The sequence below is a fragment of the Myotis nattereri genome, assembly GCF_964212035.1.
Source record: "Myotis nattereri genome assembly, chromosome: 9".
Classification (NCBI taxonomy): Eukaryota; Metazoa; Chordata; class Mammalia; order Chiroptera; family Vespertilionidae; genus Myotis; species Myotis nattereri.
In genome coordinates, this window is record NC_138084.1 from 9,308,709 (window position 1) to 9,380,436 (window position 71,728).

The 71,728-nt window shown below is 45.4% G+C and overlaps 1 protein-coding gene across 3 annotated transcripts; it reads left to right on the forward strand.

Moving 5' to 3' along the window:
* The first annotated feature begins 12,295 nt into the window (after positions 1-12,295).
* Positions 12,296-51,790, forward strand: EHF (ETS homologous factor). 3 transcript variants are annotated; one of them, XM_081100391.1, is made up of 9 exons: positions 12,296-12,482; positions 33,845-33,944; positions 37,963-38,208; positions 40,702-40,764; positions 43,375-43,443; positions 43,561-43,629; positions 48,617-48,676; positions 49,904-50,099; positions 50,200-51,790. In XM_081100391.1, the coding sequence occupies exons 2-9, from the start codon at positions 33,848-33,850 to the stop codon at positions 50,297-50,299; spliced, it is 900 nt and encodes a 299-aa protein (XP_080956517.1). In that variant the 5' UTR covers positions 12,296-12,482; positions 33,845-33,847; the 3' UTR covers positions 50,300-51,790. The 3 variants fall into 3 exon arrangements, with proteins under 3 accessions (XP_080956517.1, XP_080956515.1, XP_080956516.1); XM_081100389.1 differs by having other exon boundaries at positions 12,348-12,603; positions 48,614-48,676; XM_081100390.1 differs by having other exon boundaries at positions 12,348-12,482; positions 48,614-48,676.
* The last annotated feature ends 19,938 nt before the right edge of the window (positions 51,791-71,728 follow it).

Consider the following 71,728-nt stretch of genomic DNA (forward strand, 5'->3'; position numbering starts at 1 on the left):
GCTGTTTCCTGTATATTTGATAATTCTATCACGCCCTCCTCCCATCCTTTTTGAGAAAATTGGGCTAGTGGGGGCAGTCTTGGGGGATTTAGGCATGGAGTTATGGAGAGAGGAAAGGCAAGGAGATCATGTGAGGTGGTAGCTGGATGGCGAATGGGGAGTTTCTTGTACTTCTGTTTAAAAAGTTCTAGTTGGGTCCCCAGTGGCCTGGTGGAGCCTGTAGACCTCCTCAAAGACTTTGAGGTTCTTACTCATCTTCAAAGTTCTATAAACCCGCCAGCCCTTTGCCTCCTGCTGCCTCTCTGCCTGTAATTACCTTTGCCACAGGTTACTGCCTGGCTTTGTTCTGTGGTGAGATGCTCTTGCCTTGGTCCCTGGGGGTTGCTGAGTCATTCTTAGGTTCACAGATGCTTATCGGGACTGCTGAATAATCTGCTATCACCGCAAAGGGCAATACTGTTAGGGAAGGAGGGGGTGCTCCCGTGGAGGGACTGTGCCCACCCAGAGTCCCTCGCTATCCTTTTCAGCCACTACTAAGAAGCAGGACTCTGAGAACTGTGGATGGGTACGTTCCTGTGAGTTGGGCACGTTCACATGTGTGATCTCATTGAAAGCTTTACAGAACATGTTACAAGAGATAGTACACAGGGTAATGAAGGAGAGAGGGTAGAGAGCAAGGTTCTTCTGTTGGACCGCCTGGGTTTCAGACCCCGCTCTGCCACTTTAGATGTAGGACTTTGGCCAAATTTTCGACCTTCTCTGAGCCTCAATTTTCTCAATTGTAAAATACAGATGAAAACAGTAACTGCAGCGACGGGCTTTTGAGAGGATTTGATGCGAAGACGGGAGTGCCGAGCACACTGTACTTCACAAGGGGTGATGATGATGATGATGATGATGATGATGATGATGATGATGATACTGGATGGACATTCTGCCCATTTTGCAGATGGGAGAACTGAGCCCCGAGTTGTCCGAAGTTGCGTTGCTTGTCAGCGGTAGAGCTGGGATGAAAGCCTGTCTATTTCCAAGTGAGGAGCCCTTTCCTCTGTGCTGGACAGTTTGCAGGAAGGGGTCTGCATAATAGACTGTTGAAAAAATATATGTTCAAACTTCAGTGGTTCACAGGCCTGGGTGGGTTCTATGCTTTCTCCTCAGTCTGCAGCTGAGGAGCAGTGTAATATGATTATGTAAATACTGATGCAGGGTTCTGGGAAACCCAGCAGGGCTTCAGGGTAAGCCATCTCCCAGCAAGCAAGGACTCGCCTGCTAATTCCTCTTCTCTCCAAGGCTGATCAGATTGCCCTGTGCCCCATCAAATGCCAGTTTCCTTCTATTCAAAGGGGGGAGGGGGCGGGGGGAAAGTGGTCGGCTTCTACCGAGGCACGGGGAGAGAGTGGCTTCTGCATATGGTTAGGTGGTGGTTGGGGCTAGAGTCACTGAGGTCTGTCCTTCCCAGCAGTGTGACCTTGGGCAAGTTATTAAATCTCTCTCGGCTTCAGTTTCCTCATCCCTGAAATTGGGGATTAGATTGCTAGGTGGAGGGGCTGTTGTGAGGACTAACTGCACACACAGTATCTGGCACATAGTCAGTGCCTGATAAAAGCAGGAACACAGAGCTGGGCGGATGGTGGGTTTCTTTTGCTTTGCTGGCCAGTCTCTTGTTTGCTGCCATTCAGAGACCCCGGTGGAGACCACCTCTGTTGTGGCTACATGATCCTTGGCGTGTCGGCTCCAAAAAGAGATATTCAGCAGGCATACACCAGCTCATAGGTCCTTTGCCACTGTGGCAATCTTTCTACACTGTTCTCAGCCTAGCCTCCAAAGGTATTACGAACAGAACTACTTAGGATGCCCTGGCCAACTCCCTAAACATACATTCCCTCTTTTATCCCCACCGCAGCCCTGGGGGGGTGGTGGGGGGAGGGTGTTATCTCCATTTGCAGAGGAGAAAATAGGAACTCAGAGATGGTAGGTAACTGCCCAAGGACACACAGCGGTTAGAAAAGATCAGATGGGAGCACAGCCTACGTGACCTACAGCCGGATCGACAGCCCTTTCTGGTTTGCTTGGGATCACGGAGTTCCCCGGGAGATGGGACGTTCAGTACTAAAGCTGGGCAAGTTTAGGTGAGTTGGTTACTCATTGCAGCCAGTTTCGGCTGTGCTTCTGGAAGAGAGACGGTGAGAGGGAGCTGCAAGGAGAGGACAGCAGGACAACTCTGCACTGTTTCTTTCTGAAAAGGGGTCCAGGCTTTTCCCATCCCTGCCAGAGTTTTTGGGGGTCCTCCTCTCTTCAGCAGTAGCTACAGAGCCTTGCACCTGTAGGTGCTCAATATATTCTGTGGGTCTGATTCCTGTTGGGAATCAGAGTTGTCTGGGCTGAAGGTGTCTCCCTGCGGCTCACCATGAAGGCAGAGGAGCCACTGGGAACCATGGACTTGACCACTAATGTGTGGCCTCTGGAAAGACAGGAAGATCAGTGGGGGCATCCTTGAAACCATTTCGTGTGCATCACACATTGCAGGGACATGGGGAGGATCTCAGGAGATGCACAGAGGAAACAATTTCTCAAGAGTCATAGACACACAGGATATGTGGGTTATGAGACCAGACACCAGAGCCCCGACTCTGGACTTTCAATCTCTGAGCGATGTCCATTCTCAGGAGTCATGCCAGGCTTTTCTGGGGATAGGACAATGAAGACCCTGTAAAGCCACACCCCAAAGTGGCCCCACACAGCAGAATAGGACACGCGCTGATGTCTCACTTCATTAGAATCTTTGTTTCATGACAACAGAATTTTCATCCTTTCTTTCCTCCTAAGGCTGAATTCTCGTCGCCTGGCACGGCAGAAGCTCAATGAATATTTGTAGAATGTTGACAATTGAATAGCTCCAAGTCCCAACACACCGTTCTGGGAGATTTAAATTCTGATGAAGCAATTGGGATTGACTGATGAGGAAATAGGTTGGGTTCCACTGAGCAAAGATAGGAAAGGACAGTCCACATGGTGGGAGGGGCAGGAAGCTGGGAAGCAGGTGGTACCTGTGCAGAAACGACCTGGTCCATTATGTCTGGGATGTAGCTTATGGGTCCGTTGGAGACCAGGGGACTTAGGACGTGGGTGAAGAGCAGTTGGTGGAGATGGGTAAATGGCACATCCCCAGGGAGTCTGCCCTGTCTGTCTTTGAGCCACTGTTTCTAAAACTTCACATTTCATTGCCACTACTTTCGCAATCTCTGTGTACCCACATCTATTATTTACTTAATGATTTTCACATTGATTCTCTCTTTTACTTTACTAAGTTTGTTTTCATGTCAGAATGATATAACTGTTAAAATAAAAATTATTAATTGTATTTAAAATCATCTTGCGCCACAGCCTTGGTAGGTGTACTTCCCTCTGAGGAGTATAGCCCTAAGGAAGGGAGAGTTGGCAAAGATTTGTGAACAAGGGAATGATCTAGTTGCTTTTTGAGAAGGCAGCCAAGGGATGGGCATGTGTGTATAAAATTCTGGTACAGTTGTGACTACAAGGATAAGAAATATTACCAAGGTGAGTTTTGGGGACACTGGGATAAAACATACAGAAACTCCCCACCCCCAACCCCCTCTTCTGCCTGTTTCCTTCTTGGTCTCACTTTACCCTCCTTCCCAGCAACTTTCTCTACTGCTGTGCTCGATGCCAGCTGCTCTGCGGGATGGAGAGGATCTGCAGACAGAGGAATGAACAGTCCACTCCAAGTGAGGTTGTGGGCCACGCAGTGACCTATGGTGGATCTGGATACCCAGTCATCGTGTTTATTTTGGCACAGTACTGTGGCTTCCTAGGCATCTTACCTTTCCACAAATGTTACCCCCAGCCAAGGCTCAAGTTCTCAGCGCATTGACCCAACCCCTAATAAACCCATTTTCCCAGCTGCCCATTCAGTTTCCAAGTTAAGGTGACCTGCCAAGCTAGAAAGAAAAGGGATTAGCAAATCTCAGACATTTGCCAAGGGTAACCTCCTCCACCACAACCACACACAATTGTGAGATCTAAGGTGGGACTCCCTGAAGTTTTCTGCTCTAGTGGTCTGGCAACTCATGGAGAACCACAAACTGGTGAATCTGAGAACAGTAAACCCTGGGTAGACTTTGAAGTCTTCAAGTGTTGATGGGAAAAGTCCATCAGAGTCGGACTTTGGTGTTGGCGGAGAGTGTCCACAGCAAGCTGACCGTGCCCTTCATGCACACTCACCTTGTCAGGGGTGGCTCCTGACCCTTGCCCTCTGCATCCCGTTCTTTCCAGCATAACAGAGTTCAAGGGCCTCCTTGTTTTCCACTGTAAGGAAGGGGTAGACTGTGGCTGGTCCCTTTCACAGCTGGGCTGTCCTCCCAGAAGTTTTCAGATTAACCGACTGTAGATTTGGGGCTGGGTTTGCAGAGGAGTTCCTTATTTCACTTTTACTGTACACCCACCTACACAATATTTTTTGGTTCCCAAAATTTCAGAGCTATTAACCTCCAACCTTAAATCAGGATTCTCATAAAACTTTCCTGGGGCCCTGTCATAAAAGAAACTAGGTCTCAAAATGGGACTGTTCTATATGCAGTCCTTGTTCAGGAAAACAGGATGACTAATTCCAAACCCTGAACTCACATGTGGTCACCAAGAATGGGGGTGGGGGAGAGAAAGGGGAAACAATCATATACATATCATGATACACGTGGGGAGATTCATCTGGACTTCCCCCCCAATATGGAATTATTCTGAAATAACTCCAAGGGCTTCTTTCTTGACATGCCACCAGCCTACAGGTGTGTATGTTTTGAATGGACCCAATGGATCATTTATTTATGCAAATGAGTTTGTTTGTTTGTTTGCATAGTCCCAGCACTTGTCAATTCTCTGATATCATTTCTAAGAGGTTTCTAGATGCATTCTTTACAGAGGAATAATCAGGTCCAGAATTCCTGATTTCTATCTGGAGGGCATTTAGGAGCAGAATCTGGTTGATGATCATTTTACATTTTCTTGAGGCACTCTCAATTGTTTATGAAAAATGGGGATTGAGAAACTGATTTAGTGGGGGGCAGCCCCACTCCCAACAAGGGTCCCCTGCTGCTCTCAACCTTCATACTTCATGCCTTCATCATCACTCCATCTCTTTGCTCTATTCCTCTGCTGTTTCTGGATCCAGGTGCCGAAGGATTTCTCACTGCGGTATTTAACCTGCTTCAGCGCCATGAGGTCTGGGGGGGGAGGGGAGGGGGAAGAGGAGGACAGGGTGACCTTTGTGTTAAAAGAGTCTCATGACTTCCCAGGCAAGACCAAGTCACAGCTTCTTCCAATGGGTTTCCCCTCAATTCTTATTCTAATCATTTAATGTTTAAAATATTTGGTGTTGAAGGACAAGGGCCGAAGACTGTCCTAGGAGATCCACCACATGTCTATTTCCCCATTTCAGACATTTTTTTCAACTTTACAATCAGTCTTCTAAGAAAGATTTACATTTCTAATTGCCTTCCAGAACTCAGCTTGGTTCTCCCTGTCAGTGTAAGATATTATAGTCCAAATTTCAACAGGCTGTTAAGCTTCTCTTTTTTGAAGAGGGTTGTGGTTAAGAAATCTTCTTTTGGAATGACAGTAACCCTGGCTACTTGCTCCACTGTGTGACCTTGGCCAAGTTACTTATCAAGCCTGTGGGGCTCAGTTTCCTCATCTCTAATGTGAGAATAGTAATGGTACCTTCCTGATGGAGTCTGGTAAGGATTAAAGGAGGTGATGTGGGTTAAATTCCTAGTCTAGGGACTGGGATGTGGTTAAAGCTTAATATATGTGTGAATGGTCATGATTACTCTTCCTTTTTCCTAGAACTTTTCCACTTTTGCCCCCTTCTCTTGTTTTGTATTTTGAAATGTGGAGTTACCTAACCACCTGTAGGTGACTTCATATACTGTGGAGGGGGTCTTTTGGGATTTAAGTTCTATACTTGGAGGATGAGATCAACATTTCCCAAGACCCCACCAAGTGCCAGGCACTCTGCAAGGGCTTTATGCAATTTCCCACTTAACTTTCCAAAAGGAGAACATTCATATTCCCAACAAACAGATGGAGAAACTGAGACTTCCATTTTAAGTAAATGTGGCAAGTTTTTCCTGGTCTGTTTGGCTTCAGAACCTATGTTCTTTCTACCACACAGGCTATTTCTGAGAAAGCCGAGCCAGCCTGTTTTTTTTAGGGTAAAGAAATAGGTTCTGAGCACCCCTAGTCTTCCAATACCAAGGTTCTCCCAAGTCATTTGACATTTAGATGGTGATTTTAAGCATTTTCTAGATGGGGTGAGAGTTTGCTATCTCTCGTGGTCTCTGGGTGAGAGACCAAGCACTGAGACCCACACCCAAGGTCAGCTCAGTTAAAATGTCTCCTGAGATGGTAGCAACCACGTCTTCTGGTTTATCAGTCGTGGAATGCTATGGGAGTCCACACCATCTAAAGGGTTGGTGATGGGCACAACATTGATTATTATCTCTGCGATCACTCCACCCCTGGAGGTGCCCATTATGTGGTGAGAAACTCAAGAATCAGAACCTGTAAAAGGGATTCTGATGCTCCATTAGCGTGGAGCGAGGACACAGAGTCCAAAGGAGGATATAGTAGAAAAGGCTGAGCGCTGATGGGTGAGGGGAAGGGTGACTGATTAAAGGAGACTGCAGCTGACTCACCTCCATTCCCTAGGCAGCCACAGCTCTCTAATCTGCTTTATATTTGGGGGTTCCATGATCATGGGAAAGGAATTCTGCTAAAATAATGTGTAAAAAAACAACTGCTGTAATTACAAGAAACTCTTTCCCACACAAAAAAGAAAATACTGGCTGTAGGAAGTTTGCTTGGAAGCGGCCAACTTTGGCCTGGCCTTCCCTCCCGCTTAGGGAATGAGAACTGAGCCTTCCTAAAGACCCGATGGAAACATTGTTTAGAATCCCAAATGGTTTCATGGAAAATGAGGTCGGCAGTGAAGTTGGCGTTAAATCAGGGCACTGTGTACAGCGATTTGTGAGGAAAGACAAGGCCACAAAGAGAACAATAAGATATAGGTGAGGCAGATGGAGTATCACAGAGGTGAGCTAAGTTAGGCATGAATGGAAGTATCTTGAGAAGAATTAAAATATGAAAGGGAGTTCAGAAAATCCATCTTTGGTACATAGGTAAGATTGGTGACATATTAAGATTGCGTGTCTGTGTGTGTGTGTACACGCGCAGTGGGTCATTCTTTCCAAACATGGTGAGCCACCTGCCCCACTCCAGCACTGAGGTTGCCTCCCACCTCAGCAGTTCGGTGGTATGTGCCTTTGGCAGAGGATTTGCTCAGCACGTAGGCCTGGATATGATGGCAAAGACACAATCAGAGGATGCCCCGCAAATCTGTTAGGATAGCTGTCGATGTCAGACCTCCCAAACAGAACTCGGGGCACCTTTATGTGCCATGCTTCTCCTAAGAGGATTTTAAAAGGGCCAGGCATCTAATCTAAGCCCAAATATAAAGATTTTGAAAATGTGGCTTTTAGTGGTTGAGTAGGAGCGTAAGAAGCAAGATTGTATTTGTTAACCTTAATTCCTTACTTGACTCTATCCAAAGTAATGGATGATAATATAGTGGGACCTCGGTTCTGAAGGCTGTTCAAGAAGTGATTTGTCCAAAAACTGAAGAATTTTTCCCCCTTTAGAAATAATGTAAATTCAATGAATGATTCTAAATGATTCTGTCTTAACCTTTTTTTGTATACAATACATGTCGAATGTACTGTTCAATTTATTAATAAAAAACAACAACCCTCCTTTTTCTTAAATTTATTGACCCTCCCCCTACTAGCCTTAGAAGGATCACTTTCAGGACTCATTCCATGGCTGTCTTTTAAGAAGTCAGTTTTTGGCATCAGAAAGTGGCTCGTTTTTCCACTGATATTTTTTTAGAGAGAATAGAGGAGAGAAAGAAGGGGGAAAAGAGAGAGAAACATTGATGTGAAAGAGACACACCGATGTGTTGCCTCCAGTTCAAACCCTAACTGACCAAGCCTTTGACCCAGAATCAAACCTCGACCCTTCAATCCATGGGCCAATGCTCCAACCAATGAGCAAAACCGGCCAGGGCTTGGCATCGTCACTTTTTCACATATCATTGCCTCTGAACAGCTTTTCTACCTCTTCAATTGCTTGTGATCATCGCTTCTTTCACACCCTCAGCAACATTAGCACTCTTGTGGCCTCTTTATGTTTTAAAATTGTGCTAATCTCCTTGTTTGTTGCCTGAGAGATGTTTTTTTTTTTTTTTTGTCATGGTATCAGCATGAGAGGGTGGTCAGGTAGAAAACAGAACTTTGGTTTGGCAACCGAGAAATTTTTTGGTGAACAACTTGGTCAAGAACTGAATTGTTTGAGATGGGAGATGTTGGAGAATTGAGGTTTGACTGTCTTCTGCTCTATGGAATCCCTTCCCCAACACTAGATAGAGGTCCTTTTCCTGTCAGTCCTGCAGTTATATTCGTAGGTGTCGCTCACTAAATAGTCATGTTCTGCCCTGGAGGTAACTCCATGTCATCAGTAGGGGATGATAGACAGAAACATATATAAACACACACTTGCTTTTAAAAATAAATATAGGGCTTCTAAAAGGCGCTGTGTAAAGTAAGCAAGCATTCTCTTCCTTGCAAAGCAGGCACACACTCTCATCGACCTTGTAACCACAGCCTGTGTTGGTGTTAAGACTCAGACCCCTTAGGGCTTGATACTTGGCTTAGAGTGATTCTTTGTCTTGGCCTTGATTTCGGAATTAAGGTCTTTGGGCTTCTTTGGTTCTGTAATGCATATCTTCTAGCAGACAATCCAACCAAAAGCAGGATCCCCAGGCTGCTGCTCACAACCTCCTCTGGTTTGCTCCGCCCCCTTTTCCTCCATGGGAACCAGCGTCAGGACTCCATTCAAATCCTCCATGTTTTTGTGTGGGTCTGAGGCAGTAATAGGGAAGACCAGGAAGATCTCTCTGCAGAGCAATTGGGTCTGTAAAGTTGGTTCCAGTTCCCAGTGTTATCTTGATCTTGGCTTGAGGATATAAAGGCTCTGGTGTGTTTGATATTTTTGTGATTATACCTTTAAACTTCTGATCCATGAGAGACATGGTTGACTATTTGAGACTCACGGGATAGAAGTCCTCAGCCTCAAATCCAACTTTTAGCATTCTCAGTTAAATATCAGAACTTTATCCATTCTATCTATCTATCTATCTATCTATCATTGGTCTATCTATCTCTGTCATCTATCTTTGATGCAAGTACTATCTTCTTGAAGTTGATCATAGGGCAAAAGACCTCATCTATACATATAAAGAGGAAATATGCAAATTAGGCTGGGACACTGTAATGGGTCACTACTGGACAAGAGGAGGGTGTGCACGCAGGTGAGGCCTGGAGTGGAGACGAAGGCAAAGACAGGGGGGCTGGTGAGCCACCACGCCTGGCTTGGGCTGGCCCCCCCGGAGCTGGAGCGGACACGGACAGGGACAGGGGGGCCGGCCTGCAGCCTCTGCAGTCGAGCGCAGGCCCAGAGAGGAGACAGTGAGCCCACCTCCCACGGAGCAGAGTGGCTCCCTCCCACCTCCCGCAGAATCGGCGTGGGTCCGGGTCCCTCCTGGCTCCTGCGGAAGCGGCTTGGCTCACTCCTGGCTCCCATGGGCACCGGTGGCTTGCTTCCGCCTCCTGCGGAAGTCACATGGCTCCTGTGGAAGCAGTGCGGCTCCCCGCAGTGTGCCACGGTTCCCACCGGCTCCTGGTGGTGCGCTGTGGTTCCCGCTGGCTTCCGCAGAAGTGGCAGGTGGCCTACTGCATGCGATATCGCACAATGGGCTACTAGTCTATAATAATAAAAGCGTAATATGCTAATTAGACCTGATAGCCAAATGACCTTCTGGATAACCTTTTGGACAAAGCCAGGGCTGTAAGGGCTGAGGCAACCACCATGGCTGTGAGGGGTGAGCCCCTTGCATGAATTTTGTGCATCGGGCCTCTAGTACATACATACTCTGAAGGAATTTCTCTATGCATGCAACATGTCTAATAATCTAGTTTTTGGGGGGAGTGAAGAGGAGATGGGGGGTATTATTTTTGTTTTTCTTCTGGGTAGTTCAACTAAGTCCCAAGTAAAGAAGAGAACCAATAGTAAGTACCCACTAAATACCAGACACATTGTTAAGTACTTTATAGACATAAAAACTCCACAAATACGGTGGCTCATGAGTATGAGGTGACATCTTTCCATCCCCTTTTGTCTCTACCATCCCAAAATGATTCTTCTCAAGAGTGTCTTAAGGGAGCCGTCCTCTGATCTAAAATGGGCAAGATAAAGAAATGGAGATGTTACTGGAACTTTTCAGCTAGAAAATAAAGGGCTTACAATTAAAGGTGGTTGGCACTGGCCCAGAGAGTGATGTCACTTTTGGAGTTGCTTTTGAAGTTCACCACCTCTTGGCCACACAACCCCTACCCACCTCCCCTCTGTGCCCTCTGTTGTCTTCAGGCTGATCTCAGACAAAACTGTAAAGGAGTTCCACTGGCACTAATAATTCCCTGCTTCTCCAACACACATACACACACACACACACACACGCACACACACACGTACATGCACACACACATGCCCTGTAGTGGGTGGAGTGCTACTTCAGTTGCTACTCCTGATTCATCACTCAAGAAAAAAAAACAAACAAAACACCAAACAAACAAACAAAAAAACCCCACACATCACCAGGCTGTTCCTTCAGGCCCTGCTCTCAGATCTGGAGCTGATAGACTAATTGGGGCTAATGTGATAATGGGCAATAATGACAGTTACTGTTTTTTATCAGACATTTATGTTTTAACAAGGCCCTTAGGAAAGACATGATTGAAGAGAAGGAATGGTGGGGAATGTTTAGTGAAGGAAAGGAAGCAGAGGGGCTTTTCGGAGTTTCCCTAAGTGGTATCCCTAACCTCAAAAACCTTCCCCACCTGCCTGAGCTCCAAGACCCCACCAAACCCACCCGAACCCTCCCACCAAGTCTTCTCCACCGTCACAAACCTTGGCATTCATGTTGCATTAAACTAGGCAAACAACCAAGAAAAGGAATGTTACTACTGCCCACTCACCTGAACATGACAACCACTTTGTTTTTGTTCGATTCAGCCTTTGCTCATACACAGACTTTTCTTTTTCACACAAGGAACTTCTTGGTTTCAATCACAGAATCTTTGTGTCTTTGCCAAAACTCAATTTCCCTTTCCTCTCCCAGAGAGGGGCGGCCTGGTGAGTTAAATAAATCTGCTTGGACGCTTAGCTCATGCCAGGCCAGTGGCCAGAAAGACCTGGGAGAAAGTTAATGGTTAGGGGAGGGAACGTTTTTCGTGCCAAGAACAGTCCCTCACCTGTGTGCCCTGGGGGCCCAGTGAAGCAGGCCCTTGTCCCACGGGGATTGCATGGGTATTTAAAATCCAAAGAGCCTCCCCAGGGGGCTCTTGCCCAAAAGGTGTTTTATTTCTGGTTTCAGCATCTTGGCATTTTCCTCTGCCAATAAATAGTTAAAAAGACCATGTAAGTGTCAGGAGGAAGGGAAGATTCTGGATAACCCACCAACCAGATAGTCAGCTGTTCCACATGAAAGGACGCAGGGGGTCCTCTCTCCTGGGATCCCCCCTTTAACCTTTCTCTCTAGGCTGTTACCTGGGGGTGGGGGAGAGGGGCTTTTCAAAGTCCATTGAAATTGCCACTGCCCAACAGGTGATTGTGGTGCCTAAGAAGAGAACCCATGTGTGTGTGTGTGGGGGGGGGGGGTACCTAGCTGGGAGTCCCTTCAGAACCTGCTACCTGCATAGCCAGGGCAAAGATCTTGATGCCAAAGCAGAGGAGACTAAATATAAGTTAGTACACGAGACAGATGTCACTCCCCTATCCCATCGTCTCCTCCAGACTTGAATTTCTGCTCACTTTGCTTTTACATTCTCCCTTCCTGATGGGAAGGGAGCGCACAGGTACTTTTCACCTGAAACAGCCGAAAAGAACAGTCACCACCAAATCAATTCCTCACCCATTAATAGGTTGTCTCTCTGCTCCTGAGACACAGGCATAACCTGGTTAGACCTGTTTTGTTTGAACACTAACGTGTGAGTTGGCCAAATGCAAATGAGCCAATGTTTGTAATCCTTTATTTTATTTTTTTAAAGGGCCCGGCAGCCAATCAGAAGAGGAGGAAGTGACTTAGGGAATTCCCGGTTGGTGGCTTATTGCTTAACATCCTACAAAATGATTTAAAATTATTGTCATATGCATTTATCTTCACTCTGATGAGGGCTCAGACGTGATAACAGCCCAGGTTCCCCATCCCCGCAGGAGCTGGCGTGACGGCTGCCGGCCGCCTCCCCTCCATTAGCCACAGCTATTGGATTTCCCACCCAGAATCTTTAGCAAATGAGGTAAGTCCTTATTTTTAAACCTTCTTTGTAATCTGGAATTCAACCACCTGAGTGAAAAGAGAAGCCTGCTGGAATCAGACAGATGAAACTAAAGCAGACTCCCGGAGGCAGCCGGCAGGAAGTAAGCTCCACTCACCTGTGCTTGCCTCACTGGGTCTTAACAGAAGTGTATGTTGGGGGGCAGGTGGGCTATATTGGATGTGCGCTGTGAATTCCTTGTATTCAGCCTGGACGTCTAGTCACTGTGAATTTAGAAGCCCCTGGTTTCCTTCCATCTGTGTGACAAAGCCATTTCCCTGGGTTGAATTCTGAACCCAATAGGCAGCTAGCTCGGTGCAGAACTGGTTGGCTCAATAGCTGTTGGGGTTCAGGTTCTCACGTTCTAAAGATGTCTTCTGTTGGTAATTTTTCTGACTCAGTTGTAGGGAAAGGCAGAGTCCTTTTTAGTATATTTGGTGGTGGAAGATGGCTGGAAATAAGCAAGGGCGTTCCTGGCCACACCGGGAAAAGTGGCCAGGCAGCCCAGGTAGGCAAGGGCATTGGGGAGAGCTGCTTGCCTAAAAATGACTTTGTCCAGAAAAAAAAAATTGGCAAAGAGTTTCGCCATATCACAAGGTGACAAAATAACCGAAATATTGGCCCCAGGGTGGATACAGCTAGGAACAGTGAGGAATTAATCTCCTTGTTGGTAAATAACAACATTGAGTTGGGAAGGTGACATGTTCGCCATCTGCCTTTGGCAAGGTTCAGTATACTCCTGGTATTGAGGGAGCATGTGTCTCTTTTAGATGAAGTGCACAATTCTGTGAGCCTATGTACACAGGTGTGTGTGCCGGTCTCTTACCTTAGGGGCAGGTAGAGAGTGAGTGTGCGGATTCGGAGAACTTTCAGACGGAAGGTCTAATTCAGGCATTGATTCTGTAGACATGGGTGAGGATGTGGTCAGAGAGAGCCTTTCCCTGTATAAAAGGGCAGCTAGGGATCATGAGTGGACGTGTGCTAATTTCCGAGGTCAAAGGAAGAGCCAGTTTCCAACAGGAGCCATGAAGTTCTGTTGTTAGGAAGAAATGCACGGAGAAGCAACACTATCCGAAAAGGCTCTTCGGAGATTGGAAGAGTGACATTAATCGCTGCATTTGGAGTTTAGACAAGGCCCCCTGGTCCTCTTTTGGAGGCCCAGAATCCTCAGACTGTCAAATAACTCGAAAGCCATTTTTTAATCTGAAGTCCTGTAGGATCACGCCACTTCCACACCAGTGGCCGATGGCTTATGTGGCTAGATATTAAAAACGTTTGGAACCTGGAAACGAGAAATGAGGGTCATTTGGGAGTTTGTAATCACATTTGAAAAAAATGAATAAATGGAGACGATCCTTTTCCATGTTTCCAAAGGATTTTACAAAGGCATGTTAAAAAAAAAGGAACTTTGAGGGAACCACTGTGCTGTAAGTTCTCTCGTGTTACTATGTGAGATGGCGGCCAGACTGGGCCGCCTTAGGGTGGCTATGGATAGGGTGATGCCTTTGATCCAGGTGCCATAGGTACAAAAGAGCTCAAATTCAATTATATATTTTCTTTTTGTGCTAATAAGCCTCTATTTGTTAAATTCAAACGATCCTTTTTGTGACATTCTTATTTCTTTTAAAAAATACATTGTCAGCTCCCCAGCATGGAAATGCCTTGTTCCTTCCTGAACCTCTGAGAAGCCTGGTTCCTTCACACTTCCCATCCCGTGTTAATGCACCCATTCATTCACCAACTTTACCCAGATCCTCTTTCAATGCCTTTCGACTCCCTGAGAGGCTGAGACAAAATGAAAACCGAGAGGTTAAACTATTTGCTCAACTGCATTCAATTCGTGAATTGGAAACTGGAAGGAATTCATAGCAGGTCTCAGGTCAGAATGTGAGTGCTTTGGGCCACTGTTCCCTGCTAGGAAGTGGAATTTAGATTTTGTGAATCTTGTACTGTTTTATTTCCTCCTCATACCCCTCACCCCCTCCTCCAAATTAGGGGATTTTAGCTCTGGGTTGTGTTCTTGAGACCATCTTGCTTTTCTGAAAGCCCAGCGCTAAGAATCTTGTTCAATGTTAAAGCATCAAACACAGACACAGAGATTTATACAAGTCATTAAAAGGTTATTCAGTCTCCCCCGACTTCAGATGCAGTCATTTCTAAGTCCTTTCAAAGAGAGGTGATTTTCAAAGGCCTCTGGGTGGGGTGACAGCCATGGCAGAACCTGCTAACACACTGGAGAAGCAATGCCACAGTTTTAAGGAACCAGATACTATAAAGTTGGAACCTGATTTTTTGGTGACACCCTTTTGCTGCGTTTCAGCTCATTTCTCTTGTAAAGATGGCTTTCTGGTAGAATTAAAGTGACAATCACTTCTGTTGTGGGTGGGGCCCTGGTCGGGAGGTACTGACTGCACTGTAGGCTTGATGTTTAGAGACCATGTGTTCTCACCCTGGCGTGGTTACTGGGGGTAACCGGCCGAGTGGGTCAGCCGATCGTCATCTGAAGACAGTGTCAGGATGGCAGCCATATCTTGCCAGGATTCCCTTAAATCCGTTGGATGACTGCAGAGGTGGGAAAGATAAACTTTATTTAGTGTGTTCTGATTGCAGTTTTAAAAAGATTTTAAATAATATGATTTGTCCTAAGGAATAGGCAATTGTGCTCTTATTAGAAATATGTGACTGCTACGTTTTTATTTAAATTGGACAGGGTGTTAAAGGGCCAGACCATTAAGCTGTGCAGGAAATAAACAATGTGGTAGGGAGAATGGTGACCATATTGAATGGGGCATGTGTTCAAGCTGAATAGCACCGATGTCAGGAAGCTGGGATGTGCTGGAGGAGAAATTTCAATGGATCCCTCAGAGTTATTTGATAAAAAATTTATTGGACTTCAGAAGGGAAAAACACGCACACATTTCTTTAAGAATTGTCCCTGAAGAATTTCAGATTCACCTTGTGAGTGATTGGAGCACAGCGTGGACAGGGGGTGCGCAGGACAGCGCCCAGGACTGGCAGTCAGAAGGCCTGCTTTTCTAGCTCCGGCAAAGCTACGTGCTCAGAGCCACACACTCCACCTCTCTGGAATTTAGTCTCTCATCAGGACAAAGGAGCTTGACTCTGATTGCCTCTAAGATCCATTTCAACCCCTGGAGTCTGATGACCAGGAAAGAATGGAAGGTCAGCGGAATCCATTCCAACCCCTAGATTCTGACGACCTTCCTATGCCTGGAGGCCAGCAGGTTTTCCTGGAGTCTGTGAAAGCTGAGAATGGGGTAGAGACGCCCTCTCTCCTCAGGATGAGACAGGAAAGAAAACCAGTAAGAGCCTTACATGGCTTCCTTGGGGTCTTCAGAATGCTGGCTAAGGGACACAGGTGGAGGTTCCAAGACGGGATACCTGGAGCCTCTATTGGGGTGTTAGAGTCTGTTCCCACGACAGCATCCCATCTTGATCAATCTGCCTCCTGTGTCCAAGGTTGGTGGGAGTGTCGAGGTGGATGAAGCTGACTGTTTTGTGACCACAGGGAGCAGTGGGTGTACACAAGAAGGCACTCTACTGACGTCTTCTATAAAACACCAAAGCCGTCTGTTGGAAAGTGAACATACAGACACTCATGGAGCCACTCAGCTTGCGTGGTGCTGATCAGCTCACTTGACTGACAGTCCATGGATTATTGGGTAGATTGGATGGACAGGGAGTCACTTCTAGAGGAAGACCCTAGGGGTAGCAGAAGGGGCGTATGATTGGCTGAGCCACTGGGCAGCCAAACTAGGAATGTGGGTGTTCCCAGAGGGCCTCAGCCTATGTCTGCAGCAACCAGGCCTGCACCAGGGTGAAGCAGGGTGGCCCATGTAAAGAGGCTCCCAGGGTTTTAATTGGCCCTGTTTTAAAAGAGACCTGTTGTAAAAATACTCTTTTAAAAATTGATTTCACTAGCACCTAACCACACTCTGTCTCCAGTTTGTTTTACAGGGCTGGGCCCCTCTTGTAGTTCATTAGATCCACATTATCTTTTTTTCTCTCTACAACCTTCCTCCACACGCTGACCCTCAGAGCCCCCTCTCCTTCCTTTCTCAGAAGCATCTTCATTATTATTAAAGTTGTCTGCCTGCTTATTTAAAATCTGGCCAGCATAGGTTCATTCAAAACATGCTTTCTGATGAAAACAAAGCCGAAGACAAAAAGGAGCCCCAATGCCTATGATAGTATTTTGATTATTAGACTAATAGACCACCTCATTAACCCCACTGTTTTAACACAAGGACTTACTTTTGTACGACCTTATCTAGATGCACACGTCCTGTGATACTGTTGTAATTGCGGTGAACTTAAACTTTCATATCCTGCCACTCCCCCCTCACTCTATATTACAGACACAAACAATCTTGGGGGTTAGCCGTCATTTACCCAATTATGGATCTGAGAAATTTCCACCCCCCCTCCCGTCCCCCCGGCTCTTTCTCAGCTGGATGTAAACTTCTTCTAACTGTCCGAATAGTCTTTCCTGGAACATGAAGAAGGTCTTCTATTTTTTGCATATGACGAAGGATCTTGGAGAATGTGGCTGTCTTGTAGAGGTTACTTTGGGATCCCTCTCAGGACCCTTTTCAGTAGTTCCCTTAGTGGAGATAGTGATGGGTTCTGGTGGCTCAGGTAAGTGTGGTCGAAAAGGTGAGGCTGTTTTCAGCCGTGTCTGCATGCCGACTACCAACAAGACTTATTTAGTCTTTGCAGTGGGTGTGAGATTTGGCCCAAATCCAGCCTCAGTCTCAATTATGTCCACTTGTGAAATTAGAAGCACCTCGGTTCCATTGTAATTCCCCTGGTCAGAAGGTGACGGCTTGAGGAACGCAGATGAAGGGCAAACTTTGTTTGTATATTAAAGGGGCAGGAGGCTATGAGTTTTGGTTGCCTGGAAACAAACAGCTGGAAGGGTACAAAGAACATTAGGTTTAGTCAAAATACCTGGGTTCAAATCTGACTGCGCTGTGGGTAGCTGAGTGGCTCTGCGTGAGTTGTATAAGCCCTAGGATCTAAGTTTCCTTTCCTGGGAAATGGGGTTAATGACATCTGCACAGGACTGCTGTCGCGATTAAGTTAGACACAGAATCTGAAAGCCCCGAGACAAATGCGTGTGAGTAAATATTTGGTAATATATGGAGTGGAAATCGAGGATAGAGCCTCAACATGAGTGTGCTCAGCGAATCCCTGCTGGGTTGAAGTGTATGAATAATTCTGGGGTTTTGTTTTTTGAAATGATCGATGTTGGTTCTGCACTGTGACCTTGGGAAAGAAATGCGACAGGTTTTCACTGGGGAAGGGGGTGGCAGGGAGATGGGCTAAATCATCGTAACTGAGCCCTGTCTCGAGCTGGCTGCAAACCACACCCCATGGGGGTGCAGAAGACCTTAAGGGGCTTGGCGGGGGGAGGGGTGGAGGGGAGAGCACAGCTCGTTCTGATCCCTGTCTCCGGATGCCTGGCAGGCAAGAGCCTCCAGAAGAAACGGACCCCCCTCCAGGCAGTGCACATGACTAACTGCAACTTCACCTACCATTGCCCACCCCTACAATTCTGGAGCGTGCTTCCACATACCTACTGCCCGCCGCAGTGAAGGCATTGCCCTGGGTGTTCCAGAGGCTTCAGAAAAAATGCCTTTACTTACTTATTATGGGGCCTGCCTCCTGTAGTTTGTTCAAATGCGGCTTCTGGCCACGTGGAAGTGGTTTCTAGAAGCTGTCTGGGTTGAACAAGCAGTCTTTGCTGTTAATGAAACAGGAAGCGTTCCTAATCTGGGATCCGAGGGTCTCTTGGTGTCCATGGAGAGAATCCAGGGAATTTGTGAGCTTGGATGTGAAGAAACTGTTTTTATGTTCAGCAAGCTAACTAGAATTGAACGTTTTCCTGTGACATGAATGTAGGCAAAACTTCACGGTAGCATGAGCTGTAACTGTGACTGTGACCCGGAGACGGTACAGGCATGTTCCTGTCACATTACGCTTGTCACAAATTGTCTCCAAATAGTGACATTCAGCACTCCTATATTTCATGGAGGTTATTAGACCTGCACTACAGTATCTTAGTTTATGTCTTAATAAAGATGTACATATCTTGTTATATCGCACACTTATTTTAAAAAGTGTTTTGATCATTGTATTTCAATAGAAATTTGCTTTCTACTCTTATGTAATTGATTTTGCCATTTAAAACAATTTTGAGGAGGGGTCCATAGGTTTTATCAGACCTCAAAAATGGGGTCTATGTTATAAATCAAGGGTGAGGAACCCCTAATTGAGAGCATTCCCTCGCACAGGGCTAATGAAAAGACATCCGAGCAGCGTCAGCTAATGGATGGTCTCTGTCAAAACACGAGTATGTGTTTCCCACGCATTGTTCCTGCCTATGGGGAGCTTTAGAGTTGCGGTGGGACATCAGCATAATGAGAATAATGGCAACAGCAATAATAATCATGGTGATAACAGCTAACTCTTGTGGAGGGCCTGCTGTAAGCCAGGTGCCTTCATAGGCACGCTCAATGTCATCTTTAGTTTATCTTTTTATTTTATTTTTTGGTGTCATATTTAGTTTAACTTCCCCAACAACGTCAGGTGGTCATTGATGGGGCAAAGGTAGAATAGATCTCCCTCCTGCCCCCCATGGGGAGAGAGCAGGTGAAGGCCAAAGTGGGGACCGGCCTCCGGACCAGCCAGTGTCCAGATCTGCAACCTGTGCCGTCACGCAGGGCCCCTCCCTTCGAAAGACCCTGTGCTCGCTTTCCTGCCGGTTGTCGCTGCCTTGCAATTCTCAATGCACTGTGAACAGGGGCCCTGTGTTTCCCTTTTGCAAATTATGGAGCTGAGCCTGCCTCTGGATGCGGTGAAACTGTTCCAACAGGTGACTACTCCCGAGGCCCGGACGCTCCTGTGGAGAGCCAGCCCCTGCTCCTTCTCCTCTGGCCCGTCTGGCTGAGCGCCGGGGAAAAGCTGAGGCCTGGCCAGCAGGATGCTGTGGGTTTTTTGAGTTGGTGCATCTTCCAATGTTGTTTGAGCACCAGAGACTTCCTGGAGGAAGGGGAGAATAGCTGGAAGGAATTTGATTCCTTGGAAAACCTTTCTGGTGAGGAGTTGCTTGCCTTGCAGGTGATTCTTCCCCACCCCCACCCTCACCCCCAGCTTTTAAAATAATTTTAAAAATTTCAATTACAGTTGACATACAATATTATATTAGTTTCAGGCGTATAACATAATGGTTAGACATTTATATACCTTACAAAGTGACCCCCCTCAATAAGCCTAGCCCTCACCTGACACCATGCACAGTTATGACAATATTATTGACTCTCTTCCCTTTGCATTTTTTATTTCCCAGAGGGTTTACTGCGTAGACCAGTGAGCTGGGAGAGGCAGAGTAAAGTGTGTTCCGGGAGGGAAAATGGGACACAGTGAGCCAAGTCTATCCTTCTTGTGTGAAGGCACTAGAAAGAAACTTGAGCTTTCTTGCTGTCATTTAGTGATTATCGGTACAAAAAACACCCCAATTCTTCTAAATAGGATATCCTCTGATCTGTGAGCAAAAATTCAGATATTGCCCTAGCCAGTTTTGCTCAGTGGATAGAGCGTCAGCCTGTGGACCAAGGGGTCCTGGGTTCGATTCCAGTCAAGGGCACGTACGTTGGTTGCAGATTCCTCCCTGACTTGGGCCCTGGTCAGGGCTTGTGCAGGAGGCAAAAAATCGATGTGTTTCTCTCACATTGATGTTTCTCTCTGTCTTTCCCTCTCTCTTCCACTCTCCCTAAAAATCAATAGAAAAATATCCTCGGGTGAGGATTAAAAAAAAAAAGAAAAGAAAAGAAAACTCAAATATTATTTGCTTCCTAAACTGCAAAGACGACCATGGAAGACGCCTGGGGAGGTTCGAAGTTTTTACAAACTGTTGCAAGGTTTCAAACAGGGTGGCAGACTCGGTGGAGGAGGGTCGGCGTGATGGATTTATTTATTCAGGCTCCTAGAATGACACAGCCACGGTCTTTCTCTCGTCGCTGTGCTGTCCACAACACGGCAGGTCTGTCATCAGGACCCGTGGCAGCTCAGTCATCAGATGCTTTTCCAAAGAAGCCCTGGTTCCCCCTTAATTGTTTCAGTAACAATACCCGCTCTTTGGTCATGGCTAAGAAGTCAGAGGCGGCTGCAGTCAGCCAAGCCCCACCCCTGTGTCAATCAGAGGCCTTCAGCAGGAAGCCAGGCTGAAGTTTTGATGGACGGGTGTGAGTGGCCATGAAACAGTGCTCCTGTAGCGCCTGCACTGATGTATGCTGGAGGGAACTTTTATACCAGGGCACAAGGATGGTTAGTATGCCTCCTCCTCACATGTAGGGGGAAAATTATAGGAGCCGTACTTAAAGGAATCTCCACTTCCAAAATAAAAGTATGAAATGCTAAGAGACATCCCCTCTCTTTAGAAATATAAGAATTCGTTTTCAAAGCTACGAAGAATTATGTGGCACACCCCCCTCCGATATATTTATGATAATAAATCCAGTTCATTTACTAGCTCTGTGTCTTTGGGCAAGTTGCTTAGCCTCTCTGTGCCTCCTCATCTATAAAATGAATAATATTAGTACCGATGTCCAGGGTTATTGCAAGGAGTCAATGAGGTCATTCTTGTCAAGCCTAGCTCAATTCCTACCACACTGAGAATGCTCAGTAAATATGAACTGTCATCACTGTCATAGTTTGAGTTGTTGTTTTGTAATTATACAGTCTTTGAGATTCCAAATTAGTAGCTGTTGACCTTTCCTTAGATAGAGTGTCTTGATCTTTCCTTGGGACGAAACGTGAATCTTAAAATGGTCAAATCCATTATCCCAGTCCATCCCAGCCCCTCCCTGACTCCAATCCCCCACTCTCACCTCCCTCCACCCTTTCTGCATTCCTACGCGGTTGATCTTATTTATTTTTCAGTCGACTGAGGGTGTTGTTAAATCTTTTCTTTTTCGGGCTGCCCGATTTGGTTCTGAGGCACTCCACTCCCTACCCTGCTCATGACAAGAATGCTTGGGAATGCTCAGCCAGCCACATCCCTCCCCTGTTGGAACACCCTGTTCTTAACGCTCCTTGAGAAGCGGTGTTTCTGAGGCCTTCCCCACTGCCCTGACCCCCCACTGAGCCAGTGGTCTGGTGGCAATGAAGGTCAAGGGCACAGAGACAGCTGGGGAAGGTGGTCACCTAGGGAAACACCGTGCGTTGCCCACGCCCCGTGCTTTCTTCTCGAAGCTTAAAAAGAGATATTAAGAGGCTTCTGCTCTCTGGGTGATGATGCCATTGCTTAATTGGTGTTGTCATGATCTCCATTTGAGTGATTTGTTTAGCTCTCTGTGGCCCTTTTTGGCTTGAGCTCATCATGTGATATTGACAAAGTGATGAGAAATGAGAGTGTGGTGATGCTCCGATTAATGCAGAAATCACACCTTGAGCTTAGGTCCTTTCTACCTGGGACGTGGGACCTCAAGTCACTTGGCAGGACATGGGTGAGTCTGCACAGCCCGCCTTTGAGGTAGGTATGGGTAACTTCATTTCCCCAGTGGGAAAGCTATGGTCTGGGGACTGGGGTTTTCAAATTATACTGTTTGCCCAGGGCTGGACTTAGGAAGTCTGTGGGAGAGGCCAGACTGCGTTCAGGCACTCCCAGGCTCTGTTTCAGGAGGTAACCTGCAGACCACACCTACTCCCAGGACCATATTGACTTTCGGAAGTTGACAATTTGGAGGAGTGTGGTTTGGTTTTGATCCTATCTCAGCAGCCCCTTCTCTGCCCATGTTAATCTGATTCATGATCTTACCCTGGGCTGGCTGGAGGCTGGCCATGTCATTCTGCAGATCTTGGACACCCCTCAGTGCCACCACAGAGCCAGCCAATGGAAAAGTACAGTGTCTTCTGGCCTCTAGGCCCGACCAGCTCTGGCTGGCCTACCTGATTCCCTCTTACTTCCGAGGGAGTGGGAGGGTAGCATCTGAAATGAAAATGCAGGGTTTTGTGTGTGTGTTGGTTTTTTTGTGTGTGTTTTTTTTATTTTGGTTTTTATAGGAAAAACAAATTGGCATGAATGCTCAGTCAAACCAGCTCAGGCTGTTTGGGCAGATGCCTTTCTTTGCTTTTTTTTTCCTGTTTATTTTCCAACAAATCAATGCTTAACTGGTTGTTATCGGAGCAGAGCAACAGGTGCAAAAAAATAACTCTGCTGCCAACTCAAATGAAAAGGTAGGGCTTATACCCTCTGGGGGGTATTCCGATGATAACAGAAGCCCCTGCCAGCACCCGAATTCACTGCTCTGTTGACGGTGGGTTTCATGTTAACAACCTGCTCCTAACCCTCCTACACATAAACACGCCATTGTCTCGGGGAGAGACATTCAGCCATCCAGACAACCGACGGCATTATTCTGCCCCAGTGGCGATTGGTTTTGGCTGAGGCTGCTCTGTGAAACTCGGGGCCTTACCCTGCCTGCCAACTTGATGACTGCGTAAGGGTTTCCTTGTGAAGGCAAGGGCATGGGGTTGCCGGAGAGAAGAGAACCGGTCCTGCTTTTAAACGTAGTTCAAGTTCTTTTCAAGGTTGGTCATTTCCAAATGCCAGAGAAGGTTGTCTGTCTCTCTCTGCTCTTGCTCCCCGCTGTCCCCAGCCGGAGGTGGGGACTGAGCTCAGATGACTTTGGAGAGAGCTACCATTGTTTTGGAAGTGCTGTGCTTGCTGAAGAGTCTACCGGGGGAGGATAGCGTCTGTGTTTTGTCCCCAGCACCCAGCATAGTGCCCAGCATCTAGTAGACACTATATGTATACAGATGTCATATATGTATGCAAATGGATAAATATTTATAGTAGCATGACAAGAATTTCTTGATGGTCATTTCTCTCCCCTGAAGGTTAAAAGGCTGAGACCCCACTTTTCCTGGATATGAGGCCTCAAACCCAGGGTGGTTAAAGTAACCTTTTGAAAGGCTAAGGTGGGGGTGGGATCAGGTAAGGGGTGACTCAGCCCGCCACGAGATTCTCTTCGTAGGAGGAACCATCATAAAAATCCTCTGCAAATGCTATGCTCTGGGGCCGGGTTTGTTTGTTCAGGCTTCAGAGACTCATCCTCATACGCAGCTGAGCCCTGCTGAATTTCCTGGCTAGGTGGTACCGGGCATTGGGACCTGCTTTGGGTCAAGTTGACAGACAACGTGGTGATAGAATCACACAGACAGATTGGAGGTTAAGTTCTCCGGAGTGAATGTGTAGTCTCTGACTTTTTCAAGGATTTCCTGGCATTTATGGATGTTTCCTTCAAGACTGAGATCTCCTTATTGTGGGAAATGAGGGAAGGCAAGGAAGTGAACCTATGACCAGAAGTTCTTACCCATGAGAGGGCTTAAGCATTGGTGAAGGGAGGTTGGTAAAAATGCAGGTCCTGCTTCCGAGATCATGGGTAAGATCCCAGGAAACTTCAAGTTGAACTCCTCCTCAGGTGATGAGGATGCGGGTGGTCTATTGAAATACCTGTGTGGCCTCTTAGCTAAGGAGGAAAGTAAGGCCAGAAGGCTCATCCAGGACCTAGATGCAACAGTCCCTCTGCCTCTCCAAAGACCTGCGAAGGCCTTTGGTTGTAATAAGAGGTGAGGCCGTTTTTGTTTTGTTTTGTTTTGCTATACTTTCTTTACTTTGGGATCATTTGTTTTTGGAATAGAGAAAGAGGGTTAGTGGGAAGACAGATGGAAGTTCAGGATTGTAGAAAGTTTGCTGGATTCTTCACTTCATTGCCAAACAGAGGTCCAGGGTGGCCTTGCTGAATGCGTGGCTCCCACATCAGTTGCTGAAGGAGGGGGCCAGCAGGGCCCTTCTGGTGTCCCTGTAGGGGAACAAGGCAACAAGGCCGAGCAAGAGAGAAGAGAATCTCTCAGGCCTTCCCTTGTCGGCTGGAATAAAGGTGTCTCCCAACCCTGACTCCACTAAAAAGTCTTCTTTAAATTTCAATCCAGCCTGAGTGCAAAAGAGAATTCTTACAGATCTTTGGTGTCCATAGACCTGTAGGGGTCAATGGAAGGTCTTTGGAAAGCCCAGGCCCCACAGAATACATGCAAAGCCAGGTTTGGACGTGCAGTTTTGGTAAAAGGGGAGAGCCTGGCTTCTACTGAGATCTTGAAAGGCGCTGTGACCTTTAGATTCAAAGCTTGCCTTATTCTTCTCAGTTTGTTACGTCTGAATGGGACTGATAAAGGCTCCGGAGGCCATGTACGGTCATCTTGTCTTTCAATCAACTTCAGTGCTTGTCTGCTGTCAGTATCTTCGTCTTGTCTGAGTCTGGCACCAAGAATGATAAAGATCAGCATAATATGTATATTTATTTCCAAATGGCTTACAGTCAGTAAAGTGTATCTATAATGGATCGACACTTGGCCTCCCAAATCTGCATCATTGCTCACGAAAACGCTTGAAAGCCAGGACTAGTACTTCAGATGTTGCCCCTGGGAGCATGAAATGTCTGCTTCAAAACACATTACAGGGTTATGAAATGGCCTGTGATGTCATCCCGAGAGGATCAAATACATTCCCCAAGCTTGATTCACATTTTGATTCACTTGAAAAACATGAATTTTGCCTGTATTACATTCAGCGAGACTTCGCACGTATGTGAACTTTCTTCCCTCCTGGTTGGGAGTGTAGTTCCTTTGAAATGACAGTCATACTGAAACGGGAAGTCAGGACACTGTTGCAACATCCGTAAGGCAAAGACTTGGACTTCACCTGCTGGCAACTGATTAAGGACCGAGAATGGTCTGGATATTGTTGTCATTGCCACAGCAATTGTTCAAAATGCCTACTTGCTCTTCTGGCTGGAGGAGTAAAATTACCCAATTTCGTGGCAATTTGGGCATGGTGTGGTTGAATGAATACAGGAGCTGGGACAACAGCAGACCATGGCTTTGATTCCAGTCCTCTGGGGCTGGGGACAGAGAATACAGTGGGGCCTTGACTTACGAGTTTAATTCGCTCCGAGACTGAGCTCGTTAAGGAGCTCGTTAACTCAAATTACTCTATCAACTCAATGCAAAAAATCAGCCGAGAGACAGCTGGTATCTCAAAAAACTCGTTAGTCGGGACACTCGTAAGTCAAGGCCCCACGGTATAGGCACAAGCCCTGCTTCAAGTCTGCTCTGTGGCCCTTAGCGCCCCCAGTCTGTGCTTTTGGGCCTGAGGTCTCATTCAGGTAAAGCACAAATAATTATGGACCAGTTTAAATCCAAAATATAAAAGAAAATGACTTTATAGAGTCATAGAGATAGTATTTTGCCAGGATATGGCAAAAGTAGGTTTACAGTTGTGAGTACCTAAAGCACAGAGTTTATTCTTGTATTATTATTATTTATTAATTATTGTATTGTTTTCCCTACGAACAACTAAACCTACATTTGCCCTATCCTGTGTGTATGTATGTATACACGTATGTGTATATGTATGCCTGTAAGTGTGTACCTATGTATATGTGCATAGTTCTGCTTTAATGGCTAAAAGAGTATCATGGATGAAACTGTCCCAGCTTTGGAACCATTAGCATATTCCTGCCTAAGCATATTGTAGGAGAGGCAAAATGAAGGCAGATTTCTATTCTTTTCATCCTGAAAGGAGCTCTTGGATATATTAGAATGTGAGATGGTCTGAGATTGCTCTGGCAAAAGGGAAAGAGGGTCTCAATAAGGGTCCTGCATGATTGATGGGCCAGGGAATTTTATCACCTTGGAGAAGTGTGGTAAAGGCGTGAGGCCCCAAATGGCACAGGGAGAATGCATGACTATGTATGGAAGGGTGTGGGGGTGAGGATGAGCTGAGGGCAACATTCTTCTCTGGGAAATACCTTCTTCTCAGCAGAAAGTGGCTAAATTCCCAGGGTTTGACAGTCCAAAATTGAGTTCTCATCTAGCTCCAATTCTTGCTAAGCTGTGCAACCTTGGACAAGTTACCTAACTTCTCTGAGCCTCAGATTGGCCATCTGTGAAATATCTGAATATTAGCCTTATGGAGTTATTGTCTCGACTGAGGTAATGCATTTAAAACTATTAACAAAGAGCTGGCACATTTTAAGTGTCCAGTAAGCCCTAGATACTTTAAGGTAATCTATATAATAAAAGCATAATATGCTAATTAGACTGGACAGCTGAACGACCTTCCGGATGTCATTCCGGACGTCCTTTCAGACGAAGCCACCATGGTGGGAACCAAGGCAGTAGCAGTTAGGGGCGACCAGGCAGGCAGGCAGAGTGGTTAGGGGCAATCAGGCAGGGAGGCAGAGGCAGTTAGGGGTGATCAGACAGGCAGGCAGGTGAGCCATTAGGAGCCAGCGGTCCCAGATTATGAGAGGAATGTCCCGGATTATGAGAGGGTGCAGGCCGCTGAGGGACCCCACCATGCATGAATTTCATGCACTGGGCCTCTAGTAATAATGATAATTATCATTATTTTTATAGCATTCAGTCCCAGATCTCAGTAACCCCACCATGGAGCAAAAGACATTCCCTCCAGCTGAGCAAGCCCAGCTGGGCTGTATTTGTCTTTGCTGGGAGGTTCTCTCTCGGCATGTAAGAGGAAAAGCCTGTTGAGCAATCCTTGGCCTTGATGGGAGTCCTGAGACTGGACATAGCCTCCTGGGTTCGGGGGTACATGGCCTCAGCTCCCTGCCAGAGTCCCAGTGGTGCCTCCTTCCTCTTGCTTTCTTGTCTCTATTCGCTCTAATCCCAGACCCTATGCTTTGTGGTGACTGAGCATTCCTCATGCGAAGGGGCCCTGTGGGTGAAAGGGGCCCTGTGGCCACTCTCTGGCAGGAGCTCCCATTTAGACATGATGCTCTCCTTTGCACCTGTACACCAGCTGTGGTGTGGGAGTGCAACGCAGAGCGATACCCGGGGTCTGTGGAGGTGTGCCCTCCCACTGCTGCTGGCAGCCTCGGGCACAGTGTGTCTTGTGGGAGGAATGGGGGCAGGAGGAATGGCTTGCAGTCCCCTAGGCAGGCACCATGCCCACGGGGGCATAGCACGGCTTCTGTGAGCAATGGCTGAGAGATGCTGCTCATAGCTCGGCCTAATGGTGCATCCACACAGCAGCCCGAATGGGGGGTGAGGAGGCGGAAAATCCAGCTCTAGGCTCCATGGTACCAGCTAGTAGATTGTGTAGATGGAAGAGGCTACAGGCCTTGCTTGAAATTAACTTGGCCCTCCATTTCCTCCTTGGATATTCAACAAAATAGAAACAACACAACAAATAACAAGTATTTTGATAAGAAGCAGCTAACATTGACAAGTGCTTACCATGCATCAAACACTTCTCTATGCATTTTACAGTATCCTCTCATTTTATCTTTCAACAACCCTTTTCATATCGTAAATGAGGAAGCTAAGGCCGAGAGAAGTTGAATTCCTTGTCCAAACTTGCCCCTTCAGCAAATTGGCAAAGCCAGGCAGGATTTGAACTGTGGCTCTCTGACTCCTGAGTTGGAGGGATGCGGGGTGGGGGGCGGGGGGAGAGGGGGGGCTAACCATTATACCATCCTGCCTCTGATGAGTCTGCCCTGGCTCCAAGGATGTCTCCAACTCAAACCACCAGAGTTTAAGGAGACTCGGGGGGCAGGCCCTGTGACAATCACTAACATTTCCTGGCACTTGCCATGTACGAGATGACATGCTGAGGATTTTACAGACATTCTCATTGAATCTGCACATCAACTCCATCCCCTCCCTGCTTTTTGTCATCTGGGGAAACTGAGGCTTTAGAGAGGGTAGTACTTCCCTAAGGTCAACACAGCCAGCTGGCTGGTGGAATTGAGATTTCCACCCTCGCTTACCACCCTCTCTTCCCATCTGAGGCATGAGCTCTGGCTCTGCCCTGAGAAACACAGAGACACCGGGCTGGTGTGAAGCTCCTCTCACCTTGAATTTGTTCTTTCAACTCAGATGGCAGTGAGCTCCCGTCTCTGTGGCCAGGCTCACTCTCTCCCATGTGTGCCACTGAGCGGCGGGCAAAATATGAGACTCTTAAACATTAGCATCACGCCAAGTGTTGCGGTCCCTGCCCCCCAGGCGCTGGGGTGGTAGAGCTGGGGCTGGAAGGGACTCTAACTTTGATGAAGACCTAGAAGAGGTGTGGGCACAGGGTGGTGGGTCATCTCTATGTGTGGGTGGCACAGAAGCAACTTGGGGCTGTGTGGGAATTTGTGTTTATCCTGAAACTTCCCATTAACAAAGTGGGGAGCAGAGAGTGGCCTCGCTCTCCCACCACCATGCAGGCAGGGGCCACCCCAGCACAGCACAGCGCTGCTTCTGCAAAAACGAATTTCAGGTTGGCCAAGCCCTCCTGGCCCATCGTCATTTGCAGGATGGCTGCTGCCTAGGAGGTCCTGGCTGGAAGCCTGGTGTGAGGTTCTCATCCATACATACTCTAGTCCAGGGGTCCTCAAACTTTTTAAACAGGGGGCCAGTTCACTGTCCCTAAGACCGTTGGAGGGCCGGACTATAGTTTAAAAAAAAACTATGAACAAATTCCTATGCACACTGCACATATCTTATTTTGAAGTAAAAAAACAAAACGGGAACAAATACAATATTTGTATTTGTATGTGGCCCGCGGGCCGTAGTTTGAGGACCCCTGCTCTAGTCTACTGGGCAGGAGCATGGCTCCTCCTCTTCCAAGAAATTGTACATGTCTGTCTCCAAAAGTGTCCGTCTTAGAAGCTTTTGCACGGAGGTAACGTCTTGGTCAGTGTGAAAGTGTGGATGATGAATGGGAGTCTGGAGCCAAATACTGTCCCTCCCATTTTTCTTATATGTGAAGGGGCATAAGAGAATGGAGATGAACCCCCCCCCCCCCCCCCCCGATAACCTACCTTGCATTTCAGTCCTTGGGTTTGAAATGCAATTTACAGTTTGTGTGTGTGTGTGTGTGTGTGTGTGTGTGTGTGTGTGTGTGTGTAATTTTTAGTAGCCCAAACAACAATTTATGCTATATTTCCAGAATGCCACCTGGGAATAGACAAAGTTGGCCCTGATACCCAGTGCATTTTCTTAAACATCCATTTAGGACACCGTGACTTGGATTACTTGGTTTGGGCCAGGCACTGTACTGGGGCCTTACTGTCCCCTATCTCATTTCATCCTCCCACGGGCCTACATGGTAGGTAGTAATGCCATGTCTGTTTCCCAGGAGAGAATAGAGACACTCACAAAGGGCAGAGGACAGCCCAAGGTCATCACACTAGGAAGATCAAAGTCAGAGCTGTCACTGCCATAGGCTCTACTTTTAATCCGGTGTTCTCAACTGGGGATGGTTTAGCTTGAGGGGACATTTTTGGGGGTTGGGGATGCTACTAGATTCTAGAGGCCAGGGATGCAGCTAGACATCCTGCAATGCACAGCATGATCCTGCAGCAAAGAACCACCCCAGCCCAAGACATCAGTCATGCAGAGGTTGAAAAATGCTGCTTTTCACCTACTGCACATGACTGAGGACCACCTCCCAGAATTCCCCCTTGAGCTAGAGATGAGGAGGGGTGAGTCCTTTCTCCAGCTTGCTTTTGACTCGAAGGGTGGAGTCAGCCTTACTTTAGGCTCTGAATTTACTTCTTCAGTCCTGGAAAAAGTAAAGTGTGTTAGAGAAATATCTTGAGAATGGATGTTTAAAGAAAGGAAAGGAAACTGATTTTTATTGGGGACACGTGTGCTGTTGCTGGGTTAGACTCCTTTAAACCCATTAGACTACTTATTCTTCAAAGCAGACTCCCCCTTTTAAACCAGGGTAGAAATAAGTTAACATACTCAAAGTCACCTGGCTCAGAATGGAGCCTGAATTCTACCCCAGGCTTCAAAGATCCCAAGTCTCCACCTCGCATCCTAGATGCTTTGCTGTGTTTTGTTTTGTTTTTAATTTGTCTTTTGGTAGAAAACAATAAAAGCGATGATGAAGGTAAAGCAGGAAGCTTAAAGAAGGGCATTAAACGATCCCCCTACGTTTAAATGAAAAACATTGCTTTTCGTACCCCATAAAGGAATCACAAGGTACCACAGAAATTCTGTATTAGTAAATGGGAGTGTGGGTGTGTTGGTTATAATAATGCCTTAAAAAAACAAATTTCAAGGCACATTTATTATCCATGATCTCATTTGATCTCCACAACAGTCCTTGAGGCTGTTGGGGTGCAAATGCCCTCGTTTTACACCTGAAGGACTAGGCCCTGGGGTGGGGGATGGAGGGAGGGGGTAGGGCTTGGTGAAAGGCCTTCAGCTGTGTGAGCCCGGGGCCTTCTGTGCCCGCTCCAGGGGCACTGTCCCTACAGTGACATGCTGGACTAGAGACACTGACCTCCTTTTCTCACAAGGCTGGGTGAGCTCAAGTGAACTCTGACTCACTAAGGATTAAGTCACATAAACTCTTTTATGAGTAGTAACCATTTACTGCGCCCTGTAAAAAAGGGGCCCTCGCTGTGCTGGCTGCTTTCCCTACGGAAAGGGGGTGCCAGCAGGGAGCAGTGCTCATGCATGCCAGCCTCTTTGGGGGGGGGGGGCAGGTGGTGATGTGTAGCTGCGACCTTGTAGCCCTCAAGGTTCTTCTGTGGGTTGAGGAGTTCTGGATGGCGCCCGAAGGTCATGGCAAGAAATGATGTCTGCCCCGAGGAAAGGGGCTTGTGGCACCAGATCTCCAGGGGAGAACTGGTCCACGTTGTCCTGTGACATTCACTGAATTCTTTTTTGCTGCCCGCTAAGTTCTCTCTGGGCATGGCCTCAATGGCCTCCTAGCACTCTAAGTGTGGGGTTGTTCCCATTTTGCAGGTGGAGAAAGCGAACATCAGAAAGTGCTTGGCTAAAGAGGCTTGGAAGCGGCTCAAGGTCAGGCACAGTAACCGGGGGAACTAGGGTCTGAGCCTGCGTCTCCCCAGCTCCCAAACCAGGGAGCTTAGCCCTTACACCACCCTGCCTCCTGGGGTTTTCTTTTGGGAAGTGGTGACAGATCTGAGCCAACCGAGGAGGTAACTCAGAATTGGCCAGGGCAGGTCTTGCTTCCACTGAAATGGCCATTTAGAAACAGCCCGGCAGGCAGATCCTTGTGAAATAATCGTTTCAGGGAAGTCTTCCCTGCCCATCCCCCCAGCCTGGAGGGCCCATTCCTCCCTGCAGATGGGCTGGGCTCTGAGCTTCAGCCCTTTCAGGGTTAAACAGTAACCTTTTTACTGCTTGTGGTTGAGCACATTTTGGCGAGGAACAAGCCCAAGCCCGGCCTTGAGCAAACAGGAGACCGGCCATGCCCCTTCCCTTCCCCAGGCACCCTTCTGGGGACGGAGAGGTTTTCTTTTGCCTTGAAGTCCCTCACCTGATTTCTTAGCTTTACGGCGATTGTTCTAAAAAGTTGGAGGGGAAAAGGCCCAGTTATTGTGAAAAAGGGAAAGCTTTCAGTTGTTTTTTGGTTTGTTTGTTTGTTTTGTTTTTTCCTTCTCTGAGGGTAAGAATCAAAGAGGTTTCTGTAAGGGAACTTAAACAGCAATTTGGTCGCCCTGGCCAGGGTGGCTCAGTTGGTTGAGCGTCATCCTGTTTCGATTCCCAGTCAGGCACATGCCCAGGTTGTGGGTTCAATCCCTGGTCAGGGTGCGTGCGGGAGACAACGGATTGATGTTTCTCTCTGAGTTTTTCCTCTCCCTTCCTCTCTCTCTAAAAAGCAATAACATATTTTTAAAAAATCAATTTAGTCCCTTTCTTTAGGTGTTTGCGTCAGAGAACTGAAACCCATGGCTGTTTCTGGTTCAGGTTATCCAAAAAGATTGCGTCTCCCCTCATAGTGACACCTTCATGGAGCCGTGCCCTATTGTGTGCCAAGTGCTTAAGGTGTAGGAACTAATTTAATCTCCAGTCAAGGCCCTTTCTCACCTTCTATATAGACTGGATTCAGGCCCAATTTTTGCCAAACAACTGTGATGACGATAAGAGCAGGTTCAGATCTAGTTAGTTATAATCACCATAAAATTTTCTGTCTAACCTAATTAACGCCTCATCACTGCTCTGTCCCCAGTACCTAAGACAATGCCCAGACTGTTATAGGGCTGATACATTTTTGTTGAATAAATGAATACATGAATGATTTTGTATTCCTTTTCCCAGTCCCTCCCCTCCCTCTCAGGCCCTCCACAGAACCAAAGGAGCAGTGGCTAAATCAGAGCAAGGGGTTTTGAGGGCTGGAACCACTCTGGGTGGGCACTTTGATCCTGGGAGACACTTAAGGATGCAAGATCCCCCCCCCCCCCCCAAACAGGCAGAAAATTTTCCATGATCTGCTGCTATGAAGCTGGCTCCCTGTCCCTACCCCAACGTTTAGGGAGTGCAGGTTACATTCCAGATCCCAGTAAGGGTCAAGCACCTCTGGAACCTGGCTGATCTCCTTTTGAATGACTGAGCATTCATTCATTCACATGGGGCTGAGGTCTGAAGGTGGAGGGTGCCTGGCTTGGGGTGAGAACATGATAGATGCTGGAGAAGTGAAGAAGTATTTTCAAAGTGTAAAATTTGTACATTGTTTAACAAATTCAAGCAAGCCCATGGAAGACAGGCTTTTCTCCTAGGCCCTTTACTGAGAAAATGAGCCCTCAGACTGAAAAAGTCACCGCTCGGTCACTTTCGGAGCTTATGATAGTCTAAGAGGAGAGAGAAAGCTGGTCAGAATTCGTTATCGGGAAGGAAGGGGAGGGGCAGTATCTTGTCAGGGAAACCAATGGATTCCTGATATTATCATGCAGCCAGATGCTGGAGGAGCTCTGGATGAAATATGACTGAGGCCCTCTGACCTCTGCCCACCCATGGCAGATACACTTGCTGGGTGCCCGGGTGAGGGCCTGCCTGGTGGGCTAGGACTCCCACGCAGGTGCCAGGTCTGTGCCTCTACCAGCTTGGATTTTCACTGTTTGCAGTTCCACTTTAAACAAAATCTCTTTGGCATTTTCACTATTGTTAAAAAAAAAAAAAAAAGGCTTGGCTTCTGGCCAGACGCACCCTGTGAGCAGGTATTGCATTTTCCCTTCGCTTCATTCCCGATCGGAGATTATTCATTTATGAATGGGTGGCTGTAAAAACTTGCCTTGTGCATATGAAAACTGAACCTGGAAATTTTTAATCGCCAGTGAGTTTTGCTTTTACGGAAGGGGCCGTAGCAATAGGCTTTGGAGGCAATGGTGGGAAGGGCAAATGCTTTTTCCTTTCTTCCTAAATTAACTCTCTGACCTGTACTCTCCGGTGACGATTGTCCAAGAGGCACTGACTGAACAGGTTGTTTGATCGCCTTACAGATCATGATTCTGGAAGGAAGTGGTGTAATGAATCTCAACCCCAGCAACAACCTCCTCCACCAGCAGCCCGCCTGGACAGACAGCTACCCCATGTGCAATGGTAAGCCCCTCCCTGCCCCCCTCCTGTGGGTGTTGAGTCTCAGGGGGGTTTTGCTTTACTTTCATTAGGCTTCGTTTTCCAACTTAAGGTATGAGATGCAGCAGGAGATGTGAGGAACCGCGGGGATGGGGGAAAGTCTTCGTGCTGGAGTTCTCTCTAGGCCCCCGGTGCTGCAGGCTGAAGCCCGCTTGATAGATTTCATGGTTTCCTCCCAAGATTCAAGGTTCTGGGTGGGCAGCCTGGCAGATAGGGTTGTAGAGGAGATGCCCAAAGGGAAAGCCACCTGTTGAAACTTTTAACAGTATTTGGCTTAGGATATCCGATAGGATAGGAGAAAAAAGTGTGTGTGTGTGTGCGTGTGCGTGTGTGTGTGTGTGTGTGTGTGTGTGTGTGTGTTGCACGGAAGCATGGAATTCAAGGAGGAGAGAGTTTAGCGGCTTCAACTTTTTATTTCATGCTCCAGTGACCTACCTTTGTCAGGGGAGAAGAGACTTTCCAGGAGACCGTGGGCCCCTCTTTGGTGCTTTAATCTAGAACCTATTGATTAGAAGAGGGAGGGGTTGGTGGTGGGGCTTAGAGAGGGTTTGGTGACCAAGCCCGTGGCTTACTGTAGAAGCGAAACTGAATAAAGTGGTTGCTGAATCAGGGCCCCACACCCCGTGTGAAGGCTTTCAGTTTGGGCAGACTGCTGGGCGGTGAACAGCGGGGCTTTACGGAGCTCTGAGTCTTCTCCTACCCCCGCACCTGCTTCTGATCTCCACTCCAGAGACGGCTGCTCCGACTCCCCTAAAAAATGGAAAAGGCCTGTTGTGAGCAGAGTCCAAGGAGGAGTGGGAGGATAATGGAAGGATTATGCTCTCCAATTGCAGCTGGTCCATGTGCAGCTCCGCCTCTTAACGCGGAACCCCAGCCAAACATGGTTGAAAGCGTGCACAGGTGACCTTCCCTTGCTTGGTCACCTGGCCCACCACACTGCTGCCTTTTCGGGGCAGTGACATTTTCTGTTGCTGTGGGACCTCCAAGGAGGACTCTAAACAGAGCAGGAAGGGGCTTCAGACTGGACCCTCCATTAAACAGCATTTTTCCTGTTTGCTTAGTTGAAAGCTGGGGCCATTTGTTCAGCAAGGAGTAGAATGTAGGTGCCACTTTTATTTCTTAATTTCCAGAGGCCTCCCAGAAGGCCCAGCTCCTGGTCATGATTGATGGGATGGGGGAAGTCCTTTGAAAGACCGAGCAGACCTGAACTCTTAGGAATCTAAAATTTCAGGAATCTGACCAGTCCACTGGCCGATGGGGAGAATTTTCCAGTCAAGTTCATATAAAATTCTCTGGTGCTTTCAAGTTCCGACAGGATGGACTGTCAGGAACGATCCTTTCATCTGGGTCATGTGCAGTTGAGAGAAGAAATTACTGCAGGCCGGTTGTTGGGTTACGGAGAGCGACTGCCTCTTGTTTGCACTCCCAGAGCTGCGCTATCATAACAACACAATTATTTTAGAAAAAAGAGAACAAAGACTCGTGGAACCACACAAAAATATCCCCTCCTTAAACAGGTGTATTGTGAGACCTCCAAAATGAAGAGGAATTGGAAACATCCAGTCTAAGCTCTGTGTGTTTATATATCTGGAAATATTTCTATGTAATTTAATTTTTGGACTAGATTTTCCCAATCCTTGTCCCCATTCCCCTCTACCACTGGCTTCTGCTTCAGGGTCCACGCTGAGGGTGTAGGGCTGCGTTTGTCTGGCCGTGAGGTATGAGAGATAAAGTACCCACTGTGAGTGGCAGCTGTTACCCAAGCAGCCACCTTCATGCCTAAATCATCTGGACCTCCTGGTCTTAGTGCTCCTGAAATCTGGAAGCAGGGGATGGATTCTGAAGGTGTGAGCAAAAGTGGGATTGGGTTGGAAACATTCCCCCTTCAGCCTCTCCTGAGAGCTAGGCCATGGGCATTATGGGAATCCAATCTTTAGGGGTTCCTTAGCTCCTTGCAACTCAAACTGTATCTACAGACAATCACCATTACCATCACCACCACCACCACCACCACCACCACCATCATCATCATCATCATCATCCAGTGGAAGCTTGTTAGGAATGCAGAAGCTCAGGATTCTGTGTAATCAGAATCTGCATTTGAACTACATTCCCTGGTGATTCATATTTACATCAGGGTTTGAGAAGTACTGGTGTACGATGACCTTGAAGCAAAAGTTAGGGACAGTTTTCTTGTGCTACACATTCCACGCTTGAGTTTGTGGGAATATCTGTGTATCATGTTCAGCTAGATTTCCCCTGCTTCAGCTTAGTGGGTGGCAACAGTGTATTCCCCTGGCCCAGTGATGGCAAACCTTCTGAACTCGGCGTGTCAGCATTTTGAAAAACCCTAACTTAACTCTGGTGCCGTGTCACATAGAGAAATTTTTTGATATTTGCAACCATAGTAAAACAAAGACTTATGCTTTTGATATTTATTTTATATATTTAAATGCCATTTAACAAAGAAAAATCAACCGAAAAAATGAGTTCGCGTGTCACCTCTGACACGTGTGTCATAGGTTCGCCATCACTGCCCTAGCCCCTGGCCCCCACCTTTCCAGAAGAGAGCTATTCCCCCTCAATCTCTGTTTACAAGGAAACCATAAGACCTCTCAGCCCTGTTACATGCCCCCAAAGGCTGGCTGGCTCTCTCTTCTCCATCCCCTAGGACTTTGGGCTGATGATGTTCTCTTAAGAGAGCATGAGATGGTAACCATACACAGATGGTTAGCCTACACTAAACGTAGCAACTCTTATTGGCTTGAATGAAATTTTCTTCACTGGCATTTGAACTAACCATCTTGTGAATGCACCTCACAGTTCTTTCAGGTTCCCACATTATTTTCTTTTTTTCAGCAACAAATGCCACTAAAGAAATCTATAGCGAGTGCCTAAGATGGCAAGGCCTCTAAGATAGTTTTCATTGGAGGCACAAAGATGCATGAGACAGGGCCCATGACCTTGAGCATTACAATTTACAGAGGAGAATAAGACAGCACTTAGATACTCCTAAAGGAAAGCAGAACATGATAAAAGTCATTATGAGAAATACCCAACACGTCTCCTGGCGATTCACAGGACAGCAGCCCTCACAGTAAATGGGAGTCTGTGATGACGTCCCTCGTGGGGTGGTCAGAGTTTGAAAGCTGGGTAGGAATTCAACAGGGAGTGATTGGTAGAACAGAAACTTGCCTGAAAGGACAACATAGAAAAAAGGCCATAGAAGAATCAATAGCTAGTGAAGAGCCTCACTGCGTGGCTTGGCAGTTTGGTACCTAATTTCAGTGGATGATGGGAAGCGACCTAAGTTAAGGTAACTGTGTAAGGGAATGACCTCACAGTAGCTATAGTAACCAGTGTGGGGCAGGGATGGGTCAGCACAGCTAGCGGATGAGGAACCTGGACCACTGTGAGGAGAAGCAAAGGCAGCATAGAGAAAAGAACCTTACTCGCTGGCCTCACTTTTGGCTGAAAATGGTCTGAATTTGAGATGTGGATGTGTATATGCGTGTGTAAGAGAGAGAAGGAGATGGGAGGGAGACAGGGGGAAGAAGAGAGAACGAGAACTATGTAGGGGTGAACAATACCTAATAAGTTGCTGAAACCAGCAATGCTTTCTCTTTCATGGAACTTTGGGGAAGGTGGGGAAGAAACTCAAGATCTCAGGGTATTTCAGGTCTCCTGTCCTCATCCAGCTCCCAGGGGTAAGTATTTGATACTGAAGAGGGCATCAAGATGCACAGGGGCTAAATGCATGGCCCCATCACAACTAGAAAAAGGACCACACTTCCAAGGGCCTCCTCTACAGAGCTTGTCTCCTGCTCCGGCCCCCTCTGGTGCACAGGGACTGTGGTTGTGATCCGATCCTCATGACTTCCGGCAGCCAGTGACGCATCCCCACCCCACCCCACCCCACCCCTGCCTGGGATTATGCCCAGGGACAACCGTGGGTCACTCAGAACCACCCCCTGTTTTGCAGTTTCCAGTGGATTTTTTGGAGGCCAGTGGCATGAAATCCATCCTCAGTATTGGACCAAGTACCAGGTGTGGGAGTGGCTCCAGCACCTGCTGGACACCAACCAGCTGGACGCCAGCTGCATCCCTTTCCAGGAGTTCGACATCAACGGCGAGCACCTGTGCAACATGAGTTTGCAGGAGTTCATCCGGGCGGCGGGGACGGCGGGGCAGCTCCTTTACAGCAACTTGCAGCATCTCAAGTGGAATGGTGATTGTCCTTCTTTCCATCTCGCTAGGAGTCAGCTGAGAAGAGCAAAGCCTCTGCAGCCAGCAGGGATCCTAGTCAGGGGCATCAAAGGATGGTCTCACCTCCAAATTACTGTTTCCAAGACAGGGAAGTAGAAGGGAGGGGAGAGAACAAGCAGAAAAACTAGGCTGCGAGTGTGTCAAGACCCATACAAACCCAGGGTAATTTAACTCTCTCCTGTGGCCGATGATCCAGGAGATGTGCTAGCAGGGTATTCACAGTATACTCGCTCCTCTCAGAAAACCTTTCCTCTTTGACTTGCAAACAGGGTTTGACAGCTTAATTCCCAATTACTTGCTTGCTAAGATCATCATGGCTATTTTTTTTCGAAACTTCCAGACCGAGGTTCTTAAGGTGGAACCTAAGATAGTAAGAAGATATGCAAAATTAGGTCTATGTTTGTGTTTTGGGAGGGAAGGGGAACAGACTTACAATATTTCAGCAGATTCTTAAAAGTTCTGTTAAGTAACAACAAAAAAGGGAGTTACAGCTAATGGTCTGGACACGTGTAGGAAGTTTCTGCAGTGATTTCTGGAGTTGGTGCTGCCCTTAGAGCCAAATGTCTTTCTTAAAAAAAATTATATATATATATATATATATATATATATATATATATATATATATATATTTCAGAGAGGAAGGGAGAGGGAGAGAGAGATAGAAACATCAATGATGAGAGAGTCATTGATCTGCTGCCTCCTACACACGCCACACTGGGGTTTGAGCCTGCAACCCGGGCATGTGCCCTGACTGGGAATCAAACTGTGACCTCCTGGCTCACAAGTTGATGCTCAACCATTGAGCCATTCAGGCCAGGCCAAATGTCTCTCTTTCAAGGTCTCACTTAGCCCCCTGCCAGCCACCATTTAAACACTGTGCATCGCGATAGCTTATACACACACGCACACAATCTATACTGGCTTGTAAGACATAGTGGGCAGACAACTTGTCTTGCAGAATGTATTTGACACGGGCATAACGTTGCCCTGCTAATGGCTGTAAAAAAACATGGCTCCTCTGAGAACAACGGCTATTTTGGAAAGCAGTGATATACAACAAGAGTGAGCTGGCCTGTCCACATCAGAATGGTCAAGTCTGTCTTAGCAGAACCTGTATGTAGGCAGGTAGCTGGGGCTTTGGAAAGCATGAGACCCAGGGCTATGTGCCATATTCGGTCCCTGACAGCTGCCATCAACGCTGAGCAGGTCCCCGCCTGGGCACAGAGCCGGCTTCGGTGCTGGCCATTTTGGATGACCTCATTCAGCTCCTGGGCACTTCCTTCTCCCCCCGCCCCCAACCTCACAGACATGGTTGCACATTTTCTTTTACTAGAACCAAACCAAACAAGGCTCTATAAATAATCCCCAGGAATCTTCAGAAAGAGCAGACTTACACTTGAGGAATTAAAAATATTTACCTTCCCACCTCCAATTAAATTCAGACCTTCAAAGCTTTGCCCTGATTGAAGCCCAAGGTGGGGAGTCCTCGGAGGTGATGTGGCTGTCTTTGACCTTCCATCTCTGACGTTCCATGACTTGTTTGGTCCCTCTGGATGCTGCTGGTGCCTCTGGAAGTGGCTAATGACCAGATTTCTCACCTTTGATTGTTGTTTGCCTTTTTGTAGACATTCCACTAACTTACATTTATTAAGTGTTGACGTATCCTAGGCATGCTAAGTGAGTTGATTCGTTTAATGACTTTCTGAGACAATAAATATTGTACCCATTTTACAGATGGGACAACTGAAGGCCAGAGAGGTTAGAGCATGACCCCTGCTCCTGAGATATTTATAATCGGGCTAGGGAGAAAAATCCTATGACCTTTATTCATCTGTATATACATGCTTTTTTACTTATGACACATCCAGAGAGGAATTGCAAGGCATAAAGAAGGGAAGAATCACTGCATTTACCCAGCCATAGCTCATAGATTGGGTCCAATAAGAATAAATTTGATTACTTTTAAGATCAAAGAAGAATAAAGCCAGTTAAATTAAACTGGTTTTCCTTATATTTGCGTTTTCATGTAGTGTCATATCTTAGCTGGGAAAGCACCTTAGATACCATCTAGTAATGACTTTATCTAGTTTAATCCCCTAAATTTACAGATGAGGAAACCAAGACCCAGGAAGACGAAGTGTCTTGCAGTTCTTAGTGGAACACTGATCTTCTGACTTCTGAAGTTCTATTGCCACCAGACTGGATGCCTTCCCTAGACAAGGCCACAGAATTCCATCCGATGTGGGTGCCCGAGCTACTGATTTTCCCGTACCAGGAAGTTCTGACTTGAGTTTGTAGATCCAGAGAGGGAAGCCCCCTCCCATAAGCAAACAGAGGTGGTCAGGCGATCAGGCAGTGGGACTGGCAGAAGCTCTTTCCAGAAGTCGGCTCCGTCCTTGTTTAAGTTTTGGCTCCCTGCGGGCCCGCTCTGACTTTCCCACTCTGCCCTTCACAGGCCAGTGCAGCAGTGACCTGTTCCAGTCCACACACAATGTCATTGTCAAGACTGAACAAACGGGTGAGTAGTAGCAAAGAGAGCCAACTTGGTAGGCAAATCCCTGGGGGGGGACAATGGGGAGTGAGTGCGAGGGAGTGTGGGAGCAGGAAGGAGCCAGTATTTTGGCAGGAAACCCAGGGACGCCTCTTCCCTGGCTGTCTCCAAGGGGCCACCCTCTGTGAGCCTCATCCCCTGGGCTTGGGACCAGTGACTGCCAACTATTTCTGATTTCTAGACGGATGGTGAGACCAATTCTGCCCACACTTCTCTACTTCCCACTACTGGTCAGGACATCATCCAGGCTCCGCTCCAGGAGCTGGGAAAATTGCAAAGTCTATGTGGGCCTCCTTCTCACCACAGAGTCAGGGGACTTGACCAAGTTAGGAAAAGCAAGGGGAGAGAAGAGGAAGGGTCTATGGTTCTCCCTCTCCCCCTCCCTTGGTAGGAGTGTTACACAAAAAGGACGAAGATGCAGACTTGCTGTTGTACTTACTGTGGTTTCTAGGGCTCTCAGAGGTTCCGTAGGAATGTCAAAGGCAGCTATGGAACCCAACTTCTGCTTTCTGTGCATTTAGGTGAAAGATTACTCTGGGCTCTCAATGGGGTCTGCAGTCCCATGGTATCCCTATTCATTTTTGTTCTCTTTCCCCCATCCTAATCTCTCACCTGGGGACTTTCGGTCACCCCTGGAGACTTGCAGGGGGCAATAACTGCCTCAAGAAGTTTTGCCCAGTGGCCTTGCACAAATCGGATTTCCTTGTACATTGACCTTTGGCCTATGGCCTCTTGGTCTAAGGGGAGCTATGCCAGTCCCTGAAAGTCCACTGGCCATGATGAGACTGTGCAGCTGCCACTGCTCCAGGGTTGCTCGCCAGGTCCAGGTCCTCATCCGTGCGGCTGCAAGCCATGAGAGCCTGCAGGCCTGCCCGAGGGTTGCGTGCCAGTCATTAAGGGCAGAATTGCACCTAGGAGTGATTTGTGAGCCACCCAGAGCCTAAATTGGCCCCATGCAATTATTGGCTCTTTTATAAGGGGGCTAGTCTACTATTATTAAAGCCAAAAACAATAGCTGCTAAGCATGTTAATTAGCGTTTCCTAGCTCTGCCTTCTCCCACAGACCTGGGCTTGGGTTACCTGGATGGTCTGTGCTTTATGGGTCTGGCTGTCGTAGAGGCAGATACAGGGGGTTAGTAGGGAGATGGTGTGCCCCACCCCCACAGTGACCGGGCAGATAGCCCCACCATAGCCAGGATGGCATGCAGAGGTCCCAAGTAACTCGATAATTCCTCCTTGACCATCCAGACATTCTTGTGTTGCCAGTTCAGAAAAGCTAAGCCAAAGGGTGGAGGAGAAGGTCCGCCCAGGGAGGAGGGGAGAAGAGGCTCACAGAGGGGCCGACACCTCCAAACCTTTTGGTTCAGTTTGTTTTCAGAGACAACAACAGGTGTACGAGGTGACCCAACAAGGAGAGAGGGTGTAACCCCAAGAGATTGGGCTTGGAGTGCCCAAACACGTAGCTATTAGTTAAAATACCAGCTAAATCCCTGTGTCGTAAACAAGAGGACTTAGCCAGTGACTCAGGTTTTATACCTTTTATGTTGTAAAAACAAAATGAAACTCGGCCAGTGACTTACCACCCGGCCCAGAAATTCAGAAGCTGGGCAGGAGGGGAGCCGAGGGCAGCCGTGATCTGTGAAGAGAAGAAAGCAGGAAGTTCCTGGTAGGGACGAGCGAGGTGAGCACTCCTTGCCAGATCTTGCAGCTCTCGGCCAGCCAGGAAAGAAAATGCTTCTGTTGGAGACTAGCCCAGATGTGGGGGTTGCGTAGGAGTTGGGCTGCATTTGGGGTAGGTAGAGGGGAGTTTCCTTTGAATCTGAAATCTGAAGAGTCAATCAGAGTCAGACATGCTTGCTGAGAGAGAGAGAGAGAGAGAGAGAGAGAGAGAGAGAGAGATATGCTTTTGCAAGATGAGGCAATGGGGCCCTACTCTTAAAAGTTGTTGGATTTGTGTTTTGAGAATTTCATGTTGTCCCTTAAGCTATTTGGAGAAATCCTAGAGGGAGGGGGCTGTTGCCAACTTGAGGAGAGATCTCTCTGGATTGCAGCAATGAAGACACTATGATGAAAATGACTAGACTTTTTTTTTCTGATGGAAACATCATTAATTCTCCCAGGAACATATTACTGAAAAAAGTTGTTCATTAATCATGAATTTATTTGTCTCTAACAATGTCTTTTTCTAGTGTAAAAATATTCTGGTCCCTGTCTAGTAGAATGCAAGACAAGGTCAGGCTCCTGAACCCACCCCCTGCCGTGTCCAGTCTGAGAAAATTCCCAGGAAACTCAAGCATTGGTCTAGGTTAGAATTCCACTGTTGCAACTTCCCCCACAATGCAACAGGTGCAGAACACATGGATAGAGCTATAGCAAAGTCCATTTCCCCAGGACACTGGAAGAAACAGAGGGTAACATTATTATAAAGTAACAGGTGGCTGGAGTAGCAGTGTCTCCCTACACTCTGGAGACCAACCCCTAGCTCCTATGCCTCCCTAATGAGCTGTGAGTTAGAAAAGGGAAGCTCCTTCCCAGGGATGATGATTGCTAACCATTCCCATTTTCTGTCCTTTGTAGACCCTTCCATCATGAACACCTGGAAAGAAGAAAACTATTTATATGACACCAACTATGGTAGCACAGTAGGTAACTAACTCCCCAGCACTGCACGCCCTTTTACATTCTGATTTTGCTATCCTAATAGCCAAAAAGTTCTGTCGTCAGAGGGGGCTCTCAATGTCCTTTATCTTTTCATGGCTACAGATTTGTTGGACAGCAAAACATTCTGCCGAGCCCAGATCTCCATGACAACCACCAATCACCTTCCTGTAGGTAAGTTGTCCTGACATCAGAGGCTGTGTGCCTCATGAAGTCGCTTACTGAGCGTTAATGAGAATTGCCAACATCCTATGTTTCCATTTTGCTGGAGTCTTTCTCATTAAAAAGTGAGGAAAGGGACAGAGTTACTATTCATAAAAGATCTGCTTTTGAGCCAATATTTGTACATGGAATATGACCAGTGCGGGTGCCTCTGGTAAAAGTGTTTGTCTCCTGTGAAACCACGTCACTCTTCTTGTGATAACAAAAACTCTCTTTTCAACAAAAACCGGCTCTTGGGAAACTGTCTGATAAAATTATTCATACTTGAGTATACTTATGGGGGCAGAAGGCTATATTTGATTTTCGATAAACTATTTGGCTTTAGAGAAAGAAGGTCTAACGGAGGTCCGTGAACCTGTGGCAATGGTCTTTGGGTAGAGGGGGAGCAATTGGAAATTTTCAGAACCCCAGAAATTACATTATTTTGTCAGTTCTTGAAGCCTGGCTCATCAGGACTCTCCAGTCACTTTTTGAATTCTGTTCATGTTAGTTGTATTTGGTTAAGATTAGATGCACCTGTTGGCTATCCATGACTCAATCAAGGTTACATTGAATGAGAGGGTTGGTCTGCTCAAAGTCTGAGAGAGGGCCTTTCTGATTATGCTCCCCCCTCCATTTACAAATAGGTACCTTGGCATGTACCAGGTAGGACTGAGTGCATTGGGGAGATGAATAGAGGGTTTCACGTTGACCTGCAATCTGGGTGCGCACTTGTGGATCTGTCTGGGTCTGTGAAACGGAGCTTAGACTTGTCGCAAGTGAATTGCCCTTCCTTGGAATTGAATTTGGGACAACTTCAGACCTTGGATTTAAATGAGTGTTTGGGGAAGAAAGCACAGAATCAAACAACAACCCCTCCTCCCTCTTTTTTTTTTTTTTTGCTTTTGTTGAGTATGTTTTTGAGAACTGAAATAATGAAAGCTTTTGGTTTGAGGTTTTGTACGGTCAAGCCCCTGGAACGGGACAGGGCTGGGAGCCAGTGTCAGTGCTTCTGGGATTGAGGTTAAGAACTGAGGCCAATTCATTTCTCTGCTTCCCCCTCCCCCCAGTGACCCATACTTTGTGTCACTCTACATATCTGTGGAAATTAAGAAACAGATCCAACCCTGGATCTGCCCTTCTGGGGGAACTGAGCCAATCGAGGTAACATTTCTGTGCAATCGTTGCCACCCCGTCCTGAGCAAGGTTTCAGAGCCGAGGAAACCACCCGCCTGCTCCCTCTCTGACTTCCTCTCACACTTCCTAAGGTGTCGCCGCCCACGTCCTTCCGGTTGGCTCTTTGGCTTATGGCAAAAGATTCCAACCAGAAGTAAGGTGGAACCAACCACTTCCTGAGCCTGGGGGGGTTGGTAGGTCTTGAGGCGCCTAGGAAACCTAAAAGCCATAATCACAGCCCTGCTGCCCTCCCCGCCAGGCCTCTCCCGTGTCCTGACTTCTGAACCTCAGAGTCTGCGGGGCCCCAGAGGCCAGTTCCTGCTTTCAGATTGGCAGCGGCAGAAAACTCACAGTCACCTAATTCTGAAAAGGCCTTCCTTTAAATGGGCTTTACAAATCTGCTCCCCATGATCTCCCCTGATCCTTGACCCCCTAGCCCCTCATCGCTACCCCACGAGTGTAGAGTGTAACACAGGCTGGAAAATGAGATCATCAGTTCAGGTCTTCTACCAGAATTATCCCTTAAAGAACCAATTGAGTGTCAGGGGTTGCCAAATTCTTTGGCATAACAGCCCTCCAGTAGGATATTTGATTATTAATTCCTTTCAGTATAGTTTAGTGTGTATTCTATTGGATGGGCCCAGAGCCCCTCCCCCAGGGGGAAAAAAAAAAAAAAGGAGAGAGTGTGGTCGTTTGTCTGAGTCTTTACCTTTCATGCTCCCATTAGACTGAATGCAGTTAAGTACCTTTCTATGTTTTAATGCAAGTTACCCGTGGAGCGAAGGCGAGGCCGGGTAAACTGATGCCCTCGGTGATAAAGGCAGGCGGGGCAGCGCCCTTTGTTTTGATTTCGCTGCCATCTGCCCATTTCATAAAATGGCTGCCGCCAGTGTTCCTGATCTGCCCGATAGTCCTCGAGCCAATCACGCCAACTCGGGCCTGATGTGTTTATTCACCGACTTGCTGAGCCTAAAGCTAGGGTGGCACGGTCTATTATAACACTGAAATTTGTATATCCCGTAAAGAAATGGCTCACAGCTGAATCATATGCAAATGCTTCTAATCTTCTCTTCTTGCGAAGCAGCTTAGCTGAAGTCACCATCTGGCTCTTGCATCATAAACCTGGGGCTTCGTGCTGCCCCTGCCCTGGCCAGACCTTGGCCTGAGAGGCCTGGGCGCCCAGCGAGAGAAAGCCAAGCTGGACCACTGCCCCAGAGCGAGCCCTCCTTTTATAAGCATGAGTCACCTAACCACATGGCTGCCTTCAAAGGTTCTGACTTTTATTGGGGGTGAGGGGCATAGGAGGGGGAGAGGCCATCATATTAAAGGGAGGTTTCAGATCAAAAGATTTTAGTGTGAAGACAGCTCAGGGATTCCAGAGCTTGCCCTCACGCTCGGGACTGCACAAGGAGGCTGGAAGAATGAGGGTTTCCTTTAGCTTTGGGCTGCATAATCCTCCGTATGATGATGGAAACATTTGTATTGGGGAATAATTTTTATTTGGTCTTTTCCAAACTGGACAGAGAGCTGGCCTAGGTAAATGGCTGACATCTCATGGTCTATTTTGCCTGGGGTTTTTTAATCAGGAGTCCATGGACTCCCAAGTGAGCCACGAACCCCTGGGATTGTTCACAGATTTTCACAAGTGAACAAGATGTGCATTTTTTTCTGGGGAGAAGGGTCTAAGGTTTCTGTCTTATTCACAAAGTTACCTTAACCCCAAAGTAATTGATTCGACACCAGCATGGAACCCATACGCAATGATTGGGGCCAATAAACTGGGAGACACTGTTTTTGTGTGTGTATTTTTTTTCTGAATTCAACCTTGGCTTTGAAATAAAGGCCCTGCCATTTGAAGACGAGCCTTGCTTGTGGCCTGCTGGGTAAATGCCACTCTTTGTCTGAAGAACAACGTGGCCCTGTCAGAGTGATGTATACTTGGAAACCGGGGTGAGCGCCAGACCTGTTGCAATATTGTCACATCCTGATGGGATGTTGCAACCTCACCCTGAAACCTACAGGGAGGGAGAGTGAAGTCTCCTTGCATTTCCTGTGAATTTGTCCTTCTGGATTTCAGAGAAACACAAGGCAGGTGCGGGTCTCTGGCTGACAAAGCCAGCGGAGGAATTCTTACCCAGAACAAGAGGTTCCTTTTCTGACCAGATCTTATTAAATCCCTCTCCCGCAACTTACCACGGCTCTCAGGGAAACTGCTGGAAGCCCCGAGTCCGGGCAGGCTGGGTGATCAGAGAGGCGAGTGTGTCCCTGCGCACTGGGAAATACGGAATTACTTTTCCCCACTAACTAGAGCATAATTAGAGAACTGGCCCTGATTCTCGGCAGGGGAGACTTTTGTCACATCTGTTATGTGCCACCAGCTTAAGAAATGGCAGAGACTAGTGGTTATAGTAAAGGCTCTGGGTTCAAACTGACTGTGTTAGCATCTTGGCTCCCCTCTCAGGCTGTATGACTTTAGACAAGTCATTTGACCTCTCTGTGTCTCAGTTCCTTTGTTGCTGTAAACACTGGGTCTTAATAGTACCTACCTCACAGGGTTATTGTGTGAATGAAATAAAGTGAGTCATGTAATATGCCTTGCTCCGTGCCTTTTACATAGTAAGCGCTCAACATCAGTAGCTGTTCTTCTTAACTGCTTAAAATAGGAGCGATGGTTATTCAAACTTTTTTTTTTTTTTGAATAATGGCCCACTCTTGACAATTGAATGAATGTTTCAGACCCTCTCCCTTTGCATGTATTTTCAGCCAGTCTGAAACGCCCTTGAAGGCCACACCTACGGTACTGAAGCCTAGGTTAAGAAGCCCCAATGGAACACACGCAGAAGTGATGCATTTTGCTGGCCCAGTTTCTTAACAAAACTGGCTTGCATTTAGGGACTACTCTATTAAAACTGGTGGATTTTTATTGTGTGACTTTTTGTGTGTGTTAAGATCTGCCTTGGACATGGGAAGTACCCACTGACTCACACACACACACACACACACACACACACACACACAGCTAGATCATTTATTTTTCTTTTCAAGAAGTTTTATTCCGCCTCTGTCATCTCCTCGCTGGTGATAGTCACAGGGTTACCATAATGAGTCATTTGTTAAACTAATCTGTGTTTCCATAGCCCGCGTGGCCCTCTGTACTGAGCTCAGGCCAGTCAATGGCCTCTTTGTCAGGCTGATTAAAATGTAAACTTGCATGCCAAAAAAGGCCCTCCTTTGGCTTAAAAGCTGTCTTTCTTTGTTATAAATGTTTACATTTTTGTATCATGAAAAACAAAAACCCTTTCAATGACCTAAATCCTTCAGTGGCTCAACAGATCTCTCAGAATACAGGCTAAGATCCCACAAAGCCTTAATGGTATGGACCTCCTCCCCTCTGCCCTTTGCTCACTGGCACACTGGCTTCCTGCTGCTCTGTGGACATAGAAACTCACACTGACCTCAGGGCCTTTGCACTTACTATTCTCATTCTTGGAAGACTCTTGCACAAGCTCTCTGCATGGCTGTCTCCCTGACGCCCTTCTGGTCTCTTCTATAACCACCACCTTATATGAAATTGCCAATTAGTCCAATCTCCATTCTTCTATCCTCAGTTCTTAACCTGCAGTATTTTTTTCCAGAGCAGTTATCCTCTCTGTTTTGTACTGGAAATGTGCCAGGCATGTAGTAGGTGCTCAATAAATATTGGTTACACGGGTAGATGAAGAAATGAAAATGACAATTGAAGGGAAGAGGGAAATCAAACAGCTCTTGTTTTTCTCTTCAGCAGAGTCACCTGATGTGAAGAAGGAGCAAGACCACCCTGCCAAGTCCCACACCAAAAAGCACAGTAAGTCGGCTGGCTTTCAGATGGCACTTAGCACGTCCTTCAACTTGGGTATAATTGGAGGCCACTAGTTTTTAGACAAAGGTTGCCTCTGCCTGCTGCCTCCAATTCTTCACTCAGACTGTGGAGGGTGAGAAAATAGAGGCAACACTTACTGGCAGAGTAACCCCCTGAAGGAACCCCCAATGAATATATGGCCTCATTCTGTTCTTTGTTCTTAAAAAACTGAGATTTCCTATAGGCATGGGGTTAGCAGGTTCCTTTTCTCCAGAAAAAAAAGCGGGGGCGGGGGGCGGGAGGAGAAAGATAGAGAGAAACAGCTGAGATGCAGTATTATTTGCTGTTGCTGAATGTTGGCTTCCTACCTTTGTAGACTTGTTGTTCCAAGAAATGACTTTATTCTTAAGATTCAACTGTGCTCCTTGGGGGTTGTATGTCCCCCAATAATAAAACCTTATGAAAGTATACAAAATATCAGAGATAAGGTGTGTATTGTAGGGCCGGGGGGTTGTGTAGAAATAAATGAAGATGGTGTAATCAAAAATTGCAGGGAACTGGCCATCTTCCTTATCTGCTACTCCAGGTCATCCCACAGAGCCCCTCAAACTGGTAGGCGTGGGTGGGTTTGTGTGTCACAAGTCTACTGGGGGATATAATTGAATTTGCTAATCTTATTACAGTTACCCCTTCATTTTTAAATTGGCCCCCTCAACCTCAGGGAGACCTCACCCCCATCTGTTCTAGGAGTTACAATACTAGAACCCAGTCGGTGTGCACAGTTGCTGGGTTGGAGTGATTTAACGGGTGAAGTACTTGCTAAATAAAAGTGGTTGAAAGTTGCCTTCTGGGGAAGGAACACGTTGAAACGAATCCCAGAACAGTTGTCAACAATACTTAGAAGATACTCTAAAAATAGGCCACCTAACACCTATCCTTTCCTCTTGATTTTGCCACTAGTTAACTATGTAACCGTGGTCAAGTCACTTACATTCTGTGTCCCAGTTTCCTGTTTTGCAAACTAAAAACAAAATAAAAAAACTGTGCTAGTTCATTGTCAAACATCTTGTTCATATGTACACTATTTGGGAATTCTGTGATCTGGCTTCGCGGGTGGGCAGGGGGAGAATTGAGGATCTCCCGACGGATGGAAGATGTTCCAACTCTATGCTTGCTTGGCGCCTGGTTCGCTGTGACTTCGGCCATCACTAAACTCCCCTTTCTGCTTCTCAGACCCGCGAGGGACTCACTTATGGGAATTCATCCGGGACATCCTCCTGAACCCAGACAAGAATCCAGGCTTAATCAAGTGGGAAGACAGGTCGGAGGGCATCTTCAGGTTCTTGAAGTCGGAGGCGGTGGCGCAGCTGTGGGGCAAAAAGAAGAACAACAGCAGCATGACCTATGAGAAACTCAGCCGGGCCATGAGGTGAGGGGGTGCTGGTCTCCGCACACGAGACGGCCGCACGACCAGGGAGTCCCCGGCAGGCTCATCTGAGCAGCCACCTTACCAATGTCCTCTGTTACAGATATTACTACAAAAGAGAGATCCTGGAGCGGGTGGACGGACGGAGACTGGTGTATAAATTCGGGAAGAACGCACGTGGATGGAGAGAAAATGAAAACTGACCCTTGGAACACAACCCAAAACAGACCCCACATCCCAGCAAGCCGGGAACTCCTGGATGTAAATATGTCCAAGACGACTTTTCTCTGCTATTTATGTACCATGAGGGAGAGAGGGAGGAAAAAAAAAAATCGACTTCTAACGGGAAGAAGGAACACTACAGTTGATAAACTCATTTTGTTACTTCGAAGTACATCCTGTTTGGGGAGCCAATGTACACAGTTTTCTGTGAATTATGATGCTGTATGTGGTTGTGATGGGTGTTTGCCTTTATTGTGAAGTTCATTTCCACTTGCAAGAAGAATGGGTCTGCGGCCTTAATGCTTCTTGCCAAGAGAAGGGGGAAAAAATTGGAGGGCATTAAATATTTTTATATGCAAGTGATTTAGGAAAAGGTGGCGTGTGTCCTTCGCACCTAAGCAACTACATGGCCTCATTAAGGGAGGTGGGCGTGGTCGCAAGGACGAGCTCCATCCGGGGTCTCCTATTGACAGCATGAACTGGAGGCTGCTGGGAAGTTTCACCTGACCCTTAGGAGCCACTGCGTGGAGAAGGAGGACCTCCAAAAATCCAGGAGGACTGTACTCACTGCATAATCACATGACTTGCAATCTGTAAATCAGCCAGAAGCATAAGGGTGGGGGCTTTTTTTTTTCCTCACTCAGCAATGATTCTGATGCCAAGGCTGTCTTCCTCCCTTCCCCGTGGATGATTGGTGGAACAAACTTCAATCACCACCTCTGCTCACTTCTAGTTATTTAAGAAAGGGTCCAGTCTTGGTTATTTTTATCCCAATTGCTAAGAAACTACATGGGAAAAAGGAGGTGGCAATGAGTTTGCTCTTGTATTCCTATAGTCCATGGTTTCTCAGTGAACACAGTTGACAGTTTTTGCTGAATAATTCTTTGTTGTGCATTATTTGACTCTCCTGTGGATGTGTGGCACTGTCCATGACCTCTACCCTCTAGAGGCCAGTAGCACTCCTGTTCCGAGGTTGTGACAACCAAAAATGTCTTCAGACATTTTCAAGTGTCCCCCATGGCGGAGGGTGGGGAGGAGGGGGGCAAAATTGCACTTGATTGAGAGCCACCGATTTAGCCAGTCAAGATGACAATGGTGACTTATTCTCAGAAGAATAAGATATGTAAGATCTTTTAGTCCCTAAGAAGAAGCAGAAGCAAGATTCAAAGTCCAGCTTCTTTTTAATTTTTAAAATATTAAGGAAAGTGGGCTTAAGTAACTAGAGGGACTTCTTTTCAGAACCCCAGATGAGAGACAAAGTCAGACAAATTGAACAAAGTAATGTAGCAAGAACAAAAAGAAGACATTTTCTCTGGGATCACAAAGCAGACTAAAAATTATATTGTAGAAAGAAATGCTGAGAGAAAATGTGTGTGTGTGTGTGTGTGTGTGTGTGTGTGAGAGAGAGAGAGAGAGAGAGAGAGAGAGTGAGTGAGAGAGAGAGAGAGAGAGAGAGAGAGAGAGAGAAGTTTAAAAAGAAAAAAAGACATAGAAAAAAAAGGATGAAAGAGAAAAACAGAGAAGAGCTTAGGAGCTATAGTCAGTAAGGAGTTGGAGACTTCAATGGTGGGGTTGTTTGGGAGTACCTGGGGACTTATCACTGGGTCTTGTAATCTGGGAGGCCTGTGAGCCTGTAGACACCTTGCAAATGAATTTGAACATCCACCCTTTTGCAACTTTTCTTTTGGGATCCCCATGTCCTTGGCTTTCTCCTCCCTCCTGCCTCTCTTGAGCAATACTATGGGGCGGAAGACACGTACCAATAAGAGGGAGTGCTCTTCATCAACTAATGGACTGCCTGCCACCGTGTCTTATCTAGCAGAGGTGAGCAATTCTTAGTCAAAGATTGCAAAGTGTTTGTAATGTATCTAGAAGGCTGGGAGTAAGAAGAATTAACAATTTGTCTTCCTTATAATGACAACCATTAGGAATGGTGATCTTTGCACACCAGGGTAGTGAGATGAATGACCTTCTGAAGGTACAACCAAGTTCATTTTTGTTTCTGCCTGGCTTGGTCATCTCCACAAAGGTGTTACTTCGTGTTGTTAAGTAACAGTTACTGAGGGAACCGAGAGAAATAACAGTGAGCAACCCAGCTCCGACACATTCCTGTAAAAGGCACACCTTGTTTTCCAAGCCAGGCTAAGAACTGTGAGGCCTTCCCAGCATTTGACTATACTTCACACAGAATGAATTAAACATCCAGATATTTGAATTGGTGTCAACACATGACTGTTGGAGTGTCAGTGTGCGTCCGAATTGTGTGAAGATATGAGGGGCACCTGCTAATCCTCTCTCTGCTATTCCTTCCTTGGCTTTGCTTATTTGTCACTTAAGGTGACTAGATTGTTCTCTGTATTTGCCCTTCCCCCGTAAGTTTCTTATATTCCTCCAAATTGGCTCTTTCTGCACCTTCTCTGTTGAAGAGCAATCTTTGCTAGGTAGTAAGTGAGACTGGGGAGTACCGACGGGAACAGTTCTGCAGATAATTAGCAGATTGTGTTATTTCTTGAGAATGACGGTTTCTTGGCACCCAGTTCCTACTTAAATAGGCCGGAGTATTAAGTTCTCAGATTATCTCTCTATTGTCTTGGCTTGAGTTTGATGCATTTTCTCTGTGCTGTTCGTGACTTGGAGAACTCAAGGTAATCGAGCCATGCCAACTTGGGGTGTGAACAGAATACTTCCCACCACAGTGTTGAAAGGGAGAGTAAAATCCCAGAGATAAGCCAGCATCAAGTGAAGCAACCCCTTCTTTGCGGGGGACACAGAGCTTCTCCCTTGAGAAGCTCGTCTGTGCTGGGTGCTCACATGGTCACCTTCCTTAAGCTAAAGGCTTAGACTCTTACATGTAGTTTTCATGGGAACCCGAGGCAGGAGATGTATGGCTAAGACGTTACCAGACTCAGGTTATCCATGGTGCCTAGTTATTTGACTTGACGAAACTTGAGTACGGCCCTGGCTCCCAGGGCCATACCGACAGCTTCTTGAACTTGCCTTCTGAGCCAGGCAGACCCAGGTTATGAGTTTTCCTGTAGACAAGCTAGTCCTTTCTCAAAGTGTTTGCCTTTCTAGACTGTAAGCTCTTTGTGGGCAGGGACTACATCTTATCAATATTTCCCCCCTGCACCTAGCATGAGATAGGTGCTCAATACATATTTGTTGAGTTAACAAATGAATGTCTTCTGGAAGACTCCTTTGATTGGGAGGCCAGACCCAGAATTGGGATGTGAATCATTTCTTCACCGGAATAAGAGCACAACGGCCATAACTTCAAGGACATGTGACCCTATTAGAAGAACATTTTATCGTGAGACTCCTTACTTTGCCTTCCAACCTTCGCTGAAATGAAACCAAAACAGGCCGTTTGCTCCCGAAAGTCATGTGTTGGATGAGAATTCTGTTGCTTTATTAGGAACTGTGAGATTTGTCTGGTATAAGAAACCAGGAATGTACCTTTGACCTGTTTTAACCAATGAAGATTATGAATGTGTTTATATGATGTAAATTGCTATTTAAGTGTAAAGCAATTCTAAGTTTTAGTATTTGGGGATTGGTTTATATATATTTTTTTCTTTTTGAAAAATATGGAGGGATCTTTTGATAAGGTGAGTCATGCATGTTAGATTTTAGTTTTGCAAGTGTGATGTTTTCCAAATGTATAAAAGATAGGAAAAATAGTAAGAGGGAAAGCAATCATATTATTCTTCTGTAGTTTAAAAGAAACAATTGTCAAGTGCCTACTATTGCACTGCATGAAACCAAGTATGTGAAGAGTTTATCTAATTATATGGGGTGTAATAGATGCTCCATATAAACCTAATGGATGAACACTTACTGTCTGAAAGGAAGAACAACCTAGCAGTCACAATATCAGAGCTGAATTAACCTCATTTCTGCAATAAGAGATACAGCGTTTAATAAAAACACATTGAAGCTGTGCCTTATGAACCACTGAAATGTGTAAACGGTCACAAATTTAGCTGAATTGGGATTAATCTTTTCATAGCTGTCTGCATAAACCTTGCTTTTCTTCCCATCTGATTTCTGGGTAGACAATTTGTAGGAAATGACCCTATAACAGCTATTTTTTAAAGATCAGAAATCTTGCCCTTTTAACTATGTTAAATTCAAATTGAGTATTCCTCTTCTATGAAAGAATTATATTTTTCAAAATATGTTTGTTTTGGTTTTTTTGTTTGCTGGGTCCCAGAAAGCACTAATAAAAACCACATAGACCATCTTGTAACTGTGTGTTCCGTGCTTCCACAAGCCATCCACAGCTGGGCTTAGAGGAAATGCACGTAGTCTATAGCAACAAAACCTATGCAGTTTTCGCATTTATTTATTGAACATCCACTCTGTGCCAGGCACTGTCCTAGGCACTGAGTTATGGCACAGAATGAGAGACAAAACACACTGCTCTTGTGAAGTTTATGTTCTATCAAATGGAAATGGACAAGAAACGAAGCACTAATGGACAAAACAGAGCATGTCCCATGTGTAGTCAAGAAATGAGCAAGGAAGAGGAGAGTGCTGGAGTATGTAGGATATATTGCAAGTTTAGGCAGGATTAAGAATGAAACATTCCAGTAAATATCTGAAGGATATAAGGGAAGGAGCCATGATAATAACTGGGGAAATGATTCTTTATTAAAGGGACCAGCAAGTGCAAAGGTCCTGAGGTAAGTGTGTTTCTAACATATCCAAGGAACAGCAAGAAAATCTGTTTATCAGAGTAGATAGACTAAGCAATAGAAGGAAATAGCATAAAAGAGGCCCCAGTCGACCAGATCACGTAGAACTTAGAGGCCATTAATGAAGGCTCTAGGTTTTCTTTTGAGTGAGATGGGACGGGGGATGGGGAGAGGGCGAGGGGAGAGACACAGAAGAGTGACATGCTCCAACTTCTGGTTTAAAAAGACCCCCTCTGGCTTTGTGTTGAGAATGAATGCAAGAAGGCATTCAATGCCGAGTGTACATTCTTAGTGAAGGATATACAAAGGAAGGTAGAAAAGATTGCTCTCGCATTCAAGCTTCCAATACAATACTTAAAAATATTTCAAAGCAGTAGTGAGCACTACCAGTTCATAACATATTTCTCCCGGGCCCAGAAAGTCCCAGCCATTCAGTCACTTGACTTCATAAATAATAATGAAAATAATAATAGCCAACCATTTTGGGAAGATCCCCTTGGTCCCAGAATCTGTGATATATTCTTGACATCCATTTGATCTTCATGGAAGGCTGTGATAGAGAGATATTACTCCCAATTTTTAAAAGAGGGAAAAATGAAGGTCAGAAACGGTTAAATGACTTTCTCAAGGTTGAACAGCTAGAAATATGTGCGACTTTCCCAAAGTCCATACACTTAACCCTAATATTCTCTAGTTTGCCATGATACTAATATCACACACACACATGCACATACACATACAGTTGCATGGTTAATACTGAGTTAAACAATGTATTTCAGAGTTACCTACTGTTAGAATTTCTCAGAGCCTTTATTGTGACAATGTGCATTGTGAATCTATGAGAGAGGAAAAGTGCTCCCAATTTCCCAAGCCCATTTAACAACAGATTCTTTTCATCAAAGACATTTTTATGAAACCAGTACCCTTTAAAATAAAACACACTTATGGAAATGATGTTCTTTAAAGACTACTTCTCTGATGTAGAAGAAGCAATATTTTCATATCGGGCCAAATTAGTATGCTGAAAATATTCATGCGCATCAAACTTGGCCAACTTTGTGTATATTCCTTTTCTTTTATTCTCAATGAAAAGAAATCCCCTCACTGCCTTGGGCATTACTTATTTTCATTAACACATTTCTCAGAAATCACCATGAACTTGCAAAGTGACTTCTTTGGGAACTATAAACTCTCCTGATTTTTTAAAAAATATATTTTTATTGATTTCAGAAAGGAAAGGAGAGGGAGAGAGAGATAGAAACATCAATGATGAGCGAGAATCATTGATTGGTTGCCTCCTGCATGCCTCACACTGAGGATCAAGCCTGCAACCCGGGCATATGCCCTGACCAGGAATTGAACCTGGTCAAGGCTGTACAGCTAGAAATACAGCTAGGTCGATGCTCAACCACTGAGCCACACTGTCCAGCCTCTCCTGAATGTTAACTCTTTATAACCATCTGTGCAAAACTACAGGGACTAGCCACATGTGGCTATTTAAGCTTAAATTAGTTCAAATTATATTAATAAAAAATGCAGTTTCTTAATTGCACTATCCACATCCCAAATGCTGAATAGCCACATGCAGCTGGTGGTTACTGTATTGGACAGTGCAGATACAGAACATTTCCATAATCAACGAAAGTTCTATTGGACAGAACTACTCTAGAATCTAGTCTGGGAGGATGGGGTAAGGGTGGGAAAGGTAGTGAGCAAAACTAACCAACAGTGAAATAAGATCCAGTTAGCCATAGAAACCAAAGGTGACCCTGAATCATAGAGAACAAAAAAATAAAGACCCAAAGCAAATATCTCTGTGTTTGCTGGAATGGTGACAGCATCTACCAGTGCAAACAAGTTTGATGCTGTCAGTGAAGTCTTGGTGTGGGAGGATTTGATTATTCTTATCTCCAAACCCCACAAATACCCTACAGTCATTAATATGAATGTTCCTTCCAAGGAGGTGGCTTTCAGGTTGAGAATACTGGCAGTGGGGGGGAGATCATGAAATGGTAAGGGAAAGGCAAGATCCCCAAATAGGAATGGCTGGCACTGCCCACTCTCTGCTCTAAAAGGCAGTCGTACCATTTTCTTCTTTTTAAGACCACCTTCCTGAATAAGTAGTTTATCCATAAGCAACCTATTTCCCTATAAGTCAGTTGTTGTCTATCACAATCTGGCTTCTGTTCACATCAACTCACTGAAAATGCCCTTAAAGGACATAGTCAAATTCATCCTGGCCTCAGGGACTTTGCTTTAGCGGTTCCTTCTTTCTAAAATGCACTTTGGATCGTTATGAGGCTGGCTCCGTCCAGTCATGCGGGTCTCAGTTCAAGAAGTCGCCTTTGCTAACTGATCACACTGGCTCCAGTGGCTCACCTGCCTCCCATCACTTCCTAGTGCATTATCTTCCTCTTACCTTCTTCTCAGAACTTACACTATCTGAAATTATATTTTTAATTTATTAGTTTACTTTTCTAGTATTTTACTTTTCCTGCCAAATAGTAAGCTCCAGGAGAGCGGGGACCTAGTCTGCCATGTGCACCAACATATACCTAGAGCTAGGAGGTGCCTAATGTATGTATGTGACTCCATAAACATTTGTTGAATTAAATATATTCAGATTCCCAAACCTTTTATTTGACTTTATGATTTTTGACACAGGTGACCTGCTCTCTACTTTTGGAAAAGATCTATTCCCTTGTTTTCTGTAACAGTTTTCTTCTTCTGCTTTCCTGAGTACTCACTCTTCAGTTCTTATTCTCCCCATCCTTCTAACTGTGTGTGCTTCCCAAGATTAAATCTCAGCTCTCCTCTCTCTTTACATGCTCTGCCCAAAGCTTAGCCCCTTGAACGCTCAGTTCAGAGATGTCATAAGGATACAGGTAGATACAGGTTGTTTTCTTTCTGGTCCTGGCTTCAGACTGTGAACATGTCACTCAAATTCTCTATTCTTTAGTTTCTTCACCTTTTAGATGGAGACAAATACCAACTTCCTATTGGTATTGTGGGAATGGAGTGGAGATATTCTAATATTTAATAATTCTATAATTTATGGATGGTTTATACATAAAGGCACTGTGCTAAGCACTTCACTGTTTTTTGTGTTTTTTTTTTACTTTTAATGCTCATTCTAACCCCATGAGACAGTTACTACTGTTATCTCCATTTTGCAGATGAGGAAACTGAGGTTCACAGAGGTAGAGACTCTTGCTTGAACTCACCTTCCTGGTATGTATCTGAGCTGAGATTTGAACTGCTGTCTGGCTGAGAACAGAGTTTGGGTCTTTATCATCATACTCTATTGTCTTTTTTGGACAGTGTTATGAAAAGAATGAGGCACTGAATGAAGTAAAGGAATTATTACTAAATTTGTGACAACTCAAAGAGAAGTATTTAGAGTGGTTAGTCTGGGAGCACAATGATACCTAGCCAACAGGGGTGTTTTCAAGCCATTTTCCCCTGAGTTAAAGTCATACCTGATCGTTTCTAACCAGGTACTAAAATTCAAAGAGTATTTGGTGTCTGATCCAAATACTTTTTAGTCTAAGAGATGCTCATTTGGTGCAAACTCCCATCATAAGAGCACAGAGAGCTCAATGCACAGACTCAAGGTCACCCAGGCTCTTAGCTAGGAGGGGAGCTCCCGTTCATGCATCCTTTCATCCACATGTGAGCTTTTTGAGTCCTGTGTTTCTCATAATCACATGGATCTTCCATCGCCAACATAGAGACGTCCCCAAAAAGGGTCCTTTTCCTCCTGGCCTTCCTGGTGATGCCCTGCAACCTTCTTAGGCTGATTCTTCTAATCCAGCTAACATCATCTCCCATCTGGGTCCCAGACACGTCTGGGAGGAAAAAGTGCACATCCTAGATGTTAGTGGAAGCAGGTGTGGAGCCAGAAGGAACAAGGCAAGAGCTGCTGAGAAATGATGCATGCAGAGGTCCCTAGCAGTGCTAAGGAAGGAGCACACGAGAGTGTGTATCTGGCAAAAGATCCCATTAAGCATCAAATCATCAGCTCTCTGACGTCTTTGTGCTGCTTCATTGAGCACGTCTGTGTGTGTGTGCGCGCACGCACGTGTGCACGCGGTTGTGTGCATGCCTGTCCTCTCTCTCCCCTACTCTCTGTGTCTCGTTCAGTGTCCCGGTTTCTTTCTCATACCCTTCCTTCCCCTTACTCACCAGTCCCTTTCAGACTCCCTTTTTCTTCAAACCCGTCTTTCCAGGTTGCTGAAAGACAGAACTGACAAGAGGACAGTCCCGGACCAGGACTGGTGCCACCTCTCTGAAAGCCTCAGAGTGACAATAACAAGTGGTATTTACCTAAGAGCTATAAACACACCAACTGTTCTCTCCTTGACTGTTTAGTCATGTCATTCAGCATGAATGGACTTTTCCAATGGCAAACAGACAGAGAAGAAGAAAAACAAACAGTGTATTCACGTAAGATAGAGTCTGGGATCCCTGCTGAAGCTGTGAAAACAGAAGACATCTCTTAAATTTGACCTGAGGACACATCTCACCTTAATGGGGGTACACGGGATTCTGGGCCCATGTTGGACTCTGTCCTGAGGTTCCCCGTGAGAGAGAAAGCAAAAAGTAAAGGATGTGGCTGTCTGGCATGTACAGGGGGAAAAATGCTTCACCTATTCAACAGCTGTTAGCTATGTGTTGATCACAACCCAGGCGCCTAGCACTGCACCAGCTGCTGCCACAGTGCCCACGACAGAGTAAAGGCAAAGTCAAGTGACAGGTCCAAGTTCACATGGCAGGTCAGTGTGAGAGCCCGCTTGACTTCCAATACTACCTCACCATGCTGCCTCCATCCCCGATGCCCATTCTTTCTTTGGGAAGGAGATATCTTTAAGTCCCAGGACTGAAAAACAGACTCATGGAGTAAAAAGTCACACCATTTTAGTTGGAACAACCCTAGTTCCAAATCTCACACCTTCACTACAAGCTGGGTGGCCTTGGACAACTGACTTAACTTCTTTAAGCCCCAGCTTCCTCATGAACAAGCAGGCATTCTAAGTTGGAACTTATGCTTTGTGGGGGAGAAGCCCAATAACCAGGGTAATGCATGGCAGTGTGATCAATAATAGAAAAATGCAGGAAGATGGAACTTGGGTTCCAGTCATAGCTCCGCCATTGAGTGGCCATGGGCCCTTAGGCAAGTTTCTTAAACTCTCTTGCTTTGGTTTCTTCATCTGTAAATCAACAGGTTAGACCGGGTCATCTCTGAGGTTGTTCCAAATAGAAAGTTCCAGAAATTTATGAAAATAAGTTTGGATCTAGCCCAGCATTTATTTCAATCTTTATAATTTTGTCAAACTGTTTATTTATTTATTTTGAGAATGAATTAAATTATATTTATTAAAGTGACTTGTAAATTCTTTCTATTTTATTTTTTAATTGAGAGAGAGAGAGAGAGAGATTTGTTGTTCTACTTATTTATGCATTCATTGGTTGATTTAGTATGTATGTGCCCTGAATGGGATCAAACCCTCAACTATGGTATACTGGGGCAACTCTAACCCACTGAGCTACCTGGACAGGGCTAAATTCTTTTTTCTATTAAATGAATTTGATGACTTTTGAATTTCAAATTATACTCAATGCCCCAGGGACCTGTTTATTTTTGTGTTTTCAGCAAAATACTACTTCCTGTTTCTAAGAAAGCTTACTCAAAGAAGGAACTTCATTCATCTGTTCAAACCTTTCTTCTTTGAGTAAGCTTTCTTAGAAATAGGAAGTAGAATTTTGCCCAAAACACAAAATTCAAGACTCATGAGAGGTACTGACTTTTCTTGAGTCTGATTGGTCCCAGTAATAATAATGGTGGAACCACACATTGGACTCTGTCCAGCCCCTGCAGCAGGAATGCATGCATGTCCACAAATAGCACTGGTCTTAGGGAGTATGTATGTGGTGTGTGAGTGGTGCAGAGTAAGGGATTCATGCACAGAGGAGAGAAAGGTTAATGTTTGGTCCCGACAACCAGAAAACTCTTCACAAAGGCGTGGGATAGTCATTGGCTTCGGAAGGAAAGATGAAATGAGACCATGTATATACAGTGCCAGCAGCTACCGTTTGTTGAGCACTTACTAGATGCCAGGGGCTCTACTAAGGGTTTTATATGTGATGCCCTTTTGCAACTTCACAACCACCTTGTGAAGTTGGATATTTGGTCTGTGACTGGCCACACGAGAAGCAGTCAGTACGTGGGAGTTGTCATTACATGGTTTTGCTTTTACAGAGACATGGTGTTGGGTGGGCTGTGCCAGGTGACTGCTGTGAGCGCCCACATGCAGTGATGCTGGGCTGGACCCTCCAGGTGCTGCCTCTGCCTCATTCTCTCGCTGGAGAAGAGACCACCACCACAGAGCGAAGTGCTTCTCCCAGTGAGCTCTCCCTGTCGGAGTTTTCTTCTCTCTCGATCCAAAGAACTTGTGTTCCCCTCTTCAATCTCAGTCCCAACGGATGTTGGTAGGCGAGGAGGCAAAAAGAATTTTCAAAAAATGCATTAAATTTTAAATCAGAAAACTAACTAGACTTGAGCTCCAGTTCTCCCACTTTCCAGACAGAGAATGGATGTCCGTTCTTCACCATTGATGCGTGAAATTCTTTGGCAAATCATCGAATCTCTCCAAGCCTAACTTCCTATATCTGAAAAAACTGGAAAGAGAATGAATAAGGAATGAAATGTTCATTGAGCACCTACATCACACCAGGAGATTCACATAAGCTGTCTCGACGATTCATCTCATACCCTATAATTATTGTCACCATTTTACAGTTGATAAAATGGAGGGTCGGGGGAGTTAAGAGACTCACCCGAGATTATATGGCCATGAAGAACTTGAAGGCAGGTTTTCTGAAACCAAGTTCTATGTTCTTTCTATTATATCAACCAGCAATTTCAAAGGCTGCCCTAGAATCGCCTCCCACCTGCCCCCCTGGATATATGGAAGGACAAAATCTCCTTTTTTCATAGGTAAACATCTCTTTGCAAATTGCCCACTACAATGGGGACAGGTACTTTTCAATAAAATTTCAAAGTCTATCCTATCTCCATCCTCAGGAAACTTAGCACCTACCTTTTGTGGATGATTTGGAGTAATGTGAGCCTCTGGCTTTTTCCTGAGATTGTTTCTTCCCTAAATCTGTAAGCTTGAATGGACACAAATACAGCTTTGGTCCCTGTAAGCAAACGCAGTGACACAACCACATGACTCACCCACCAGTCATTTCCAGTGGCTTTCCAAAGCATGGGCATGGCATGGCCCTGACCACCTGTTCTGTTATTCTGTTTCCCTGGAAGCTGGCTCTTAGGACATACGTGGGAGGACTAGTCTACATGTCAGTCACACTGTGTCATTCTGGTTGGGTAGATTGGAGGAAGTGGGAGAGAGGGATTCATGACTGCTGGGAAAGAAGGAGATCTTTTTGCTAGGAAAATTGACCATTGGGCAACCAATTGATTTGCCATAAAATCTGTTGATAGCCAGGTCCCTGAAACATAAAAAGTGATGAGTACATGGGACCTTAGAGGAAAAACCAAGGTTGAAACACATTGCCTGACCAGCATAAGTGGTGAAATAGTTGCTATTATGACTGTTTAGAAAAACCTGGAGTTCTGCCATAGGTTTAAAACATGGGTCTCTGCCATTAATCCTATCTTTTGGTAAAGGACATTGAAGTTGTTGGGATTGAAAGGCACCTCTTTCCAGATCTCCTATCCCATATATTGGGAATTCCACCTTGAGTTTTTGTCTTTAGCCTAAAGCTTTTGATCTCGTGATCAAATATATTAGCAGTTAACATGTAAATATCCCAGGTAGGAATAATGCATGAAGGCAGAGATAGGCTTCACTGTTGTAATACTTCAATTGATAAGAAGGAAAAAATCGGGCTACTGTATTGAGAAGAATTCTAAGTTTCAGGTAGGATTCAGGGGGAGAGTCATGAGGGCTGTGATTGATTAGCAGTGTCCTTGATAAAAAGTGATAGGACAGATACTTGGCAGACACATTGGTTGACCCTCCAAGCAGTGCATTTGTTTACTCATTCAGTGGTGGTACCCAACTTGATTTCTTTTCACTATTGCTCCTCAGGGCACCTTTCACTCCCACCTGAAAGTCACTATTATTGTAGTCTACACCTTACCCAGCTAGTTTCTATTTGATATTTCCAATCAGTCCAGCCCACATCCCTATTCATGGAGCAGCATTGGTAGCTTCGATGGTCTATTTCAGATCCTGCTGGAAGGAATCAGGGGTAGGCCTCGCAAGACAGTGTTTGTAAAGTCTAAAGTTGTGTCCAGGAATGTCCTAGGCCTTCACGTTCACTCATCACTTACTCACTGACTCACTTAGAGCAACTTCCAGTCCTGCAAAATACACCCATGGCAAGTGCCCTATACAGCTAACACTTTTATACAATAGTTTTACTGTACCTTTTCTTTTATGTTTAGATATGTTTTGATACACATATACTTGCCATTGTGTTACCAACTGCCTACAGTTTCCAGTGCAGTAACATGTGGCACAGGTTTGTAGCCTAGAAGCAATAGCCTGTGCCATCTGTAGGTGTGTAGTAGACAGTAGCATCTAGGTTTATGTAAGTGCACTCTATGAGGTTCACACAACCATGAAATAGCATCATGTCACATTTCTCAAAGTGTATCGTTAAGCGACGCGTGACTGTATATTTATACCTAATCCATTGTTTCTCAATGCTACTTAATGCCCAAGGTAAGTGTCTCCACAATTTACTTCTCTCCTCTTCCACCCATGAATACGCTGCCTGTCCCCAGTGCTCTGCTGGCTCTGTGATAACACTGCAGGACGTGGTCTCTTATGGGATTTGGTAAAGAATTCATTTACGATGTACACTTAGGGGTGGAATTGCTGGGTCTAAACTCCCACCCGTAGTGCATGAAGGTTCTTGTGGCTCCTTGTCCTCACCCAGGCTTCATTGTCCAGCTTTGGGAAACTTGTCGATGAAATGATATCTTATCTCAAACTGCTTTTCTCTGGCTACTAATAATTTTGAGTGCATTTCATATACTAAATAACCTTCTGTATTTCCTCTTCTGTATACTGCCTTTTAGCACCCTCTGCTCATTTTTCTATTAGGGTTATATTGAATTTCCTTGAGATTTTTAGGTATTGGTTTTAGAGATCGTTCTTTTCTTATTCTGTTATTCACCTATTACTTTTGTTCATGGTGTCCTTCAGGGAACAAAAAATACTTAGTTTTGTTATAGTAAAATTCATTCTTTTTTTCTTGTCATAGTATTAGTGTTCTGGAAGTTTTATGAAACTTCACTAACTCCTAGGTCACAAAGGTATTCTACATTTTCTCTATTAATTCTATAGTTTTGCTGTTCACATTTGGGTTTTTAATCCATGTAATTAGATAGAAATCTAGTTTTTATTTTCTTCCTGTAATAGTCAGTTTTCCAGTTTCCCAATGCCATTTATTACTCAAGTGTCCCTCTCAATTATCTGTGGGCCTACCTATCTATCTATCTGTCATCAAACTTATCTAGACACTAATTTCTTCTCTACCATTGGCTGATTTGTCTGCGCCTGAACCAAGATCACACTGTTTTTATTACTGTTTTTTTAAATATGTCTTAAAATAATGATGTCTTGATTAGTTGTGAGCCAATATAAATGTTAGATCAAGTTCCTGAAAAACAACCCAACTGGAATTTCTATTGGGATTGCATTAATGTTACAGGTCCTCATCTGGAGCCCAAGAGTGTTTTTGGCTGTTGGTGACCTTGTGACCGTTGGCAAGGGGCCGGATGTGGCGCTCGGTGTGAGGAGAAGGCTTGGTGATGCCAGCACATCTGGTGAAGCCAGCACTTCAAGGCACTCCTCAGGCTCCTGGAAATCCTCACCAGTAGAGATGACTCATGGTTTCGTAAAAAGCTGCTGATCTCATTAGTTTCAGAAACAATTGCATGACTGGGCAGGGCCTCTTAGTAGATACAGTGCTGACTGGGGCCCCCAGAACAACACCTCCACTTCTCCGAAGGTGGTGAAATAGCCAGAAACTGGTTCCTATCCAAACCCTGGAAACCACCGTCGGTGAGGTCATTCCATACATGCCAAGACCTTTATGAGATTACCATCTGCAAGTCTGAAAAAATCACTTTTCCACCAAATGTTCTAGATGATTGATGGAGAAAAAAATTCTCCAATTGTGTCAACTGTCACTGTTATTATTAAAGGAATATGTGCTATGTCATATATATACACATATACACACATTCAAATTATTCAGATGGAGGAAAATCTTAGTCTTCCATATTCAATAAAAAATGCCCTTCTGAACAAAAAGATGAAATAAAGGAAAAGAAATCCTAAAACAACAACAACATTAATTCACAGACCCAGAGATGATCACTGTTAAAAAACTTTGATTTTACTTTCCCTTCTGGATTTTTTAAATGATTGTGAAATATTCTAGACATTAAAAAATGCGGTTTTTTTCCTTATTGAGAAATAAAGAATGACAATAAATAACAAATACAGTTGGAGACCACTGGGTGCCCTACCCTGAGTCCTATTACCTCCCTTCTCTTCTGAAAGATAATTATACACTCCTAAATTCTCATGCTTAATTTTTTTTTAATTTTTTTTTGTTGATTTCAGAGAGGGAGAGAGAGAGAGAAACATTAATGATGTGAGAGAATCATTGATTGGCTGCCTCCTGCACATCCACCACTGGGAATTGAGCCCACAGGCCAGGCATGTGCTTTGACCGGGAATCGAACGATGACCTCCTGATTCATAAATCGATGTTCAACCACAGCCATGCTGGTCAGGCTCATGCTTAATTTTATACTTTTGCTACCTATGTATCTACCCCTAAGTTGTAAGTAGCCAAGTTTTGCACATTTTAAAACTTTATGTAGGTGGTTTTATGCTGTCTGTAACATTATGTAATTTAAGTTTTACCAATATTCACATATGCTCCTCTCTTACCTTCATTTTAAGTGCTAAATGGTATTCTATAATATACATACGTCTCAATTTATCCATTCTTCTACTGATAGATAATTAAAACCTTTCCAAATGTTTGTTCCTATGAAAAAGCTGCACTTTTCTCTTGTGCACATGTTGGAATTTCTCCAGAATGCTGTATTGAAGAGTACGAGTGTCTTCTGTGCTCCGAGAAAATGCCAGCATGTTTCCCAAAGCAGTGGTGTCAATTTAAACCTCCCACCAGCAGGCGTGAGGGTCACCATTGTTCAGTGTCCTCACAAACACTTGGCATGCCTTTAGTTTGAATTGTTATTAATATGATGGATGTGAAATGGTATCCCATTGTTAAAAGTTACATTCCACAAAAATTAATGAGGTTGAGCACATTTTCACATATTTTTCATCTTTTCCAATGTTTCTTTACTGCAAATTGCCTGTTAATATACTTGTTCCATTTTTCATGACATGGATTTTTTGTAAACATTTTTAACATACTCTGGATATGAACCATTTGGCTATATATTTTGCAAGTACCTATACTTTGTACATAGTTTGTTTTTAAAAAAACCAAGAGTGTTTTTTAGAGCAGTTTTAGGTTCACAGCAAAATTGAGGGGAAGATATGGAGATTTTCCAGATATTCCTTGCCCCCATACATGTATAGTCTCCTCCACCATCAACATTCTTTACCAGAGTGTATACATGCTCCAACTGATGAACCTACATTGACACATCATTATCACCAAAGCCCATAGTTTACCTTAGGGTTCACTCTTGGTGTTGTACATTCTATGGGTTTAGACAAAGGTATAATAACATGTAACCCTGATCTTTTTACTGCCTCTTCTGGTGTTGCTTTTTCCAGATGGCACATACTTGGAATCATATAGTATATCACCTTTTCAAATTATCTTCTTTCATTTAGTAAGTGCATTAAACTCTCTTCCATATCTTTCCATGGCTTCATAGCTCATTTCTTTTTACCTCTGAATAGTGTTCCATTGTTTGGCTATACCACAGTTTCTACATGCACCCACTGAAGCACATCTGAGTTGCTTCCAACTTTTGGCAATTGTGAATAAAACAGCTATCAACATCTATGAGCAGGTTTTTGTGTAGACTCCCTTGAGTAAATATCAAGATACATGATTGCTGGATCATGTGGTAAAAATATATTTACTTTGGTAAGAAATTGCCAAACTTACTTCCAAAGTGGCTGCACCATTTTGCATTCCCATTGGCAATGAACGAGAGTCTCTGTCCACACCCTTACCAACATTTGGTGCTATTGGTGTTCTGGATTTTGGCGATTCTAATAGGTTTGTAGTGGTATCTTACTGCTTTAATTTGCATTGCCCTGATGACTTATGATGTGGAGCATCTTTACATATATTTATTTGCCATTCCTATATCTTCTTTGACTTGGACTTTGACCCATTTTTAAGTCAGGTTATTTGTTTTCTTATTTTGTTTTAAGAGTTCTTTGTGTATTTTGAATAACAGTCCTTTATCAGATGAGTTTTTTGCAAATATTTTCTCCCAGTCTGTGACTTATCTTCTCATTCTTTTTTTTAATTAAATCTTTATTGTTCAGATTATTACAGTTGTTCCTCTTTTTTCCCCCCATAGCTCCCCTCCACCCGGTTCCCAACCCACCCTCTGCCTTTACCCCACCCCCACTGTCCTCATCCATAGGTGTACGATTTTTGTTCAGTCTCTTCCCGCACCCCCCACACCCCTTCCCCACACCCCCCGAGAATAGTCAGTCCACTCCCTTTCTATGCCCCTGATTCTATTATATTCACCAGTTTATTCTGTTCATTAGATTATTTATTCACTTGTTGATAGATGTGTATTTGTTGTTCATAATTTGTATTTTTACCTTTTTCTTCTTCTTCCTCTTCTTAAAGGATACCTTTCAGCACTTCATATAATACTGGTTTGGTGGTGATGAACTCCTTTAGGTTTTTCTTATCTGTGAAGCTCTTTATCTGATCTTCAATTCTGAATGATAGCTTTGCTGGGTAAAGTAATCTTGGTTGTAGGTTCTTGCTATTCAACACTTTGAATATTTCTTGCCACTCCCTCCTGTCCTGCATAGTTTCTGTTGAGAAATCAGCTGACAGTCGTATGGGTACTCCCTTGTTGGTAACTGATTGTTTTTCTCTTGCTGCTTTTAAGATTCTCTCTTTGTCTTTTGCACTTGGCATTTTAATTATGATGTGTCTTGGTGTGGTCCTCTTTGGATTCCTTTTGTTTGGGGTTCTCTGTGCTTCCTGGACTTGTAAGTCTATTTCTTTCACCAGGTAGGGGAAGTTTTCTGTCATTATTTCTTCAAATAGGTTTTCAATATCTTGCTCTCTCTCTTCTTCTGGCACCCCCATAATTCAGATGTTGGTGCGCTTGAAGTTGTCCCAGAGTCTCCTTACACTATCTTCATATTTTTGGATTCTTTTTGTTTTTCCGGTTGGGTGTTTTTTGCTTCTTCGTTTTTCAAATCTTTGACTTGATTCTTGCGATCCTCTAGTCTGCTGTTGGAACTCTGTATAATATTCTTTATTTCAGTCAGTATATGCTTAATTTCTGGTTGGTCCTTTTTCATATCCTCAAAGGTCTCACTAGATTTCTTGAGGATCTCACTAAATTTATTGGAAGTTTCTAGAAAATTCTTGAAAAACCTTATAAGTGTGGTTTTGAACTCTATATCCAGTAGTTTTCTTTCCTCCATTTCTGTCACTTGTGACCTGTTTCTTTGTCTCCACATTTTTTATGCTTCCCTGTGTTGATAGAGTGGCTTTCTGTGCTAGGTGTCCTATAGGGCCCAATGGCTCAGCCTTTCCAATTACCTGAGGTGGACACAGTTGGTGCACCCCTTTGTGGGCTGTGTGCACAGTCTTGTTGTAGGTAAGCCTTGATTGTTGTAGGTATCACTGGGAGGAATTGACCTCCAGGCCAATTGGCAGTGAGAATCAACTGTGTCTGCAGTGGGAGAACTTCTGTGCTGGAGAAACCCTTCTGGGGCAAGACTTGCTTCAGTGGGGCTTTGGTGCTCACTGAGTCTGCCCCATGAGTGTGTCCCTTATGGATCTGAGAAGTTGTAATCTGGATGGTCCCACTCTGACCACTGGGTACACTAGCTCTTGGATCTAAGGAGGTGCTAATTTAGCCTCTGCCTGAGGCTACCTAGCAGGAGCTACGAAGGGATCTGCAGATTCCCCTTCCTTGTTTGGGGTTTGGAGGTGCCCAAATGAGGCCCAGCTGTGAAGCAATGAAAGCTGCTGTTTCTCCTTGGGCCTTCTCTTGGAAGTTCTGGGTCTGTCTGGCCCAGCTGCAGTTTGTTAGGTAATTTTCAGATTGCAAAGGGCTAGGGCATTCATATGCAAAAGCCTCTGCTGCAGTTTGGGTGGGGTGGGGTCTCAGGGAATCAACAGGGCGGAGCAAGCAGCTATGGCTGATCCTCAGCCCTGCCCTAAGGAGCCCTGTGTCTCAGTGTCCCAGTAATCTCTGCAAGTACCTTTGAGAGAAAGCCGCCCTCGAGTTCCGAGTTCTGCCCGCTGCCAGACAGTCCAGTATCTCCCTGTATGAGTCTGGGTCCCCAGAGACTTCCCGGAACTGGAGTTCAGAGCAGTTGGGGGGCTTGTGACTCCCTCCCAATTAAAAAAGACAACCACATCCTCAGTTGCCAGCCCTTGCCGCGTGTGCCTCCGTACCTCTGCACATCCGCACCTCTTCTGAGTCTCAGTGTGCTTTTCTCTTTCCTTCTAGTTGTAGAGTTTCCACTCAGCCAGCCTTCCTGTGATTCTGGATGATGTCCGTTTTGTCTTTTAGTTGTACTTTTGCATTTGTTGTGGGAGGCAGCAATTTCCGGTGTTTACCTATGCCACCATCTTGGTTTCCTCCCAAAAACTGCACGTTAGAGAAAAAAAATTCTTACATAGGAAATCCTCTTAAAAATCCATAAAATCATTATTAAAATTAATGTGAATTTAGCAAAGTTACAAGATATAGGTTGACATACAAAAAACAATTGTATTCTATATACTAGGAGCTGATAGCATAGGCTCTGGGGCAGGAGGCAACTTGATGTATTCAAATAAAAGGAGATCCATGTGGCTGGAGCAGAGTAGGAGAGGGAGGCGGTACATAGGAATGAAAGCAGGCAGGTAGCTGAGCTGATTACACAGGGCTTGGTTGGCTATTGCTAAGTCTCACTTTGAATGAGAGACAAAGCTGATACTTTGAGCATGTTTTTCAAACATACTCTAATGTTTGAAAAAAATGAATTTGGCAGCTGTGTTGAGAAAAATGTGTGGTGATGGGGGAGTGGGGAAATGGGGGGTGTAAGGTAGAAACAAGATCAGCTAGAGCAGTGGTTCTCAACCTTCTGGCCCTTTAAGTACAGTTCCTCATGTTGTGACTCAACCATAAAATTATTTTCGTTGCTACTTCATCACTGTAATGTTGGTACTGTTATGAATCATAATGTAAATATCTGATATGCAGGATGGTCTTAGGCAACCCCTGTGAAAGGGTCGTTAGACCGCCAAAGGGGTCGCGACCCACAGGTTGAGAACCGCTGAGCTAGAGGCTATTGCAACAATCCAGGGAACAGATGATGGTGGCTTGAACCACAAGGAGTAGCAGTGAAGGTGATAAATGATTGGATACATTATCCTAATCTGGATATATTTTGAGGATAAAATGTCATAATTTGCCTCACCAGTATGGCTTAGTGGTTGAGCCTTGACCCATGAACCAGGAGGTCATGGTTTGATTCCTGGTCAGGGCACATGCCCAGGTTGTGGGTTAGATCCCCACCCAGTTGGGGGCGTGCAGAAGGCAGCCGATTGGTGATTCTCATCATTGATATATTTATCTCTTGCTCCCTCTCCTTTCCTCTCTCTGAAATCAATAAAAACATATTACAAAAAATGTTTTTTTAAATTTCATAGTTTGTAGTGGTGTATAAGGAAAAAGAGAAGACAGGGATGCTGAGGATTTTGGCCTGAGAAGATGAAAAGATGGAGTCATCAATACCTGAATAGGGAGTCTTCCTGAGGGCAGATCTAGAGGGGAAATGGAAGGAGCTCAGGTTTGAGCATGTTAAGTGAGATGATTATCAGACCTTCAAATGGAGATACTAAGTAGGCAGGTGGATATACAAGTCTGGGGTCAGGGAGAAGTGTGAGCTACTGGTAAAAACTTGGGCGCTGTCAGCATGGAGATAATACTGACATTTATAAAACTGGATGAGATCATCTAAGTGAGTGTAAATACAGGAGATATTTTAAGATGTATTGGCCTTACTACCTTCAAGTATTAGAAGCTGCCTTCCTCTTTGTTACCACTATTTAGCACCCAGATCATAGTCCCTTTCCATGCAAGTAAGAGGGGCTCCTGAGCCAGGCCCCACCCTTCAGAAGGTTCCACTGTGGCTCTTCTCTTACTAGGCTTCTCCCAATAAGGTGAAGGGTCCATGGGAGCAAAGGAAGGGGCTCACCTGGAGCCCATATCCTTCCTTCAAGAACATGCTTCTAAACCCAATAATTTCCCTGTTCAAATGATCTTGAACTTGCTTGTTGGGTTTGTATAGGCTTCTTCCCTAGGTCTGTTCTCCTGAGGACCACTGTGCCTCTAGGAGAGTTAGTCGTCAGGCACCAATTTGTGAGAGGTATGGTGGAGGTTGGATGTGTGGGCTATGATATCTACAT

Coding starts and splice junctions, on each gene's coding strand:
- EHF (XM_081100389.1), top strand. CDS start 12,565: ATGAAACTAAAGCAGACTCCCGGAGGCAGCCGGCAGGAA. Junction 12,604..33,844: donor CCGGAGGCAGCCGGCAGGAA/GTAAGCTCCACT, acceptor ATCGCCTTACAG/ATCATGATTCTGGAAGGAAG. Junction 40,765..43,374: donor TGTCAAGACTGAACAAACGG/GTGAGTAGTAGC, acceptor TGTCCTTTGTAG/ACCCTTCCATCATGAACACC.